This window comes from Lactuca sativa, chromosome 9 (genome assembly GCF_002870075.4).
Source record: "Lactuca sativa cultivar Salinas chromosome 9, Lsat_Salinas_v11, whole genome shotgun sequence".
Lineage (NCBI taxonomy): Eukaryota > Viridiplantae > Streptophyta > Magnoliopsida > Asterales > Asteraceae > Lactuca > Lactuca sativa.
In genome coordinates, this window is record NC_056631.2 from 71,875,595 (window position 1) to 71,947,683 (window position 72,089).

General features: G+C 34.7%; 2 protein-coding genes and 1 long non-coding RNA gene across 8 annotated transcripts; 1 reads left to right on the forward strand and 2 right to left on the reverse strand.

Moving 5' to 3' along the window:
* Window positions 1-15,062: 15,062 nt before the first annotated feature.
* On the forward strand, window positions 15,063-23,053 carry LOC111901695 (uncharacterized). Of its 6 annotated transcripts, none has more exons than XR_006186756.1 (4): window positions 15,063-15,312; window positions 15,780-18,254; window positions 18,594-19,379; window positions 22,668-23,053. It is a non-coding gene; the product is annotated as an uncharacterized LOC111901695 (long non-coding RNA). The 6 variants fall into 6 exon arrangements; XR_006186755.2 differs by lacking the exon at window positions 22,668-23,053 and adding an exon at window positions 20,976-21,379; XR_006186757.2 differs by lacking the exon at window positions 22,668-23,053 and having other exon boundaries at window positions 18,594-18,716; window positions 19,043-21,379.
* A 3,042-nt stretch (window positions 23,054-26,095) lies between these two features.
* Window positions 26,096-27,126, reverse strand: LOC111901696 (dehydration-responsive element-binding protein 1A). Its single transcript, XM_023897582.3, has one exon. The coding sequence runs from the start codon at window positions 26,922-26,924 to the stop codon at window positions 26,256-26,258; it is 669 nt and encodes a 222-aa protein (XP_023753350.1). The 5' UTR covers window positions 26,925-27,126; the 3' UTR covers window positions 26,096-26,255.
* A 6,835-nt stretch (window positions 27,127-33,961) lies between these two features.
* LOC111901697 (dehydration-responsive element-binding protein 1A) lies at window positions 33,962-34,921 on the reverse strand. Its single transcript, XM_023897583.3, has one exon. It carries the CDS (start codon window positions 34,810-34,812, stop codon window positions 34,144-34,146), a length of 669 nt encoding a protein of 222 aa, XP_023753351.1. The 5' UTR covers window positions 34,813-34,921; the 3' UTR covers window positions 33,962-34,143.
* Window positions 34,922-72,089: the final 37,168 nt, after the last annotated feature.

A 72,089-nucleotide genomic window follows, 5' to 3' on the forward strand; every position in this document is an offset into this window, starting at 1 on the left:
TTATACAAAAAACTTAAATCGTTCGACTAAGCTTTCAAATTAAATATAAAAAAAAAACAACAAAAACAAAACAAACTATTTTGGACATCAAATGCAACTATTTTCGACTTTTCAACATACTTCTACGTACATACTCATGTATATTCGGCATAAAAGATAATGCATACTATGCGCATGTAATTTCTTTATTGATTTATTGGCCTTTAATAAATTGAAAATTACATTTTTAAATGTTAATTATTTTGTAATTTAAAGAAAATGAAATAAAAACCTTTAAATTTGTCATTTTATTCAAAGACTTATGTTAAAATCGATTGTTTTGTGCAAAATCCTGAAACTTATAGATAGTTTTTCAAATATAAAATTTAAGGAAAAACATATACAAAACCATTCATATATTTTGATCTACAAAACCATTCATAATTGCCAAGTGTGTCCACTTTGACATTATGGTGCCGATTTTGCAAGGTCTTAGTTCTACAAATGATATTATGAATGTACTTCTTATATTTTAAATAACAATATATTAATGTCCTCATAGATTTCTTATATTTTGTTTGAATCGTCCATGTACATATTTGGTAATTTGTATTTTGCATTCTGCCATGAAAAGAAATCGAATTCAAACATTCTATTATCTAAAATTGAAAAAAAAAAAAAATTAACTACAATACCTTTAAAAACAATTAACCATTGATTCAAGTACATCTAGAAATAGATATTATGTTTTTTGAATTCTATGATCAAAATAAATAAATAATAGAATGTTTATATTAGTATCTTATTATTTGGACTTTAAGAAGTGCATTCATGTTACTATTTGTAGTGGTGGTCGTGATGGATTTCTTTAAAAACGAGAGTGACTTTTTTATAACTAAAAAACCCATAAAATTTGCACCAACAAGTCAAAGTGGTTGTGTTGAACCTTTTTACCAATCATGAGTAGTTTTTATAGATCAAAATAAAATACAATAACCGGATTCGTGTGAAACTTTAGTAGCTTTTATTTGTTTTTTCCAAATATTAATCATGTAAACCTTCTAAGGGTTTCGAACTCAATATCTCTCGCATACAATTGTCAAAACATTTACTACTAGGACCGCTAACAATTGTCTTGAATCTGTGTCTATTTCATTGATAATTCAAGTATATATACAGGTTGTGATACACTATTTTCGGTATAGGATATGTACGATATCTTCACTAACTAATATCCCAGAATACTAGGAAACATAATCTTGATGTGATGATAACATAATCTCGACTAATATTGCTAACAATTATCTTGAATCTGCGTCTATTTCATTGATAATACAAGTATATATACATGCTATACACTATTTTTGGTATAGGATATGTATGATATCTTCACTAACTAATATCCCAGAATACTAGGAAACATAATCTTGCTGTGATGATAACATAATCTCGACTAATATACCCCCGCAGTCAAATCGGGAGGAGCACGAATGTTGAGGCTATTTTTGAAGTCATCAAATAGCATGAGAGATAGACCTTTGGTGAAGATATTCGCGACCTGATAGCGTGAGGGAATATGAAAAACACATATTTGACCACGAGCAACTTTTTCTCGAACAAAGTGGATGTCAAGCACGATGTGTTTTGTTCTTTGATGTTGAACAGGATTGCAGGATAGGTATACTGCACTGACATTGTCACAGTAGATGAATGTGGCTTTATTTTGAGGCAAATGAAGTTCTAATAGTAGATTCCATAGCCAACATGTTTCAGACACTACATTTGCAACGCCTCTATACTCCGCCTCCGCACTTGATCGGGAAAGAGTTGGTTGTCGCTTTGATGACCAAGAGAAGAGATTGTTTCCTATGTAGATAGCATATCCTGACGTCGATCGTCTTGTGTCTGGGTACCCTGCCCAATCAGCATCTGTGTATGCGATAATGGAGTATGTGGGTGATATGGTGATGTGTAAGCCGTGATGGAGTGTGCCATTTATGTAGCATAAGATCCTTTTAAGAACGTTGAAGTGGGTTGTTCGAGGAGCATGCATGTGCATGCAAATTTGCTGAACGACATAACAGATATCCGGACGAGTGAACGTAAGGTATTGGAGCGCACCGGCTAGTTGACGGTAGTGAGTGCCTCCATCGGATAGAAGAGTGCCATCATTGTTACTTAACTTGGATTTTGTGTCAACTAGTGTGGATGATGGGTGACAGGAACTCATGCCGACTCTTTCTAGGATTTCGGTGGCATATTTGTGCTGTGAAAGATGAATGGAACCGTTGATCCGTGTGACTAAAATGCCAAGAAAGTAGCTTAGAGGACCAAGATCTTTCATTTCAAATTCCTTGGCTAATAGTTGTATGAATTTTTGGCGTAAATGAGGTGATGATGTTACGAGAAAGATATCATCTACGTATAGAAGGAGGAAGGCCGTATGTGATCCATTCTTGTAAATGATAAGAGAATGATCATAATTGTTGTGTTTGAATCCCAAGGTGAACACGTAATTAGAAAATCGTTGGTACCAAGCCCGGGGCGCTTTTTTGAGGCCGTATAAAGATTTCTTAAGTAAGCAAACATGGTCCGGATAGGAGGGATCTCGAAACCCTGGGGGTTGATGCATGTACACAGTTTCATGTAGATGCCCGTGTAAAAACACGTTTTTCACGTCAAGTTGGTGAATTTGTCATGCATTTGAGAGCGATGGAAAGAACTGTGCGTATTGTTGTTGGCTTCCCCATAGGACTAAATGTGTCTCCACAGTCGATTACTTCCTTTTGAGACCTACCATCACAAACCAAACGAGCTTTGTATTGCTCTAAGGAACCATCAGACTTAGTTTTGTGGCGATAATTCCACATACTCCATACCACATTCATATTCGGAGTTTTTGGGACTAACTTCCACGTATTACTGTCAATAAGGGCCTGGAATTCATCGTTCATGGTTGTATTCCAATCCAGATTTTTGAGAGTTTCGAAAGGAGTTTTAGGTAAAGGTGAGATAGATGATGTTGCATGAAGAATGAAAGGTTGTTTTGGTTTAGAGATGCCAGACATACTTCTGGTGTGTATGGTTCGATTTGAGGTAGGTTGCGACATAGGGGGAAGGGGGCGTTGGTTGCTGCATGGCAGGAGGTGGATGTGGAGCCTGGTTGGAACGACGTGAATACGTGAACTGGATGGGGGTTGTTGGAGATGGAGTGTGAGTAGTGGTTGGCGATGGGTCAGAAGAAGACCATAAGGATGGATGAGGATCTGATTCGGTATTGGATTGAGTGTAAGTAGTTGATAGTGAAGATGGAAATTTTGAGAATGGGAATATTGTTTCGTCAAAAATGACATGGTGAGACAGGATGACGGTACGGGTTTAGATGTCATAACATTTATACCCCCGATGGTTGGATGGGTAACCCAAGAAAACACAGGGTGATGACCGTTTATTTCATTTGTGTATAGGAGTAGGAGAGGTTAGGGGATAGCAAAGACATCTGAAAGTTCGTAAATGAGAATATGTAGGTTGGAGATTGTATTGAAGGTGAGTAGGTGTGAGTTTATGTAAGAGATTACTTGGAAGAATGTTGAGAAGATAAGTGACATGTTGAAGGGTGTGGTGCCAAAAGCGTAATGGCACCATGGAGTGAGCAAGAAGAGTCCGCAACACATTATTGATTGAACGGATTTTTCTTTCCGCTTTGCCATTTTGCGGAGATATGTGTAGACAAGAGAATCGAAACTGGATGCCATTTTGAGAACAAAATTGATGAAAGTTATGATTGTTATGCTCATGGCCATTATCACAATGTATTGGTTTTATTGTAAAATGAAATTGGGTTTTGATGAGTGCCAAAAATTAAACGAAAGTGGAATAAACTTGAGATTTGTGTGCATGTGGGTATGTCCACAAGAAATTAGTTTTGTCATCTAAAAATAAGAGATAATATCGATGACCACTAGAACTTAGCACAGGTGATGTCCACAAATCCGTGTGAATTATATCAAAAGGTAAATGTGTGATAGAATTTGAAGCATAAAGAGGAAATTTAGATTGTTTTCCAAACACACGAGAAGAACAAACAGGAGAAAAAGTTTTAGAACTAGAGCTAAATTTCAAAGTAGACTATAAAGAAGATAAAATATCGGATCCAAAAGTCCAAGCTGACGGTGCCATAAATCCTTGGTTATTGCAGCAAAAGTTGAGGGTGATGTAACTTGGGATGACGATTGAAGTGTGAAAGGATAAAGATCGCCATAACTATTGCATCGAAGAATTGGTGTCCGCGTCTGGAAATTCTTCACATCAAAACCGAAAGGGTCAAATTCCACAGAAAGATTATTGTCAGTGGTGAACCGATGAACATATAATTTTTTTTTGATAACATGAGGAGCATGAAGAACATTTTTGAGAATTAATTAAAGGAGGGAAAGAGTAAGGAAAAGTTTGATGTCCGGTACCTTGGATTGGAATGGTGGAACCATTACCGACAATTATATTATGAAAAGGGCCATTCTTTTGATAAGACGTGAAGTTACCCGAATTATTCGTCATGTGGGAAGTAGCTCCAGTGTCGGCATACCAATTTGTGTCAGGTGGGTGGAGCGACATCGTGTGAAAAGCCTGATCCAAATCTGTTGGCATGTAGCTGGAGTCGGAGGTGGCATAGGCCTGTTGGGGTCGGCTTCCAAGAATAGGTCCATTAGATGGAGGTCTAGTATTGCCAAGTTGTTGTGTAGGATAAGGAAACGGTGAGTAGTTTTGGAATGCCCAAGGAGGTGGTGTAGGCCATGGTTGATAGGAGCGTGTACCAGTACCAAAAGTATGTTGAGGTTGATGCAAACCATTGTTGAAGCCTCGTCCCCTATTGTTGCTCGATCTACCCCGACCACGACCTCTTCTGCCATGACCCCGTCCACAAAAAGTGGTAAAATCAGATTGTTGTTGATTGAATCGGTTGTTGTTGTCATTGTTTTTGGGGTTCGCAGGTGTCGTGGATGTTGTTAAACTGGTGGTGGTGGCGCTGATGTTAGGTAAAGTTGCGGTTGTGGCGGCTTGATGAGCTTTGCGAGATTCTTCCATGATTAGTTTTGATCAGATTTCATAGAAATCAGGAAGATGAGTAGTTTGTTGTATGAGCATGGCGACACCTTCGTAACTTTAATTGAGACCAACAATTAATTGTAAAATGAGCCTTTGATTTGACATCGGATTTCCCACGTTGGCAAGTTGATCCGCCAATATCTTCATAGCTTGGCAGTAGAAGGAGATGTTGGGATGATGATCAAGATGGGTGGAGACGAACTTGCTGTCAAGATAGACAACCCTTGAACTTTGATTATCTTGCAAAATATTTTTGAGAGCTTGCCAAGCCTATGAGGCGGTAGTGTTAGGTTTCAGGATGGTGTGAGGAAGATCATTGGAGATGGTACTATAGATCCATTGAAGAACAATGCCATCTAGACGAGACCAAATGTCAGATTTAGAGGTTACTTTGGCCTTTTTGGCCTCGGTGGCAGTTGAGGAAGAGGGGGCAGATGGTGGTGGTTTGACTTGAGGGTCGATGTGATTTTCAACTTGGAAAGCACGACAATGTATTTTGAATAACCCAGCCCATGAAGTGTATTGACCGTTTTTCAAGAGTGAATGGAATGAAGTTTCTGATGTTTGTAACAGTGATGGTTGAGTGATTTTTAGGATCCATGGAAGAAGAAGACTAGATAGAAGAAAAAAAGAAAGAAGAAGAAGATCAGTGGTTGAGAAGGGTTTTCATAGGATTACGGGCTCTGATACCATGCTAACAATTATCTTGAATCCATATCTATTTCATTGATAATACAAGTATATATGCAGGCTGTGATACACTATTTTCAGTATAGGATATGTATGATATCTTCACTAACTAATCTCCCAGAATACTAGGAAACATAATCTTGTTGTATTTTAAGTATAGGATATGTATGATATCTTCACTAACTAATCTCCCAGAATACTAGGAAACATAATCTTGTTGTGATGATAGCATAATCTCCGCTAATAAGGACTAATATTATTTTGGGTTGTAACTTGTATATCTATCATATAATAAACACATTTTCTATTTATATATGTATTTTTTTCATACTTTTGGTGTGTGTGTGTATATATATATATATATATATATATATATATATATATATATATATATATATATATATATATATAGGGTTAGGTTATTTTGTTTTTACTAACTATTGTGTGCCAGAATGCACAGATCCGGACCAACGGATGAAATTAATCAATGGACATTATTTGAGGGTGTATGATATTACAATGGGATAACATGTACTATATAATCACACAAATTCTAGCAAAAGGGTATTTTGGACAATTAATTACATTTATAATAGGAAAATTTCGGATTTTTAGGGATAATTATTTCTCTTATTTTTAAAAATCTGAATTTTGTTAATTAATTCAATTTTAATTCTAACGTAATTTGTATACATAACCGATTTTATTCTGTCAGAATATTTTTTTGTTAGAATGATGTTCTTTCACAATTTTATTCTATTAAAATATTATTGAAGAATAACAGTATTATTGAATCCAATGTTGAAAAATAACAACATTTTAATATATTCTTATACATCCGAACTTAAATACAAAATTCATACATATTCTTACAGATTAAAAGTCTTTTACATTTTAATATAATTATACATATTCTAAAAGAATATAAAAAAAATGAATAAAATTCTTAAAAAATTAACAACATTCTAAAATTATGAGTGTGATCAAACTTTATTCATTCTTCAAGTTATTCCTATTAGGTCTTCAACGTATTCTTCCGGCCATTCCTATCACAAATAAAACAAAAACTAATAATGGTTAAAAACATGTTACTTGCAATTAACTATCACTTTATATATTCTGGTAGAATACATATAATATGATAGGATACATAGAATACATTTTGGCAAAAAACATAGATTTTATTCTAGCAGAATAATAGGCAATCCAAGAGAAATATCTATTACAAAAAAAGAAAAAAAAGAAATAAAGATTAAAAGGTAAACAAAGATTCTAAAAGAATCATTAAATATAATTTGTAGTTACCATTTAATTATGATAAAATATATATGCAATTACCATTTATAGCATCATACAATTACCTATTACTATTGTGTAACCAAAATATATTATAAAATTTTTAACAAAAATTCTTAAAGAATCATTAAACCTAAAGTGTAATTATCATTTTAAATTCTAACTGAGTTTACTCTAACATAATACACTATACAAAGCATAATGTATTCTTACAGAATCTACTATATTGTGTATTTGATTTTCCTAAAAAAAAAATTAGTATTCTATTAGAATACATTGTATAATAGTTTCTTTTCATTAGTATATGTAATGAAACCATGAAAACTTATCATCTATAATCAAGTTGCAGCATAAACTAATAAAATAAATAAAATTACCTAGATAAGTATATTTATATGTGAAAGTCCAGGAGCAAATCGAGTATTTCTCACAAGTTGGGATGAAATATCAATGTTTTTATCATCATCTTTTCTATTTTAGTTATATAAACATTATCACCAACCTGGAAGGTGTTCGAAACACATCAAAAATATTCAAAGCATGAAAAGATCTTCAAGCATAAGGTAGTCATGGCATCATTTAAAAACCTTTTGAATTTGCTATTTTATATTGCATTTCTGTATTACCACTAAAGATGCATCACGTAATAAAAAATGAATAAGGAACGTATTTCCTAAGTGAACACATACAAGCATGTATATACACATCAGATATTGTCAAGTGAAAGACAAGTAGCAGAATACATTCTGCTAGAATAAACCTAGCATGTAATAAGATAGAGTACAACCAAACACACTAACACACTAACACACTAATCAAATTCACCTAAAATCAATCATATACAAAATCAATCATGAGATAATGTACATCCAAACCCACCGATCAAACAAATTGTATATATTATATCAAGTTCTCTTCTAGACATTTTCACAAACACCTTACATGCAATAAGATAAAGTACAGCCAAACACACTAACATACTAATCGAATTCATTAGATAAGTTAACTTAGAGAAGACAGAGAGAAATGGCGACGACATAATATAAATTAACATAGATATACATTAGATTACCTGTTGGAGACGACATAATATAAGTTTCCCTTTTTCAAACATAACTCGGCCTTATCTGTTAACTCCTTAACAATCCTTCGCTCTTCCATTAGGGCACCCGAATCAGCAATCGTCATGATCGGTACAAAACCTAAAAACGATAGAAGAAAAAATCAAATCGGACACCAACTATTGCTAAAACAGGGGTAAGATTGAATCAAATCTTTGAAAATATTGAAAATGGGAAAAGGGTTTATGTACTTTGAAATGTAAATAATGTGTCAGACGTGGGCAGATCGTGAAGAGAGGTTCAGCAAATGTAATCGGAAGAGCTTAAGGAGATTTGCGGAACCCTAGATTGCAGGGGGGAGATTCAATCTGGAAGAGGCAGTTGTGGAAGAGAGAAGAAGAAAAATGGTATTACCGTCCTTTGAAGGTGTCCTCTTCAATTTTGTTTTTAATCGATCTACAGGGATGATGAGAAGCGGTGAAATCCATTTAGGGCTAATGTTCTATATTTATCTTTGCTTGTTGTGTGATATAAAGAATTGTTATTGATCTACCATAATTAACTATGCAAAGATTACTATAATACCCTTAATTTATTTATTTAATGATTTATTTTTTCCTAATTTCCTATTGGTGCATTCATGCACACAATAGTTGCTAAAAACATTTGAACCTAGCTCTCTCTCTCTCTCTCTCTATATATATATATATATATATATATATATTTGTGTTTTTAAAATAAAATTATATATTTATACTTCAAAATTGTAAAGTACATATTTATATCTATAAAAATGAATTTATACTTCCAAAATATAAAAAATGCATATTTATAATTCTAAAAAATTAAATTTATATATAAAAATGTAATAAAAAAAATATTATATACTACTTCTAAAAATATAAAAATTTACATTTACACTTTTAAAACATATTTATGTTTCTAAATACAATAATACATAATAATACACATTTAGGTGTTGTTTGTTTTTTTGGAAAAAACCTCTTAATACCTTTTATTGTTGCGCGGCGCAGCACACGCGCAACACTTTTCATCCCGTAGCTGTTTGTTTTTCAGAAGTCTTCGGATTAAAAAACCTCTACGCGCGTTCTTCTTGGCATAGCACTTGTTTTTGCCTCTTCTTACCTCTTCTTCTTCTTTTTTTCTTGCTAAAATATTGATTATATATTGCTAAAATCTTATTTCACATTTTTTTTTCGTTTTTTTGTTTATTCTTGTTGAATTTTTTTTCTTTTTTTTTTATATTAAATAATAATAATTTGTTGATGAAATATCATTATTTTATGCTAACATATCTTTATTTTTTTGTTAAAATATCATTATTTTTTGCTGAAATATCATAAATTTTTGCCGAAATGTCATACATTATTAAATTTTCGGTATTAAAAAACTATTTTCGGATTATAAAATCAGTTTATATTATTTTTTTAATATTTGCAGTAGCATGCAGATGTTAAAAAAACAAACAAACTTCTTATTACAGTCTGTAGCTGTTTGGTCCACCTCTTCTACTGCAGAGGGTTGTAGAGATAGTCCGCAGACTTTATGGATTTTTGCTTAAAAAAAACAAACAAAACCTTATACTTCGAAATAAAAATAAATTTATAGTGGTTAATTTTTTTTTTACTTAAACGCAATACAATGACATGACAAGGTAACCAACCAAGTGGCCTATTATGTGGTATGATAACTGAATAAGGGATGTGTTACCTAATAAATGTCATCTTTGAAAAAACATTTACAAGCTTCAGGGTTTTATGAAAAAAAAAATACTAATCTATAAGAAAAAATGGGGAATTTAAGGGTTTCCATGGTGTTCCCATTATAATATGAAACTCGTTGAGGCCATACTATAGAGTGTTGATAAATTAGATAAACAAGTGTCATTTTGAAAAAACTATATTTTGATAAAGATTATTTAAAGTGACATACTCTTTAAAAACTATATTTTTATAAAGATTATTGTTAGATGCCACTTTATATATCAATTTCTGTTAGTTTTGGTGTTGTTTTGCATCATGTTTTCTACATTTATATGTGTTTTAGTATAATAATTGGATAACTCATGTTTTTACCCGAATACATTTGTTGCTCCTGTTTGATGTTTATTTCAGGTAAATTAAAGTGAAACAATATTATGAAGGCATTAGACGTAGCTTGGAGCATATTTGGAGCTTAAGCTTAACTGGAACTGAAACATGTTAACAATCTAAGAGTTGGATTGAAGTAGCTTAGAATGAAGCCTGAAGACGAAACGCTGAAAAGGACCAAATACGGGTCATGTTCCATTTACAATGATAAGTTGCGCCTAACAAAAAACGGGTCGTTTCCTAATTTATTTAAGATTAAATGTTGCGCCTAAAAAAACAAATTTTGTTTTAAGGCCATGTCTATATCTAATACTGAAATTTCCCTTTAAATACCCTCATTACTTCTAAACCAAGGACATTCGTTCCATACATTTTGCAAGCGAATTTCCGGTCTTTTTGACGTTTTTCCGACGATTTATGAAGATATGAGAATAACAACTCGATTGGTTACTTTAGTTTAATCAGATTTACTGTTTATTTTTCTTATTTATTGTTTTGGTTAATTTTTAGTCATGTCTAGCTTAAAACCTTAGTTTCATTTATGTAAATACTCAAAAATTTTATGGGATTAATAACTATATTTGGTTTTTAATTTGTACTTCTATCTAGTGGTTTCAATTTTGTGTTTCATAAATGTTTACCTAGAATTATTTTATAACTGATCACTTGAATTAGTGTTTTATAATTCCAGTTACTAAGTTGTTAAAACCGTAATTACATTAACCCACTAATAATAAGTAGCAAATATCAGATTGTGTCTGCATTAAGATTTAATTCTAGAATAAATTGAAAATCACATATTTTTATGCTTCCGGGCATGTAAGATGTATTGAATATATATATATATATATATATATATATATATATATATATATATATATATATATATATATATATATATATATATATATATATATATATATGGGAACTTTTCTGTAACGCCCTGTTCCTGGTACGTATTTTAAATAAGAATTTTTGCACTTTTACTCTGGGACTCAACGAGTTGGAGGTCCCAACTCGTTGAGTGGAGGCTAAATTTGGACGCGGGTGGAAGAATCTACTCGCCGAGTCGGAAGCCCCGACCCGACGAGTAGACCTGTCTGCATGAAACCCTAAATTTGAGGGTTTGCACCATGTTTAAGCAACTTATAGGGCCTCCACTCCAGCCCCCATCACCCTCAGACTCTCTTCACGAAACCCTAATCGATTATTGAGTGTTCTTGAGCTTTGTGTGCTAATTGTGTGTCTTTAAAGCTTGAGAAGGAAGAGGAGGCTTGGGAGATCAAGAGAAAGCAAGTAGATCTAGAGGTTTTGGCACACTTCCAGCTCATTTAAGGTATAAAGCTGATACCTTGACTATTCATTTCTTAGATCTCTATTTAGGGCTATTTTCCACCTTTTCTAAGTCATAGTGAGGCCATTTTCGGGATTGTGTGCATCTTTGGGTTTGTACATTCAGATCTTAAACCTTTAAGGGTCCCCATGGCATAAAGGTGCCAACTTTATGGCCATAGGAGTCCCATGCACCTTGTAGACTTCATTTTGGGTCCTTATGAACTAGTTAACCCATGCATGCACGTAAAGTTTGTAACTTTACGTGCTGTATCGATCCTAGGAGGTCAGATCAATGTTCTAGGTGCATTGAGCCCGACTAAAATCAACTTGGTAGACTTGGACTTTGAGGGACTCGAACGAGTCGCTTATAGGACGCAGCGAGTCGGGCTATGGTTCCCCAACCTTTTTTGTTTCTGATTGAACTGGTTGAGTCTAGAATTTCCAATGTTGAAACATTTCAACCTGTTATTCATATATGCTCATGACTAAGTCTGATTAACACTTCAATCTAAACTTTTAGACTCGAAATAAAGTATAGGTATCCTCTCCCTTACTATAACAAAACAACTTTTCAACCTCTGCATCTTTCCAAGTCAAAACTTTGTTTCCTATAAATAGCATTGCTAACTCACAACACCTATCATAATGATTATGCTCCCACTAGCACAATAATTATGTCCTTACTAGCATAACACTTATGCTCCCCTTGGGTTTGATATGTACCTAGAAATCAGTTGGACTTCTAGAAATCAATACTTATTGACTTTCTTAACAAAGTTCAGATTTCTAATACAAGATGCTTCGATAAGACTTTATCTAGGCTTCTCAAACTCATACACCTTTCCTTAGATAGGTCATATGCATGTCTAAACTATTTCAGAACTTACAACAGTAAGTCCTGAATGTTCAGACTATTTTCCATTTCTCACAATTTGAACTATGAAGAGGGATGCCGTAATCATAATCGAATTTGAGAATGCAATTAACACAACTGATATTTCTTTAAATCTACTTAGTGAAGGTGTTTCCTCATGATCCTTTTATGAAGTGGAGAGAAACCTTTGCCACTTAGATTTTATGGTGCATGTGCTCCTATCCATGTGACTTTGTCATAACCATAATCACAAGACAAGGTTTGTGACAAATCCGAACTCATATGGAAGAGGTATGAATGGCTTAAGGACCAAGTTTTAGGTCCCAAGGAGTTAGGGTTTGAGCTAAACCCATTAAGAAGAGGTATTAACGGGTAAAGTTGGAAACTTTACCCTTAAAATGACATTTTCGGGGTTTATGTGAAGTATGAAGCTTGGAGCTAAGGTGTAGGGGCTTAATTCATTAAGATAGCCAAACAGACAGAGGAACTCGACGAGTTCCTGGGAGAACACGACGAGTCAGTTTTGTTTGTCCCGATTCTATGAAGGGCAGGACTTGGTGAGTCTGTAGAAGGACTCGACGAGTTGACTCGTCATGTCTTGTCAGTGAGTAGCGTGGGAACTCTGCGGGTCAAGGGAGTGACTCCACGAGTTGGGTCAACTCAGGTTGACTTTCACTTTGACCAAGCGTTGACTTTGACCAAGGGTAAAATGGTCATTTACCCTAAGAAGGATTATCAGTTTCTGACTAAGTATTATGTTGGTAATGATAGCTTGAGGAGTCGAGAGATCAGCAGTTCAGGGATCTGCTAGCTAGCAGCGAGAGGTCTATTCGTGGGATTTTGCAGTCAGCTTGTGAGGTGAGTTTTCTCCAGTAGGAACGGGTCGAAGGCACCAATACTAGCCCGTTTATGTATGTTAGTGTATACTGGATTTTGATTCAATGACGAGGTTAGCCCGATGTAGTTTATATGTTTTCGTATTTCGGTCCGATGTCGGGCGAGGCCCGAGGAAGGTTTATATGTATGTTTCCGAGCTACGGTTCGATGTCGGGTGGTACCCGAGGAAGGAATGCATTTTTAGTTATACTTGTTGTCTTTGTGATACTTGTATGTGCATGATAGGGAGGTGAGTGTTGGCGGGGACCCATATCTTATCACTAGCTGAGTGTGGACGGGATTCCATATCTCATTATTAGTAGAGTAGGGGCGGGGCCCAAGATAGGCGGGGCCTTGAGACTAGCAGTTATAGGGTTGTGTTTGACTGTTATGTACTAGCATGATTATGCTTATATGTTTGTATGTATATAACGGGCGGGGCCCAGAAACAGGCAAGACCTGGTAGAGACAGATCTGTATACCGAGCAGAGTTCGATGCCAAGCGAGGCCTAATGCCAAATGGGGCCTGATGTTGGATTCGTCCGATGTCGGGCGGGGCCCAATGTACATGGTTATGTGATTATGTGTATGGTATGTGGTAGTTTGGGGAGACTCACTAAGCTTCGTGCTTACAGTTTTCAGTTTTGGTTTCAGGTACTTCCAGTAGCAAGGAGAAAAGTTCGAGATAACTGTAGTACACACACCATTGTGTTAGTCTGGGATGTTTTTACTCTGATATGTGTTGACAGTTGTTTATGATGTTTTGAAGATATATGAATTATGCTTTTCTATAATGAACTTGCTCAACTATTAAACAATTAATATTCAGTCTCTATACTTTTAAATAAATTCTAATTAATTCCAAATTAATTTCAAATTAATTCTAACTAGTATCTAATAAATTTATTAACCTGTAATAAATTAATAAAATACTTATCTTTCTCTTAAATGGTTTTTCTAACTATTTTACCACTTGAAGGTAACTTAAAAAAAATTTACTATTATTCCCGAAATTATACCAATTAGTTATAACATTAAACATTTATTTCAAAATATATGTGACCAAACTTTATCAATGTGTCGGATTTTATGATCTTACACGTGTAAAAGTACTTGGATGAAGCTCTTATGTCACAAAACTAAAAGTATTCACAAACTTTTCAAATTTTATTAATTAGAACACAAATGATTAAATACAAAATAAAATAAAAGAAAAAACAAATTGAAAAGCATGTCTTACTCAACGTAGTGGACAGTGACAGCCAATAATTTGAGAAAGAATATGATAGCAACGGTGCTTTTTTCTACTTATAGCAATTAAATAATTTTGTTTTATCACCAAAAATGTATGGCTAAGCGCAACAGATGTCATAATATTATCTGAATAAAAATAATAATATAATCATTTAAATAATTGAGAATTGTCTAGAATGCTTTTCGAATCAAAACGTATGGCTGAGACGACTCAGACGAGCCAGCAGTGCAGCATGATGTGGCGGGAAGATGTCGACGATGCCACCTTGGTAAAGGTTGCTACTACAGAGGAAACAGGTAGCGTCAACTACCCCACCACCTTAACCTCATTTATTATTTCTCAAACGACATCATGCATATAATATTATAATACTATTAGGTTTTCCAACTATAATTTTATTTTTTTAAATAGGGAATTCTCACTTTTTTGTAGTTTATCATTACTTATATACTATCACTTTTATATAGTATTATCTTTATTTTTGTTAATATTAACTAACAAAAATCCATTTTTATTGTTTCTCAAATCGACATCATGCCTTACGTATATTATATGGTTGATATTCAACCTCGACCAACGGTTGAAGTCTCACTCTCTTAGTGTTCCTCTTATTTTGTTTCTTTAAATCCTTTGCGCCAATCACCAGTAATCACTCAAACCCCAGTGAGTTTTCTTCAGAGATTTTTCTTCGGTTTTGTAATGAACAAGACAACAATTCAAGGGATCAAGGTATATTTGACTTTTCACTTGGTTTCTTTCTCATTTATATGGTTGGCTGTTTACTGGTTGAATGATTGGTTAGTTTTTTATTTAAGTAATTAGTGTTATAGCAGTTATTTCAGCTCTATACATTATTTTTTGTTAATAAAAAAATGATAGATTGAATGTTTGTTTTCTCAAAATGATCATCCCCTTCGCTACAAGTAGGTTGTTTTTTAATTTCTTAAAAACATATAGTCTTCACTTATTAGGATACTTTATATTAACTGTTTCGGGAACTCTACAAATTAATCACGGAATAGGATAAAAGTTATATTTTTTTTTTTATATAGTCAGAGTACTCATATTTAGATTTTGGAGAAGCAAATGTGAACACTAATTATGGAGATAATATGTGAAATTATTTAATGATAATTGCTTTCAAAGTATACATTCAAACATTTCATTATTTATTTTTATTCTTTTCTCTTTTCTAGATGTGCTTGTGCTCCATGTCTGGTAATGGTGACTTTCTGTTTCTATGGAGAGACACACTTTGAGGTGACACATAAGCTATATGGGATGTAGAAGTAATTCAAGATTGCACTATAAATAAAATGAAATATAGTTTCTTTAATGGGTATATGTTTGATCTGTCATTATATATAAGATGTTGTTTAGTGACACTTTTTATATGACACTAAAAATTTAATGTATGTAATGACACTTAATATTTTTTTGTCACTAATGTTGATAGTTAATATTGGTGACATAATGATTTAATATGCCATTAAGAATTTTATTTAATAAAAAATATTACATAAATAATTCTTAAAGTAATTATGAAAATTCAGTTATAATATTAAATTTTCATTTTTTATTTCTCTTCTAATTTTCGTCAAATAATTTATTTCTCTTCAATTGTGTTCGACTCTTGGGTTCTCTTCCTCTAATATACCATGTTTTACTTTTAACCTAAGTAACGTGATATGATTGAAACCCCACTCCCACAAACGCCGATATGAACGCATTATCATCGCCCTCTCTTCGTCGACATCGGGACATAACTCCGCCGTTGCTTCCGTCGTGCCGCTGCTGACGCCGTCATCACCACCACCGCCGCTGCATCTCCAACTCACGTCTACATCTCTTCTTCTACAGGTACTCTATGTCTCGATTAGCTGTAATATTTTTGTTCCAACATTTATCGAGTTAGTTTTCCATCTATATATCTCACAATTTTTGTTCCTACTCTTCCTATATTTAATTAATTATGCTAGTCGAATAACGATCGAGCATAATTGAATATTGTTATGTTATTGGATGTGAAATTATAGAATTCCTTCATACAGAATCGAAGTCAAAATCAGTTCAAGAGATGAGGAGCATAGACCTATGAGTACAGTTAAACTTAAAAGGCTTTGTAGCTTGATTTACAGCCCTTTATTATCTCACGTAGCCCTTCTGGTTTAGAAGTATTATCTTTCCCAATAAATCCAAAATCGATGGGTAAATCTTCAGTGGCTAATAAAGAGGAAAGAAAATAACAAACACTCATATAAGGTTATAGACTTATAATATGTAGGCTTTTATGATTTAAGATTTTCTTGTTTGCTAGATATCTGGAGCTGTTGTAGAGATATCTTATACCAAATCATCATGATCAGTACTTCAACTGAAAACATGATTTAGGCTTTCATAATGGTCAACTGATTTATGACAACCAAGGTGAATTTGGCTTAAATTCATGTGATATGACCTTTCCTTAGTGCATTTACTTTTATTTTTAATCATGAAACATATCTCCTTCATGTATGTCATTATAAAAAGAAAATGCTTTAGTTCATCAACAGTATGATGGAGTTCAATTATTTCAAGTTGAGATTGTTTTATAATGCTCTCAAGAGCACCAGCCTATGTATATATAAAAGATAACCATTTTAGTTAAAATAAGATTTTGTGAAAGTGTTTTTTGTGTGAAGAAAGATCAGATTACATTCTTCTTGACAAAACACTCTTTAGTAACAAGGACCCAATATGCTCTTTCTCCCTTGCTAAGTGAGTAACTTTTTTGCTTAGACTTTTCACTTCTTGGGTTCTTTCCACTACCAATTTTATTTTATTGTTATTTTTTTCCCAAAAGTGTTGAACTTAATTCACTTATTGACTCCATTCCAACTAAAGAGGCCAGTATACTCTCCTCTATGTCATTTTCATGTGGAAGAAATTAACAAGGAATCTGATAATTAAAGAGGCTTGTATATTCTTTTCTATGTTTATTGACTTTGTAATTTGTTTTAGAAACTAGATGAGACAGTTGTGGAGAGAGTATTCTTGAAGTCTCTTGATAACTACATCTAGTGGTGCACTTACCTAAACGACACACTTATATGGAGCTAGTATGACATTTCTACCCCTATGATATTTTTAGGGTTAGCTAGAGCTCAGATCCCTTAGTTTTTCTTTTGCTTTTGCAGTTTAAATATTAATAGAGAAAAGAATATACTTTTCATCTCTTTGAACTTTTTTGGTATGGGGTGAAGCTGCCAATGCTATATTCCTTCCGGAATGTTTATGCTACATATTTCATAGTGTAAGGAGGTATTTTATTTGATATGTAGGTGTATAAAACCATTATTATGTTCTATAAGTTTTACTTAAAGTTTAATAAATAGATGGGAGGCGAATTGTGTGGATTATAAAGCGAGCAGCTTGCAAAGCCAACCACTAGTTGTATTACTAAAAATGGTGTAATTACATTTCTTGAACAAGTCATATGCTTTCTTTATAATGTATTTGTTGTAGTATGTTGTGTATTTACAATTTTGCCATTATCACCATTTCAAGAGTTTTGTTTTGTATGTGGAAAGGTTTTTTTTTTATTTTTTTTTACAGGAAGCTGATAACAATGAAAATGGGAAAGCTCCTGATTCTGCATGAAGAGATTGTGATGATTTCAATAAGTACTTACGGTAAGCTTTGTTATAGGAAATAGAAACATACTTTCATATTTTTTAATACTTATGATGCACTTACATTTTCTTTACCAAAATAGAAACACACTTTACTTTGTTTATTACCAATTTGCCCTTCTAAATAACTTTTTTTTAATGATGCTTTATTTCTTTATCTTGTTTCGCACCATCTATGTTCTTTGAGGTCCGAAAGTTGCCTTAAACTTGGTTGGCCATTTGACACAAATTCATTTTTCCTCTTGAAACCATCACATAAATCAAACATATTCATCTTATGATCTTTTCTTGAGAAGTCAAAATATTGATTTCTTTGACCACCTTTGACTCTTGTAATAGAATATATTGAACGCAAGAATCACCAAATGTCGTGGGAAAACCTCTTTTGTTGAGTAACAAATGTTCTACCATATTTAACATAGCGTTGACCGCTTGTGGATACTCCTTTTCATGATGTTTCAGGTTTGATTTTTTCCCTCAATTTCTTGTACTTTGTACATTTTGCCAATACAATGTGTTAATTCCAAATTGAGAAATTGCTTTATGAACAGTCCCGCTACAAAAAAACAATAAATTTATTTGGAAAAAAGTCATATTTTGCAATCATATTGCACACTTGATCATATTTTGTGAAAATATTGATGTTATCGCAAAATAAAAAGATATGTGGTCAATTTTCAATTGACACGTTGGGAAATATGTGGTTGTATTGTTAAAAGCCAAAAGGCCGGTCAATATATTAAAATGTGACCACTAATTTTGTTCTTATTATGATATGTTACTTATAGCATTGAAAACAGTGGTGAACATCTAGCAACATTTCATTGCCCTCAGTAACATATATATGATGAAGTGTCATTCATCAAAATCCAAATTCCAAATAGCTTATAGTTTCGATTGAAGTACTAAGGTGACGTATCAGTTATCCCTTTGTTTTAAACATCATGTTGAGCATGAGATGTTGATCACATTCTCAGTTGATGTTTAACTTTAGTTGGGTGCCTTAGATGTCCTACTCTTAACGCATAAGAGAAACAAATTTCTTTTTGACTACATATGCCTCTTATGCAGATCATATTGTAGCTAATGATGAGCTTATGACATGACTGCCTAGTTAAAGAGAAGGTAAGAACCATATTAAAGCACAATACTCCTCACATTTGAGCCCCTAATATACATCTCAGTTTTAAGGATACAAACATAATATTTTATTCTGGAGTCACTCATGATGACAATCCACAAAGTGATCTTGAAATTGGTCAAGTCCAATACTTGTCTCTTAACAAGTATCTATGAACTTGGTTGCAACCCTTTGCTAATTTCAACCTATGAAATTTAACCAATTCAATTTATATTAGTCTTCCTTTATAATTGTTATTATGATTGACTACGGCCCTTTTAAAATAACTAGATTTATTCAAGGATTAAATATGCTAACATAGAGCACAACAAACACTAATGAAAGTATCATATCACTATATATCAAATTCATTACATAATTGTTGCTTGCAATGTTCTAACATCAAAATAGTAAATCTAAATCAAGTCCATTCACTAAATCAACTCTACCGTGAGTTCGTGATGCTCATGCTTTGCCGATGGTAATGGCTTTAGGAATGGGTCTGTAACATTTTGATCTGTAGAACTTCGCGAATACAAACATATCCATCTTCAACTATATTTTGAATGCAGTTGAATCTTTATTGGATTTGTGCCAATTTCTCTTATGTGATTTGGGTTCCTTAGCTAACACAATGACACCCTCATTATCACAAAATCTCTAGGGGGTCCTGAAATAAAAGGACAAACCCTAGATCTTCATTAAATTTCTTCATACATACTACTTCTAAATAATCGATGTATTCCGACTATGTAGTAGATTGAACAACACTTTACTTGGAGCTCTTCCAAGAAACCACGCCTCTATTAATAGTGAATACAAATCCAAATTACGATTTAGAATCATCTATGCCTATTTGGCAGATAACATCAGTGTAACACTTTGTAAGTGCTTCAAAATGTTCTTTACAACAATTCAATGACGTCTCCTGGATTTTGTTGGTATCTATTTGTCATGATCAAAGCATACGATACATATAGTCTTGTGTATAACATGACATAAATGATGGATCTAGCTGTAGAATCATATGGATTACCATCTCTAGCTTAACTTTGTCACATTGATCAATCTCTATAGATCTTTATACCGTGAATATAAGTGGCTTCACCCAAATCTTTCATTGAGAAACATTTCTCAAGCGAAGCCTTAACTCCTCTTAAAGAAGGTAGGAATGTGACACTGCTCCCACTGGTTTTTTTGTAAACACATGACTCATCTTCATTTTGAATAAAACCAATCTTTGATTTTCTCATCAAAGTGATGATTCCAACTTTGAGATGCTTGATTTAATGCATAAACGGATATTTTAAGTTTACACACTTTATCAAGATACTTTGGGCCGACAAAACCTTCACGTTTAGACATATAGACATCTTGAGATAAATATCCATTAAGAAAAGTCGTTTTGATGTCCATTTTCCATATATGATAGTCATAATAGACGGTTATGGAAAATAGTATCCTTATAGACTTGATCATAGCCACAGGAGAGAAGGTTTGCTCATAGCCGACACCGTGAGTTTGAGTGTAACTTTTTTCCAACTTTGAGATGCTTGGTTTTCTTTTTGAAAACCCACTTACTCTGTATAGTCTTACTGCAGGGATGTGGATCTACCAAGTCGCATACTTGATTCTCATGCATGGATTGAATCTCAATGTTCATGGCTTTAAACCGTTTGTCAGATTCAGAATCTAACATGGCACTCTGGTAATTTGATAGGTTCATCGAAATCCACAAGAAAACACTCATCAATGAGAAATCCATATCTCTTTGGTTCTTGATGAACTATACCATATATGCGAACACTTTTTGTTTCATTGAGTTCATGATCAATAATTTGTTTAGGTTCAACAACTTCTTGTTGTGTACTAGTTTCAACCTCTGGTGTATTAGGCTGTCGTTCTTCTTCAAGTTCTACATGTCTTCCAATCGCTCTATGTATTAGAAACTTGATTTGTAAGAATAAAATCTTTATAGCAATAAACACTTTATTTTCAGTGAGAATGTAGAAGTAATATCCCATACAATTTTTGGGATATCCTACAAAAAAACACTTAGTAAATATGGGATCTAATTTGTTAGAAGTTTCTTGTCTTACATAAGCTTCATAACCTCATACATTTAAGTAAGAAAAAGATGACACTGATTATTCAGGTTATGAATAACCATATAAACACTTTATTTTTCTATTCATAATGTCTATAGACGTATACAATATTCAGGTTATGAATGACCATATATATCATGTAAAAATTTTCAGTAATGACCATACCCGGTGACGACCATATTTTTTTAAATAAAAAACTTGTCAATTGGTTACATTACTTAGATATTCAAACCCTAAATACAAATCATGTATTTGTAATTTTTGCCTTTGGGGTATTTTTTAGAGAAAAACAAAATCAAAGTTCGTAAGTTATTAATATCGTCTTAAATAGACTCCACAAATGGAATGATAAATTAATCTCTTTTTTTATTATTATTATTTATGGTTTTCAACAAAGCATGGATTATTATTCTTTATATACTTTGTTATAAAATCAGTCTTTTACTACTTTGCTTGAGAAGATATAATCTTGACTGCTAATTCTTTGGTAGAAATAAAAAAAGTTATATATTATCTAAATACAAAAGGTTTTATTTAGGAATTTGAGTGTGTTAGAGTTTTTTCTTAGTAATAATATTAATTAATATTCCTAGAATTGTATGTTAATGCACCTTTAGACTTACATCGAGTAAATCGTTGAATTTTAAGTTGGTTGCTCATGTGGATGCTGATAGGAGAAAAAAATATTATTACTATAAAATTTGTTCTTTTGCTAAAAACATCTTTAATTTCTTGGAAAGTACAAAACAACAAACAGTTTCTAAATCTTCAACCAAATCTATAGAGCCTTGGCTTTTGTTACTTGTGAAGTTATGTTGTTTATTTAATTAAAAAAATTGAATATAAAGTGTCATTCCGAATTTAAATATCATGTTGTGACAATTCTCTCGTTCGATTATAACTTAACCATGTTTTCATGAAAAAATATAACACAATAAAATGGCTATGTATTTTGTTTGAAAAAGGTTTTAGATTGAATAATAAAATTAGTCAAAACATCTTCTCAAGAATATGTGACACATATTTTCACGAAATCTTTAAATGAAGTTCAACATACTTCTTAGTGTAAAAAACTATTATAATCAAATATTTTCAAAGTTAAGATTGAAGGAGGTATTAAAAGATATTGATATGTCACCATCTTAAGTTATGAAAATAATAGAATTCAATTTTATTTTATGCAAGGGTCTAATATGAAAAGTTGCTAGAAGTTGAGGATTGGATAACTAGAAGAACTTAGGGACTATAACAGACAGAAGATATAACTAATGTGTTGAGGATATAATTGAAAGTAAGTGCAAGAACTGAAGGAAAACCACTCGGAGTATTTATCGAAGACATAGAGACGAAAGCGGGTTCATTGATTCGGTTCTTCATCTCTCTTCGTCTGTCACACACTCATCCTCTCGACACGCAATATAAATTAGGGTTCATAAGCTAGGGTTTCATCTCAATTCAATAGACCTGTTAATCTTTCAATTAGTTTAGTTCTTTGAGTTGGTGTATCTTTAAAGATGTTACTAGATTTGTTGTTTGTACAATTTTGAAGAATCAAAATGTTTTTTTATTTATATTTTTTTTGAAGAGTTTCACATAAACTGATTTTGTAAAACTTAACACAATTATTAACATATTTGAAACTGGTTTTACTTTTCCTAGAAGTATAAAACGGTTATGGAAGAAGTATTTTATTTCGTATCTAATTAATTCGAATTGATGTATTTTACAATGCAAGTGTTGCATATTACGTATCTATTGGCCTATGACTTAGGGGTGAGCAAAAACCGCACCGCAACTAAAATTAACCGCATAAATTGTAACCGCAATAAAAACCGATTATGAGGTTTTCTATTTTTCAAAAACCACAAGTTTGTGGTGCGGTGCGGTTATTAGTTTCCAAAAACCGCAAAAAAACCGCACCGCACCGCATATATTATATTCAATTTTTTTTATCAATTATTAGTTTATTAAATAATAAAAATAAGAGAAGTTTCATTAATGAAAGACGGATAAAATACTAGAAGAAAAAGTGTTGGTTTTTTCTTATGTTTAACTTTAAAAAATGATGAAATTAGACAATTTTAAAATATTTATTGTTAATTACTATTGATTTGATGTTTTTAAGATATTAGTTGTTTGTGGTTCAAGTTAAATAGTTAATTGTCTTATACCTTATGGGTTTTTTTTATTTTATTTTATTTTATTTATTTATTTTTTTTATTTTTTTATTATTACAAATAATATGTTTGAACTCTTAAAACTATTTGAGCTCTAGACATCTCTCGATTTCGAAATGTATCGAAGCTCCGGGAAAATCCATGCGGTTAATAACCGCAACACAGAAAAAACAAAACCGCACCGCAAAAATAACCGCATTATGCGGTTTTGAAAATGGATTAACCGCATTTGCGGTTAGTGGTGAGGTTTTGGCTAATAACCGCACCGAACCGCACCGCGCTCACCCCTAGGCCCTATGTACAAAAAAGATTAAGCGATAAATGAAAAAAAGAGAATGGACCTATACACGGTCATTGTAAACAGATTTTTGGTCGGGTGCAAGTGGAAATAAAAATGACCCTTAAAAGAGAGATTCTTTTTTTTTAAAAGAAAAATTAAAATCATTAATAATATTACCAAATACACAAATATAGTCAAACTATTTATAAAAATTAAAATCATTAATAATATTACCAAATACACAAATATAGTCAAACTATTTATAAAAATTCATTAACTTAAAGAAAAATACTTTATATATATTTTTAGAAAAATACTTTATATATACTTTTAGATACAAAGTTATTAATAATAATATTAAGATCAATATTGTCTAATATAGCTTTATATAAACATATAGTAGTCAAACTCTTTAATTTCTTCTAGCTAGCATCGATGAGTCTATGTAATTTTTTAATATCTTAACTTTGAACTTTTTTTATTTACTTATCATGCTATAATGAAAATAAAAATTAATAAGATTCTATATGCAATTAGATTTTAACCATTAAAACGTGGAAGTTTATATGACCTAAAGAACTTAATCTATTTTATCATTACTTGATTGCTTCATAATTTATTGGTTATAATTTGTTAATTTGATATCATCTAGTTTTTTTTCACAACTCATCTTCTCTACGAACAACGATAATTATATTTATGATGTTGTTTCTTCCCGACTTTAGTAATGTATCAAATTTGGGCATTTGAATTTCGCTATTCCCATTTTCTATAAGTTTTCTTATTTTTTTTAATTCAACTATTGATTATATGAGTAACAATTCTTGACCTAACCCGTAACTCGACACTGACCAAACCAGAAAATAAATGAATTTTGGTTGAGATTTTTTATCTGCCAATCCGTCAACCCGTTTATTTCATGGGTTAAGTTGGGTTACCTGTTTGGGTTCGTGGGTCAATCCGCCAACCCACACACACACAAATATATATATATATATATATATATATATATATATATATATATATATATATATATATATATATATATATATATATATATATTAGTTTATAACCCGTAAAAACCACGGTTATAAAATTACTTAAACATTCATATTAAAAATCAAAATTATCAATCAATTATTTTAAATAATTATTACTTAAGATATATTGTTTTAGTTATATAAAATTATAATCGTTGATTTAAATAAATACGTGAAATTATTATCACTTTATAATTTGTATTAATTTTGTTTTATTTTTTAATCTAATGTTATTAATTAATATAATTAAAATGAAAAAAAATATTTAATATAATTAGGGTGGGAAATTTAAAGTTTAAAATTTGAAATTGATAATTAATATATTGACAAGTGGCATGATAGGGGACTTACAATATTAATGAGGAGTTCTAATATAATGACACTTGTCAATATGAGAATAAACCTATTTATTTATTAGAATATGGATATATATATATATATATATATATATATATATATATATATATATATATATATATATATTACATTTAAAAAAATAGATATATTTAATTATTAATGAAATCTGATTTACTTCCGTATTCTTAATATCTGTATCATTGTATTCAAACATATGTTAAGTTGTCATTTGTGAGTTCTTTTTGGTAGAAAGAGTAGAATGCATAAAACTATTTATGTAGCTTTCAAAATATTATAAATTTAATTTTGTTGTATTGGTTCTATTTGAAGTTTGTCATGAAGAAGTTAATCTTGGAGGAAGAAATGTTAATTCTAACATGAATGAATTGTCAAAGTATTTTTGGGTATTTTTGAACAATTGTATTTTGTATGAATAAATTTACTTTTCAATTTTATATGTATGTTAATGGTTTTATGATTTTATGTTGAAAACATTTTTTTTAATGACTTTAATCACTTTATGACTTTATCTTGAAAAAACTTTATTTTTTTTTAAAATGTATTGCTTATTTATTAAATGTGTTATAAAAGTTGGATTCGACCCACTAATATGTGAACACGTGTACGTATCCATATACTTAAACGTGTTATATGGGTTAAGTTGGGTTGAAGTATCCAACCCGTCAACCTATATATCATATAAGTTGGATTAGGTTTATAATTTTTAACCCGCCAACCTGTAACCCGTCGACCCGAAACCAATCCAATTTCCTAATCGAATATATATTAACATTACATAACCAATGAAATTTTTAGGCCCTTATAGGATGGGCCCCAAAGGTACGATGGGCAATGAAAGTTCGCCCCTATCGCATCTTATTCATCAAGAAGAATATGTAAATTGTAAATCACACAAACTCTAAAAACTCCATAAAGACCCATCAGCAGAAGAGTCCATGTTATCTCCATAGTTGCCATACCCCATCGTGTGAGGAGGTGGTACCATCAATCCCTCGGCCATGCTGGCAAAAAATCCGGAACTCTCAAAAATCTCCTCTTCATCCACGTAAGACTGAACTTCCGGCAACTCATTTGTTTCCACATTCTCCACTGCTTCCTCCGTGTCTGTGTATCTAAAAGCCTCCGCCGCTTCTGCAGCGGCCTTTTGTATGTCCTCTATTTTGTTAGACTTCGGGACAGGCAGTCGCCACACAGAGTCAGCAAAGTTCAAACACGCCGATCGCCCCCTGAAGGCCAAAGCAGCCACGTCATGTGCCCTAGCTGCCATTACAGCAGTGGGATGAGTCCCTAGCCACACCCTAAACTTCGTGTTGGGCTCTCTCACCTCACAAACCCACTTCCCGTTATCCCTCATTCTCACTCCCCGGTACACCGGATGTCGAGTCTCCCTGAACTTCTTCCTTCCGGCTTTCTTCTTCGGGGTTTGTGAAGCCAGCTTCACTTCTGAGTCAGCAAATGCATCCCCACCGGTGCTTCTGGTGTTGTTTGAGTTTGAAGAGGATGCTAACGGAGGATTTTCCGATGAGACTGCGGGATATGAGTTTTGGTATTCATTGAAGGCATCCATACGTTGCTTGTTCTTGTAGTCTTTGGAAGTAAAGAGTGACGTTATGGTCTGTTGGTAGTTATTTCAAGTTATCAGTGAAGTTATGGATTGTTGGTAGGCTTTTTTAAAAAAAATGAGCGACTTTAAGTGAGTGATATGCAAATCGAGATGTATATATACCGATTTGGGGGCGTGTGGATTAGTCGGTTGGAGAAAGTAAAAAACACAGCTGGGGCTTTGTGTGGAGGAGGAAGGAAGGAGCCTGAACCAGTTATTTTATTTCTTAACCGCGTGATATTTGGTATATTACAAATTTGGTCCTTATACTAATGTATGATATAAGTATTTGGTCCAAGATTCACTTGTTGCAACTGAAGTAGAATAAAATCATTTCCTAGTTTATACACAAAATTAATTAAAATTTATAATTATTAATTAATTATTTTTAATATATTATTAATTAAAAAATTTATATTTTTTTAATTATATAAAATTATAATCGTTGATTCACGGTTGATTAATAAAAATATTAAATAGTAATATATATATATATATATATATATATATATATATATATATATATATATATATATATATATATATATATATATATATATATATATATATATATATATATATATATATATTTGAGGAAGATAACATCATGGTCAGTCCTCTTTACAATTGTACTAAATTATTACCTCTAATAGCAAAGTATATATAATAAAATTTAACTTCATCTTAAGAAAGTCGAGAAAAAGAAAACTTTAATTCTATATAAAAGATGGAAAGGTTATTATCAATGTACCTCAACCATGTTTAGTATGTTGGTTTAAAAGGTCCCTCATGATTTTTTTTTTTTTATAATTTTTATCATGAACTCATTTTAAGTTTTTTTAATAGGCAAGGGGGAAATGAAATCCCAAAAAATTGAAAACCCGCCTTGTTCTATCTCCCTTTTTACCTTATGGAAGCAGCTCCTCTACCCACTATCGATGCCTCCACTTTCTTCATAAAATCGACAAGGCGTTTAGTCTTCCCCCACCTCCAACCCTCATAAACCCTAAAATAAACTTCATCAGTTGTTTCACAAATCATTCCATACGAGCTCCACACAAATGCTTTGCATGGTTGGTAACCTCAGACTCATAAACACTATCAAGTTACCGTTATCGACGATTGAGCGTTCTACAAATCTAACGCCGGTGATTGAGGGTTCCACCTCCCGTCTACCTTATTTTGAAGTAAACGATCACGAGTCTACCTTCCAGTTAGCAATTTGAGCAGATGATTTAAGTTTCTTATATTTGACCCTAATTTTTTTCTTCTCCCTTCTATTTGCTTTCCTGCGAATCTAATCGTTCTCTTGATACCAAAGCATGGAGAATTAGATGAAATATCTATATTTTATGTTCATGTTCTTCTGTTTTCTGTTGAATCCACCTTCAAGTATGCTCTCATTTCTATTCTTTTTTTTCAACTTCATTATATAACAAATCTAAATAAAACTTGTGTGCGTGTGTGTTCATATTTTAGCACAATGGTAGATAAAGATGTTCCTTACCTTGTTCCCAGGCGCTGTGATCTTGCCTTTTCTGATTATATACAATATGCTTTATGCTTTATACATAAATCTATATTGATTAATTACGGTGATGAATTAGTGAATGAATAATCTTTGATTGTAGGATATCAAGTAATGAGGAAAATTCTGGAGGATTGTCTGAAGGTCTTTGGAGACGAGCAAGATCTGTAGGGGCATTTAGTCCTACAGAGAAGAGGGATTTTGGAATAGCAAATGATATGTAACACTCTACTACCTTAAAATAATCTAGGCATCTTAATCTTACTTTTGGTCTTGATTTCATACATATTTCATCCATCATTATACTTTGTACAGTTATGGACCCGATCTTCTTTTTTCCTACTTGGCTTTTATTCCATTTTGTGAAGTCGGGATCATGGATATCCTTTCACTACAAGTAAGTTTCATTCTGTTTAAAACCTTTCTATGGATAATATGAGGTTGTGGAGGGCATTCATGTCCTTTCATAAATGAGAAGTTGTAATTTCCATCCTATTCACATCACTCGAGATTTGTAGTAGTCGCTAAAACGAGAGCGTGCATATAAGGAACATCCAAATTTGACTTCATGAGAGGGAGTTATGATTTTTTGAAGTTTCAGCGTAGTGGTATACAATTCAGAAACCAAAGTAGAGATCGGTTGATGGTTAGGAAAAACAATCTAAACGAGAGTTGAGGATCTCGTCCATATGATTATGTCGATATAAAGACAATCGAGAACAAATATCGTATGATATGATTGTTACTTGATCTAATAATATACTTAATAATATAAACCATCGAATTACTTTCAAGTGAGTGCATAATTACTTTCAAATTTACACATAGATACAAGAATTCTAATTGCTTAAATGTTATGTGCGCTATTTTTGTTGTGTTTAACATATTTCTACAATATGATATGATTGTTACTTGATCTAATAAAATACTTAATAATATAATTAGGTATTAAAGGGTTGTGTACAATAATAAATGAGAGGATGTATTAGGGCCGTGTAAGTTACTGTGTTGTAATGTCTATCCAAGTACTTTTGTACTGTCGTACCTATCCAAGTACTTTTGTACTATCGTACATACCCAAGTACTCTGATGTTTGAAAAATATATTTTTACTTTGTTGGTTTTGGAATATATGTTGTATGACTTGATGGTTTAACAATGAAATTTTTCACTACTATTTTTGGGACGTTACAAGTTGGTATCAGAGCCTTGTTTGAGGGATTCAGGCACACTCTCAGGTATGTCCGAATTCAAACTGAGGAATTAATAATCTTTTTGAAAGAAAATAAAATTTTCCAAAAAAATACTTTTACAAAGAAAGGGGTGCAATGCGTGCAATCAACCGATCTCAAGTAAGTGATTCCCAGAATACCCATATATGTTGTTATGTTATATGTTTTGCATGCTAGAAGTTAGCATGAGGATATGTTAAGGGTTGTATGCAAGAATGCCTATTAGGTAGGATGCATGTTGATGTTTTGTGGTCTGTAAAGTTTTACTGCTCGAATATTTCTTGCTTTGTGATTTGTAGGACTCATATTGATGTTAATTAATTGTTAAATTACATGTTACGAAGGTTAAATAATCTTAGAGTGACTGATTTGGCCCTATTGTGCAACTAGGGGTGCAAACGAGTCAAGTTACTCGTGAGCTACTCGGGATCAGATCGTTAAAAGCTCGAATCGAAATTGATTTTAAACGAGCTCGAGCTGAGCTCCAGCTTAATATTAAGCTCGTTTATTAAACGAGCTCGAGCTCGAGCCTATGTCATTAAGCACGATTAGGCTCGCGAGCCTAAACGAGCCTTTATATAATATAACTTTTATATATATATATATATATATATATATATATATATATATATATATATATATATATATATATATATTAAAATAAAAATATATTTGGAGAATTATGGATTTAGGGTATTAGTAAACAAGCTTCTTAATGATCTCGAGCCAAGCTTAAGCTTATTTAGGCATGTCAAATAAAAAGGAGTCGAGCCCGAGCACGAGCCGAGCTTATATAATTATTTACAAGCTCGAGTCGAGCTCAGTACAACAAAGCTCGAATCGAGCCGAGCTTGAGCTTGAGCCTCATATAACTTAAAGGAGCCCGAGCCGAGCCTAGCCAGGCTCGGGCTCGGGCTCGGCTCGTTTGCACCCCTATGTGCAACTATTGTCTGCTTCCAATCGTTGTAAGGTCAAGTCATTTAGTCGAAGGATTATTTAAAATTTGTTGCATGAAATTTTATTCATGAAGTAGTTAATAGACATTAGTAGGAGTTTTTTAGCAGCTGATGGCATGGTGAGGTGGAGGATCCTATGAGAGCTTAGGAAGTGTTTTGGTGTGAGTGGTGCGTTGTTTAGCGGGTATGAGGAGTATCAATATGAAAAGGTGACTTAGAAGATTCACGATGATTCTTGAGGAAAGTAAGGATAGATGTGGAATGTAGTAATAGGTCTGTACTACTGGAAGCACATGATCCATACTCGAATTAAGGAAAGTCACCAGGATTCTAAGAAGCATGTAGAATCTGGATTCTTTGGGTATGTTCTGATCATTGTATGGTTTTATGGTATGGTGATGAACACTCGTGGAGAAGCTTTTGGTTCTAGTTCTGGTTCTGGTTCAAGTTCAAGTTCAGGCTCCTGTGCTGAGCTGATTAATGAGAGGATTCGCGAGTTCGTTTCGTCTTAGATCACTTGTGATATTTTGGATGCAACTCCTATGATGCTTGGTACCATCAAGGAGGGGATCATGGAGTTGCTGGATGAACGGTATGGGGTTTTCCATGCTGAGATTGTGATAGAAACTTTTTTGTTGGTTGGTAAACTAGTTACAAGTAAATGTTTAAATTTTATTGGATTAATTATGGTTGAACTTGTATCATTAAGATGTTAATAATAGTTTCTTATATGAAACTTTCCATTTGAATTTGTACGTATGTCCTTGCCTTTAGGATATTTTTCAAAAATAAAACCACAATTTATAAGTCGTTAAAGTTATTATGTGGTCTTAAACAAGCCCCATAAATGTGGAATGGGAAATTAACCTATTTAATTGATTATGATTTTCAACATAACAAAACAATTATTCTTTATATACTTTGCTAAAAGTTGATTCTTTTATTGATTTGTTTGTGTATGTAGATTATATAATTTTGCCTGTCAGGCAATTCCTCATAAGAAATAAAAAGTTAAAGATTTTTTGAATACAAAACTTTTGCTTGAGGATTTGGTTGTGATAAAGATTTTGTCTTGCTGTTAAAATAATTAATATTCCAAGTGGTATTTGTTGCGTGAGATAAAATATATTATTAAGTTGCTATATGAATATGGGCTGTTAAGATGTAAAAATGTTGATACACCTTTAGATTTGTCTATCATTGTTAGTAGAGAACATATAGACTCTAATTTTTTCAAGAGCGACTCAACCTTATATTTTGCTAAGCTAGGGGCTTAAGGTCCCCGATTCTAAAAGACCACATATTCTCCAAACTTAACACAATATTAATATAACTAAAATATTAATTAGTCAATTACTAATTGTCGGATGTGGCACATCACAGTGAGCAATCTTGATTCTTGAAGACGAAACACATGCGATACTTCAGTGTGATCTTGAAAACAGAAACATCACATTATCTTCAATTCTTCTATCTCGATTCTTAATTGCTCAAATCCTCAACGTCAAAAGGTATGTGTTTCACTTCTTTTTTTGGTTTTTTTTATCATCTATTAGGGTTAACCGATTGTGGTTAATTATTTTAATTTATCCATTGATTAAAGAATACCAAATTTTAATTGTCAAGTCTTGAATACTTCTGTGTCTTTTTTTTTCGTTGGAAATTCTAAATTTAGGTTAGAACAAACTCAAGGAAGCTTGTCATGGTGATTCACAGAACACATATACATAATAAAAAAATGAACTCTTTAATTAATAAATTTTTTTGTTTATTAAAGAGTTTTATATTTTTGGTTCGCTTAAAACCTCAAACTTGTTGAGCCGTACCTGAATTTTGTATAATTAATAAGTTATATATATATATATATATATATATATATATATATATATATATATATATATATATATATATATATATATATATATATATGGGAAGAGTTATATGGAAAATGAATGATTAGGACAACATATATTTGAACCAATGAAAACATGACAACACATCACTTCCACAATAACTTCCACAATACATTACTTGTGAAGAAAGAAATGGACACTTGTCATTTGATTATTGGTTCCGGTAGATGTTGCCCTAGTTATTTGTTTTCCATAGAACTCATTCCATATATATATATATATATATATATATATATATATATATTGTTGTCAAAAAACTCATGAGGAAACTTATGGACGTACCTAAAACTCATCTTGATATTTTATTTGCAATACAAACATTGAGTCACTTTATGCATTCTTCTTGAAAATTATATTTAAACTTAGTTATAAGAATTCTAAAATACTTAAAAGGCAAATTCGGATAAAGGAAGCGCATTGAATAGATCTTTGAATTCTAAGTCAGTTTGCTCATGTAGATGCTGACTTGGGAAAATGTACTAGTTAGTTATAGGAGATCCATAACTCGATTGCCTTTTCTTTGGAAAGTCTATAACTTTATTGGAAGTTTAATAAAAACAACAAAGTCTTCACAAATCCTCAACTGATTTCAGTATAAAGCCTTTACTTGATTGTGAGGTTGGATGGGTTATTAAATCGTCACAAGATTGGAATTCAAAGTGTGATTTACCAATTGAAATATTGTGTATTTTGTTAGAGAAAATATTTGAGATTGAGTAAAAAAATGGTTAAAACTTCTTCTAAAGAACAAATGGTAGATATGTTTATAAAATCTTTAAACGGAGTTCAACACAGTTGTTTGTGTAAAAAGTTGTTATTAACATATCCTTTTCTAAGTTATGATCGATAGATGGTATTAAAAGATATTAATATCTCTCAATCTTAACTTTTGAAAATAATAGACACAAGTTTCAAGTTTTGTACTTTGTTATTGTTTTATGCAAGGGTCTAATATGAAATGTTGCTTAAAGTTGAGGATTAGATAGCTAGAATAGACAGAAGATGGAACCAGTGTGATGACGAATGAGGATATGTAGCTAAAAGAAAGTGCAAGGACTAAATCCAAACTACTGGGAGTACTATATATTAAAGACATAGAGACGATGAGGGTTAATTCATTCACTTCTTCATCTCTCTTCGTTTCTCTCACACACTCTCGTTCTCTTGACACGCAGAAGAAATTAGGGTTTATAAGCTATGGGTTTAATCTCAATTCAATAGACTTGTATCTTTCAATTAGTTTAGTTCTGTGTCTATTGTAGTGTATTTTAGAGATGTTACTAGATTTGTTGTTTGTAAAAGTTTGAAGAAATAAAAGAGTTTTTCCATTGATATTTGAAACTAACTTTACTTTTCCTACAAGTGTAAACAGGTTATGGAAGAAGTGTTTTATTTCGAAATGATGTATTTTACAATGCAAATATTGCATATAACGAATCCATTGCCCTGGCTAAAAAAAAAAGGTTTAAGCCATAAACGGAAAAACACAATCAACCTGGCTACATAGTACATATCTTAAATAAGAAAAAGGATATGTAAAGCACACAATCGAACACTAAAAACTCCATAAAGACACGTCATCACAAAAGTCCATGTTATCGCCATAGTTGCCATACCCCACCATCGGAGGAGGTGGCACCATCAGTCCCTCGGCCATGCTGGCATAAAATCCGGAACTCTCGAAAATCTCTTCTTCATCAACGTAAGACTGAACTTCCGGCAACTCATTTGTTTCCACATTCTCCACTGCATCCTCGGTGTCCGTATATCTAAAAGCCTCCGCAGCTTCTGCAGCCGCCTTTTGTATATCCTCTATTTTGTTAGACGTCGGGACAGGCAGCCGCCACACAGAGTCAGCAAAGTTCAAACACGCCGATCGCCCCCTGAAGGCCAAAGCAGCCACGTCATGTGCCCTAGCTGCCATTACAGCAGTGGGATGCGTCCCTAACCACACCCTGAACTGCGTATTGGGCTCTCTCACCTCACAAACCCACTTCCCGTTATCCCGCATTCTAACTCCTCGGTAAACCGGGTGTCGAGTCTCCCTAAACTTCTTCCTTCCGGCTTTCTTCTTCGGGGTTTGTGAAGCCAGCTTCACTTCTGAGTCAGCAACTGCATCCCCACCGGTGCTTCTGGTGTCGTTTGAGTTCGAAGAGGATCCTAGAGGAGGGTTTTCAGATGAGAGTGTTAGATAGGAGTTTTTGTAGTCATTGAAGGCATCCATACGTAGCTTGTTTGCTTGTAGTGTTTGGAAGTATGGAGTGACAGTTATGGTTTGTTGGTAGTTATGTCAAGTTATCAGTGAAGTTGTGGATTGTTGGTAGGGTTTTCTAAAAAAATGAGCGCCTTTAAGTGAGTGATTCGCAAATGGCGATGTATATATACTCATCTGGGGGCGTGTGCGGGTGGATTAGTCGGTTGGAGAAACAGCTGGGGGGCTATATGTCCTTTGTGAATGGTTGGATAAAACGCGTGATATTTGGTATATTACAAATTTGGTCCCTATAGTAATCCAAGATAGAGGGATTTGGTCGAATATATTCATTTATTGCAACTGAAGTAGAATAAATCATTTCCAATTTTATACGCGTCATATATTTTTCCTTCGAATGAAAATTTGGTTAGGTGTAAAGTGGGATGAGTATGTCATAAATTGGTGATAGAGTATGTCATGGGATCACAAACTATATCTTATTGCTTTCGTTTTATTGGATAACTTTAAAAAAATGTTAATCGGATTATTTATATGTATACCCGTAGGTATCGAGTATTTCATTTAGTATTTTAATAAGTTCAAATTTACTTGTTGAAATTTTCATTACCTAAATCTCAATTACAATCACATGCAAACAGAACAAATTAATTTTTCATAATTCTAATTTCAAACAACATCATGAAGTTTAATTTTTTATATAGGAAACATCAGTATGATTATCATTATATAAAATTTATAACATGCAAATATCATTATAAAATAATCAATATCTTAACTTAAATATTATAAATTACATCAATACTTCTCATTCTTAAAAGTAATTAGTAGTAAATGCATATTGACACGTTCATTGGTATCGAGTATCTCATTTAAGATTTTAATAGGTTAAAATTTACTTGTTGAAATTTTCATTACCTAAATCTCAGTTACAATAATCACATACAAACAAAACAACATAATTTTTCATAATTCCAATTTCTAACAACATCAACAAGTTTAATTTCTGATAAATGAAACATTAGTATGGTTATTATTATATAAAATTTATAACATGCAAATATGATAATAAACTAATCAATATCTTAACTTAAATATTTGAAATTACTTCAATATTTTTCATTGTTCAAAGTAATTAGTAGTAAATTAATACATATTGAAACGTTCATAGTTAAAATTTACTTGTTGAAATTTTCATTACCTAAATCTCAATTACAATCACATCCAAACAAAACAACTTAATTTTTCATAAATTCAATTTCTAACAACATTAACAAGATAAATGAAACATTAGTATTATTATCATTATATAAAATTTATAACATGCAAATCTCATGATAAACTAATTAATATCTTAACTTAAATATTAGAAATTACATTAATACTTATCATTCTTAAAAGTAATTAGTAGTTAATACATATTGAAACATTCTTTTTTATAAAATCATATATAATATTATATATAACATCATATATATAATATTATAATATAATTTTAAAATCATATATTTTAATAATGCAAGTATAAATATTCAAAAAAAAATATAAAAGATTCAGAAATGGTCAAATAGGATTGGATTATTGAAATAGTATAACCCGAATATACCATAATCATCCAAAACTTGCAAACGTGATTAGAGAACATCGTGTTGGGCAAGGCCTCTCGGATGCGAACCATCCGCCCTACCGTTCAATTACCTAGGCGTACCTGTGGGAGCCAACATGAAATTGAAGAAGCAATGGAAACCGATGGTGGATAGATTTCGGGGAAAATTGTCAATTTGGAAAGCAAGATCTCTTTCATTCAGGGGACGATTAACGCTCATTAAATCAGTAATGGGGAACCTCTCAACATACTTTCTATCACTATTTGTAGCACCCGGAGGAGTAATCAATACACTGGAGAAAATTAGACACCGATTCTTATGGGGGGGGGGGGTCGGAGGAGCAAACAAAAATTCATTGGGTTTCATGAGAGAAGGTAATAACGGATAAGAAGCTAGGTGGTTGGGGGGGGGGGGGGGTTCCTTAAAAGCACTAAATACTTCCCTTATTGTAAAATGGTTGTGGAGATTAAGAGTGGAACAAAGGGCATTATGGGAAAAAGTTATTAAAGGTATACATAATATTCAAAACAAACCGGATGAATATTATTCAAAAAAAAACATTGACAGGAACTTGGAAAAACATTACTGGTGCAAAGAAAAACCTAGAGAAAAAAGGAGTTTCAATTGATCAGGTGATTAAAAAGAATGTGCAGCCACATGGTGTAACTTGGTCATGTGGCCTTACGACTGATGGTGAGTTTAAAGTCAAAACATTGAGAGTTAGATTGCAAACTCAGGAACCGGTAGGCATTGGAAAATTCTTATGGGTTAAACAGGTGCCTTTAAAAGTAACGAGCTTCATATGGAGGGCTAGATTAGGGCGAATATCAGCTGCAGTGGAACTTATCAAAAGAGGGGTGATGGTGGACTCAAACATTTTTCAACAGTGCGGGAACGTAGAAGAGACAGTGGATCACATTTTAGTACAATGTCCTTTCGCAAAGTCAATCATGGAATAAATTTTTAGTTGGTGTAATATCCCTTTGGTCAGCTTGAATTCGATGGTTGATGTTTTGGATTATGCCTCAAACTGGGGAAATTGTCCAAAAAGGAGAGTGAGAGTTGTTGGTATATGTTACAAAATGATGTGGAGTGTGTGGAAAGCAAGGAACAATTGGCGGTTCAACAAAAACAAAATGGCAGCTACAAAAGTTGCAGATATTATCAAATCCATCACTTTCGTCTGGTTCAAACACAAAAGTGGTAACGAGAGTCTTAAATGGACGGATTGGAGTATACAACCACTATAAAACCGGAGGTTTTTTCTTAAAATTGTTTGCTTACTTTGTTTTCTCTTATTTCCATATTGTATCTGTTTTGGGTCTTTTCCTAGCTTCTTGCTAGGGGCTCCTTTTTATATATATTCATTTGTCGGTTAAAAAAAACATCGTGTACCATGTCCAATAATCATTTAACCGGCCAAAAACATATCACAAAAGTTTCGATTTCAACTTTTGGTGTTGGATTCGAGTATTTCCGTCCTTTCTAATTGTAATGTACTTCAAATAAATCTTTACATTGGTGATGCATATCAGATTAAGCATTGAAGTTTCTTTAAATCGAATAAAGTTTTATTGTTTAGGTTATATCAAATGCAACTTTAAACTTTTAAATGAATATCGAACAACGTTTCAAATTACCTAATCAGCCCCGGTCTAGACGGTAGGCAACTCGGACGGTCGCTTAGGACTCATTTCTCTAAGGGGCCCAAAATTTCATAGAATATATATATATATATATATATATATATATATATATATATATATATATATATATATATATATATATATATATATATATAGAGAGAGAGAGAGAGAGAGAGAGAAAGAAAGAAATCAACTTATCTAAAAATGCTAGGAAAAATATTTTTCTTTAAGTTAGATGTTTTTGTAATGTTGTGACCATATTTTTGTCTTTTAATATTAATAGTGAATTTTGTAAATGTTTGTCTATTTTCAACTATAGGGCCCATTTTTTCTCTTCGTCCTGGGCCCATTATATCTTTGGACCGACCCTGTACCTAATGCATTGTGTAGAACTTTGAACTCTCTCTATTTCATTCTTAATATATATATATATATATATATATATATAGGTTCATATGAGAGAATTAGATTTTGTGAGACAAATGGACAAAATTTAAAGCATTCACCATAAATAATTTACGGCTGAGATTAAAACCAAAAAAGCTGATGGAAGGCAGTGACAAATTTGAAATTATTTCAAAGTTTAAGATTACTATAAGGACGCCGGGGGGGGGGGGGGGGGGGGGGGGGCTATTCTCTTCAATTCCTTTTAGTCACCTGGTACTGAAACAAATTGTATCCATTTTCCATAGTTCTTCCTTAAATGATTTCATACCCTAGATGTTCCGTCGCCATGAAATCTGTCGATTAATATCTTCCATTAGTTTGATACGCCTTTAATTCTAAGAAATCTCATTGATTAAGATTAAAACCTTATTTATGGTTACCTTTGATTTTGATAAAATGTTCCTTCCCAATCTTTCTCGATTAAAACCCTAAAAATTTCTCAAATCACCCGATTAAAATCCTAGAAAAAACTAAAGAAGCGGATACTGATTCATACTCTGGAAATCGTGACTTCATTCTACCACAAATAAGAGCGCGAATACATCTGATTATGAATCTCTTAAAAAATCATCTCCAGTTGAAATAGATGATTCTGTTGAAGAGCGTAAAAGAGTTATTCTAGGTATTTTGTTGATTAATTAGGTTCTATTATAAATTTTGATAAATAGGGTTTTATATATGAGTATTCTAAGTATTATGATTAGTAAATTTAAGTTATAATGTTATTATGTTGGTTAATTAGATTATTTAGTACACATACATCGAAATAAGGTTAAATACATCAATATTCTAGGCATTCTAGTTTAATACAATTTATGGTTCATTCTTATTCAGATTGTCAAACTTGTGATTATGATTTTGAAACCAGATCAAGTTATGGACCTTTTATTCTCATAAATGGCCCATTCTACAAAATCAGATTTAGATTTTTCATCTAGAGTTAGTCCATGTAGTGTATAATACTACAATCTACTCGCGATTTTCTCTTTGTGTGTGATTTTGAGTTAATTTATTATAATTGATGATTTTATCTTTATCTACAATTTTGAGTTAATGTATTCATCTCTGAGATATTCTATAATTGTTTGTATTCCGGTTATATTAAGGTTTTAGTTGAAATCACTTTGTATATTCCACGAATTTACTAATCGAGATATTTCACGTTAGAGTTATCTCTCAAAGTCATGATGTAATGGAATACATTGTTATATAACTTATTATTTAATTCTACATATCGATGTGATTTATATAGAATATATGAAATAGTGAAGAGATTTGAATTTAGATGCTAACTCTATAGATAACTCAAATGTGTTTTGCTTATAGATTTTGAGTTATTACGAAAACTCCAAATCAACAAAATTGTTCTGATATTCTAATTAATTTTTCATTATTTCATTAGAGCTTAAGTTATTAGACAATTAGATCTATAATTCCAAAATATTTAGAACAAAAGTGTACGTATGTCTGCTGAAGGATAACATCGCATATTTTATCTGATATTCTAGAACAAAAATTTAGAACAAGACTAATAAGATATCATTGATGTTATACATTGTTAAGTCTTAATGTATGCATAGTTACATAACAACACTAGTATTCTAATATTCTCACTGTTGTAAAAATTCCGACTAGGTCCCGATTAATCTCTGATTAACCCCTAGGTGCTACCCGACCGATTAGATGGCGCCTAACGATTAATCACTAACTATAAAATGAGTGAAGCAGTAGAAAACGATACAATTTTAATACTTTGAATAAGTTTTATCTCAATGAAAATCATTTGGGGAATGATTAATATTGTACTAATTATATTAACCTTTTTTATTATAATGTCTGTGATATTTATGAACTTTGTTATGATATTAATCATATTTAATTTTTGAAAATTCATCAAATTAGCAATTAATGGTCTCCGATTAATCCCCGACTAACCAATTAATCATTTAACCCCAGTCCACCGACTAGCTAACGTTGAATGTTTTTTATAACCTTGAATATTGTATTTTGGTCTATAATATTAATGAATAATAGAATATTAATAAGGTTTGATGTTAGTAATTTAGTTAAGTTAGTATTTTGATTTTCTATTTTAGTTTTGATTGATTTAACAACATAATATACTAGTTTGTTTTAGTTTTGATTGACGTAAGCCTCATTAAGCGAAAAATCTCATTGGTAACAATGCTTGATACATTTTCAACAACATAATATATTAATATTAAATTCGGATTTTCAACAATATAATATATTAGTTTGTTTTAGTATTTTGATATTCTATTTTACCCGTAAGGAAATGGATAAAGAAGAGACATTGAGAAAAACATGAATGGAAAAGTGGTTGAAATTCAACATGTGGAACCATGTGTTTCCAAAAAATGAAGAAAGACAAACAAAAGTTCCAAAGATGAATTTTGATGACCAAATATATTTGGGTTTAGAGGGGAATTTTGGAGAGGAAACAGTTGGAGAGAAGAATCTTTTAGTATTAACTGCAGGTGTTAATATGTTGATAATAACATGATCTAGAAGTAAATTAGTAAAATAGAACATTCTAGAAATTTTATTTTTATTAATTATGGTTCTTATTTTGTTTTATTTTGTTTAAGATAGTTTATAACAAAATCCATTGGTTATACAACATAATTTATTACTTGATGGTATTATTGTTTTTATGTTTGTAAATATAAATATAATGTTATCAAAGATGTTAATTGATTGATTAATGAAAAATCTAGTAGTAAAATAATAAATTAGGGTTTTATGAATAGCAAATTTAATTTTTGATGACATGATTAAGTAGTAAGTTTGTAAAGGTAGTGTTTTACAGCCTAATATTCTAGGTATCATATTTTGATAAATTATTATTTATGGTTTTTTAGGTGTTTAGTTATAACTCATGTTAAATTTGATCACATGTTTCATCCACACCGTTAACTATTCTTAGAATGTTACAACTTTTGGTGTTTGTTGTTTATTAATGGGTTTAGGTCATTTTTGGTCACTTAACTTTTGGTTTTTGTGTTCATTTGGTCACTTAATTTTTTTTAAGTATTAAAAGGTCATCAAAATTTTGGCTTTGTGCTCATTTAGTCGCTTAACTTTTGGTTTGGTCACATTTAGTCACCTAACTTTTAAAATTGTGCTCATTTAGTCACTAAACTTTTAAATCTTTTCAAAAGTTTAGTGACTAAATGAGCACAATTTTAAAAGTTAGGTGACTAAATGCGCACAAATCTAAAAGTTAAGTGACCAAACCAAAAATTAAGTGACTAAATGAGCACAAAGTCAAAAGTTTAATGACCTTTTAAAAATTAAAAAGAGTTAAGTGACCAAATGAGTACAAAACCAAAAGTTAAGTGACCAAAAATGACCTAAACCCTTTATTAATAGTTGTTTATTTATATTGGGAACTTTATTTAGATGAATACTTGTTTCTAATGATGTTACTTTTCATGATGCAGCTAAGTTGAATGGTAACCTACATATAAACTAATTTAAGAAGCTAAGGAGTTTGGAAAATATGATCAAGCAAAGCATCTTAACTTGGAGCAGAAAGAGAAGAAATGGAATGACGACTGTCAAATTAATTAAATATTTAGAAGTGTTTAATGGTTAATAAATATAGAGTATCCTTTTTTTATCTATGTTTTCTATATTTTGAACAACATGAACAGATGAATCTTTGGTAAACAATAGTTATGGTCTGAAGGTTTAGAGATTGGTGAGTGCTTAATAAAATGACATTATGGTTGAAGAACAGTTATGCTATAAATAATAATACATATAATTTGTAGTTAATGTCGTATAATGTTAGTAATATCTTTCACATACTAGATAAACTTAAAATTAAAGTATGTATGTACAATATTATATTATAATAATATTCTATGTTTGCCATTATAAAAATGAGATGTATGTTATTGTAATAGAATAATGTTATGTGTTATTTGTTATCATAAATTATAGGCTAACTGCAAACATATATAAAATTAGAATATTCTAAAAGAATAAAATATGGTGTATGTACACATAGAATATTTTTACAAAATAATGTTATAGTTTGATCGGTAACATCTATATAACGTTTTGTTATATAATATGTAATATGTGACTTTAGATAGTCTGTTTTAGAACTTGTTTTTAACATTTTGTTATATAATATGTAATATATGATTTTAGATAGTCTGTTTTAGAAAATGGATTTTATTACGAGTAATTCTAAGATGATAATATCTACTATTCTTAAAGCAAATATATATAGGTCATAGTTTGCCAATCAGTTGTGCGTTGGTTTACTAAAACACATCTCGTAACAGGATGTTATAAAAAGTTATTCCATGTATGATTTGGTGAGTAAAATGTATGACTATAAAGTCAATGTAATTCATTCTTTTTTCCTGAATAAGGAACAACGATATCTTTTGGGGCCCTCAATGATTTAATGTTGACATTCATGTACAAGGCCTTTCCTAAACTAAATTCATGAGTTCAAATAGTAGTTTGATGCTAATCATCACAAATCGGAAATCAGGAAATAGAATCTTAGACCGTGAGATTGATTTGAATCCATGTCTCATGTCCATACAATATATTGCATAACGAAGAAGTAGTTGATCACATATCTTAGGTTTGACATTTAATTTGAATCAGAGTTCGGTAGTGGCTTTGGAAAACACTCTTTGTTGTTTGGCTATACTTGTAATTGTAGTTATAGACTTATTCAAGTGAGAGACTGTTAGATTAAGACGTCTAAGCTCATAACTAAATTAGTATAAACTCGCAAAGACAAGCAAATTCCTTTTTGGGTTTCCCTCATAACCAAAATAGATAGAAATGATATTAACAGAGAGAGAGAGAGCGAGTGTGTGTGTAAGAGAGAGAGAGAGAGAGAGAGAGAGAGAGAAATGATGTGTTAATATATTATGTGATTAATATATTATTTGGAAATATATAGTTGGTTTATTAACTTATTATTTGATTAATAAATTAATATGAGATCAACTGTTAAAATAATTGATTTATTAATTTATATGGTTAATAACTTAATATGACATCATTAGAATTGATTAATTATTAATTAAAATTAATCTGGATTTAATTTGAGATTAATTGAAATTAATTGAAGGTACAAGGAGCGAATTGTTGTAACGCCCCAATTCTCGAATACAAATTTATGGTTATGAATTCTCATGAATTCAAGATCTACTCAATGAGTTGGTTTCCTGACTCATCGAGTAGCAGCGGGTTTGGGCCACGTGTTTAAGTGACCAACTCGCCGAGTCGGAAGAGTGACTCGACAAATTGGAGCTGGAGGGTGAAACCCTAATTTCTGGGGTTTGGCACCTTATTTAAGGGATCATTAGCCTCCCTTAGTCCCTTTGCAGCCTCTTGAGAGTCCAGAAACCCTAATTCGTGTGTGTGCTCCATATTAGTGTAAATTTCAAGCTTGGAAAGAAGACCTTGATGTAAGAAGCTTGAAGATCAACAAGTTGGAGGCAAGAATGTTTGTGGGTCTGAAGTCTATCTCAGCTAGCTTCATTTGAGGTATCAATTCATGATCTTGGCCTCATTCCTTTCTAGATCTCTTTGGATGAAGTTAGGGCTTCTTGGCTTGGTTATGAAGCTATTCTTGGGTATGAGCTCAGATCTGAAGTTATAACTTCAGATCTGAACTCTGTTTGATTTGTAAGTCCATAAAGCTATCAACATTGGCAAGCATGAACCCCTCCTTAAGTGTAAAACCCCATTTCAAGCTTGGTTTTGGCATTTTGAGTCATTAGAGCCTTGCATGCACGTAAAGTTTGTAACTTTACGTGATAAGCATGCCTTGGGAACTTGGATCTGCAGTATGGAGCCTTGGCATGGCTTAAAAAGCATCTATATGGATGAAGGACTGAAGGACTCGACGTTTCACATGGTAGACTCAGCGAGTCATATGAAGATGGTCATGAACTCGACGGGTTGGATGAACAACTCGGCAAGTATGATGAAGATTGCCTTAGACTCGGTGAGTGGCATGGTGACTCAGCGAGTTGGCAAGTTATGCAAGGAACTCGGCGAGTAGCTGAGGGTACTCGATGAATTGAGGTCAACATGGAATGTTGACCTTGACAGTTGACTTTGACCTCGACCAAAGGGTTGACTGGTTTGACTTTTGAGAGTAATTGGTAGGCAGATATTTATGAATTGGATCATTGATGGTTATAGGTGTTAGAGTTTGGGGCAGTGTTTCGGGAGCGTGATTTTGTGGTTCCGTCCGGCATTGCAAGGTGAGTTATCCTCACTATACTCAAGGGTCTAAGGCACCAAGGCCGACCCTTTGATTTGCTATTTGAGATAGTTACTATTGTGATGTGTTAGCTCGGCATCCTGGTAGATAGGATGGTTGTATACTAGTATGACCGGTTAGATTGGTATCCTGGTAAATCGGATGTGGTTATGCTTAGTGACCTATAGTTTGGTCTGACTATCTATATGCTAGGAGGAGATTACTTGTTATATGTGCGCATGATTGAGCAGTAGTGGAGGGTGTCCCATCCCGAGGATGATAGTGCCCTAGTATGTTGTCTGGTAGACTGTTATACGATTATCTGATATAGGTGCACATGTTTGATTGATAGTATGTGGGCAATCCAACCCAATGGTTGAGGGCCAGGGATATTCCAACCCGATGGTTGACTGGACCCATAGTATGTTGTTCATTGCTATATGTATATGGTTGTGTGTATGGGTATTTTGGGGGTAACTCACTAAACTTTCGGACTTACAGTTTCAGTTTATTGTTTCAGGTACATCAGGAGATCGTGGCAAGGCAAAGGCGTGATCGTACAACTCTTCACTTTTTATGACTTTGTTTCTGGGATACTCAGATATGATACATTTTGAAAACAAGTTTTGTAATGGTTAATGGTTTTGGAAATGTTTTAAAAGTTTTAAATTGGATTGAATTCTATGGGTGTTACAATTGTAATTGTTAAGTAGTTGAACAAAATAAGCAATTCTATAACCATCCAAGGGTGGACGATTTTGGGAGCACTTATAGGGTTTCAAGAAGCCTCTCGGATGTTGATAAAGAAAGGATTTGAATAGGAATTCAATCCATTATTTAATTATTCAAATATTGCTTTGTCCTTAAGTTACATAAACTATAAATATGACCCCTTGGGCATCACCAAGGAGCATATGAAAGAAAAATATACCTCTCATCTCTCCTCTAAGTGTCCGCTAGTTCTAAAGTTTGGGTGTGAGCCATTAGAGGCATCATCCTTTTGGTGCTAGCTTTCCAGGCTCTTCAAAGGAAGGCTTAAAGTATATTGTTTGCTATAACAAGTTTGAGGTATGTAAACCCTTAACCTTAATTTCTAGTTTTCGAAATTGCTAGGGTTTATGCTAGATTTTTTTATTCAAAGTATGTTTCCTTCAAAGTGTAAGACGTAGACCCTTTTAGGTTTCATGTGCCCTTTCTTAATTGTTAAGTGATTTTCCGCATTGAGCATTTTGTTGTAACCTAATAAACCCATCAGTTTTGTAAATTAGATATCATAAGGAGAGCCCTATAGAAGCTCCCTTTTTGCTCAGTTATCATTATTATGTTTCTTCTGATCAGCTTCTAGTTGGATATTCTCCGGTGTACAATTAACTTCTTCTAGACTAAATTGTTCCACAACACAAGCATTTGGCGTTATATAAACTCTGATTATAAGTATATTTGGCCCTTTATTCATAGATTTCCATATATCAGGATCAATACCTTTCTAGATGGATTTACATTGGAGTAACCGATACGGTATATAGTTCGGGTACACGAATGGGGCTCAATTTTCACTTCCAAAACTGTTAGGGTATACCCAATGAATACATTCTGATGTGGTTTGGATTTTCCATTCTAAAAACAAGTTAACTATGAAAGCTTAGTAAACAAATAAAAAAAATAAAGATCACTAAAAAAAAACATAGTAATGAGCGTTCTAGAAGATATTTGATACTAAATGATAGGATCATTATAAGTATATACAATAGGTAACCTTCGTTTGTGAGGGAAGGTTAATGTAGCTAAAAGTACAAGTCTTCATCCATAATGTACAAGTATGACAATGCATAAATTACATATTTAACACTTCCATTTTATATAATACGTCACTTACAACCCTCTATTTTGTAAATGTTACTTTCATCCCTCAACTTTTTCTATTTTGTCAATACATTTTCTACCCCTCTATTTTAAAATGTTACTTTCACTCTTTTAACTTTGAACTCTATAAAATATCATTATCACCACTTGTATTTTCTAAACTTTCGTGTTTATCCCATATAGTATATATAGTTTGATTTTCTTTAATAACTTTTGTTCATTAACTTTAAAAAAATGACTTGCTTTTGTTATGTATGTGTCAGTATAAATTAAAGGTGGTCAACGTTTGAATGTATTCAGATTCGAGATTGTTTACGTTTCGATTAATTTTTTTTAATATGTTTTGATGCTTATTTTTATATACGCTTCTTACATATGATTCGGGTCATATATAATACATTTTCTATTATTTGAATTTTTTTCGCTAATTAAAAAAATGTATATTTCACAACAAAAACATGTAAAAACCCGCAACAAAGCGTGGGCTTAAATACTAGTTGAATCTATTCAATAAAATAAAGATATAACATGTTCTATGAAAAGTAAGTTACTAATATCAATAAGGATTCTGACAATAAACTTTAAATATTGCATTGAAAATTTTATTCACAAAAGTTACGAAAATAATACAAAATGATAAGACATTCTTCTTAAAAGTTGAACTTGAAACGATCGAATGCTTAGTACTTTTCTCATATAATATATTTAGTGGATCGGGATGAATGTGTAAGTGTGCATTTAAAAAGGATCGTTTAATTATACCATTACATAACATATTTATATAATGTTGTAAAGTAGACACCGTTAATGGATGAACAATAATAGATATACATGTTTCCTTTAAGGGAGTCTTCTCAAATCCAATATGTTATCGTCATATCCTAAGGACTCTTAACGTTGTTAATATGTGTGGACAATTTTATAACTAGAAGTGACTACAAACATTGAGTTGGATCTTCAAAGATATGTTGAGTACCAAGGTAACACATAGGGGGTGTTTGAGTAAGTATATGTGATGCCCCCAGCCCCAATAAGTAGTTACAATGTTTAGATATAGGGACGGACGCAAGAATACATAGTAAGTTTTGTCGAGATGATATAGGTGTTGTCGATACATGAAAAATAGGTAAAAAATCGAAATTTTTTCCACCACGGATAGAAAAAATAGGTGTTGCAGGTGTCATACTGGGAACCCTCTAGAACCGCCCTTGTAGATACATAATTCTGGTGCAAACCACATTGATTCTTTCATAAGTAAGTTTGAAGCTGCGGTCATAAGTAATTTATACAAGAGATAATTCTATCTTTTCAACAATAATCATTTCCAATTAATTTCCAACTTAAACCTAAAATGAAAAGGACAAAAAGAAGGTCTGAAAAGCCTTTATATACTGAAATTAATAGGCTAACTAGCGAAACTAGTGATAGGGACCAACCGTACGAAAAAATGAATCCATAAACAAGTCATGGTGTCAAAGTTTTGAAACTTGGACCTAAAATGCATTTTTAAATATACTGTAGGGACCATATCTGTAGTATAGTGTTAATATAGTTGGGCATAAAGATTCCACAACGACAATTCAACATTGTTATCCATATCATCACATCTGATACCGTATCCAATGAAGTGAGTACTGGCAGCACCAAAAAAGAGATATTTAGACATGTGAGTCTTCACTTTTTCATATTAATAAACTTGTTTAATTTAGAAATTATATTTAAAAGATATCCTGCCAAAAAATTATAATTATATTAATCTTATATTTCCATCGACATAAAAGATGTTTTGACCAGCCTTCAGCTATAATCAGTAATTCAGGGAAATGTTAACATACGATCGTCTTACATATTTTCTTTCATTTTGAATAATTTTATTTCCAAGATATTCAAAAATGAAAATTATTTATTATTTGACAATTGATTTCGGGGACCCTTGATTTAACAAATATCTACGAAATTAACCAGCTTTATCTCTTTATGCTTAATCCCCACCTTCTTCGACATTGTCGTTGACTAAATATACTATTATTACTATGGTAAAGAAAACCACCTTTATCACTTTATGCTTAATCCCCACCTTCTTCTTCGATTTCTTCTATCCTGTCGCAAAAAGATCATTATCTATTCCGGCAAGACCTCCGGTAGAATCCTCTTCGCAACGTCCTATGCCCTGAAACCTCAGGCTCCAATAAACTGGCCAACCATGAACTTCATCCACAATCATCCCTCTTTCCGGTGTCCTCCGCCTTGGGCTTTCTGTTACGACTATCAATCTCCACCATCCGGAAAACCCCCCACTGCCTTTTTAATGTAAATTCTCATTATCAGCGGTGGCTGGAAGCGGAAACCGGCATGAAGAGTAGGGACCTCCGTCGATGATGAAGGCGCTCCGGCGTTCTTGGCTGTCATTTCCGCCGTGGGATGATGCTCTGGACTTGATGCTCACCTCTCTCTCTCTCTCTCTCTCTCTCTCTCTCTCACACACACACACACACACACACATGTCTTGTGTCTGCCGGAAAATTTATCGGATGAGATTTATGAATAAAAACTCAAAAGTAAAGAATTCATTCTTTTTCACAAAAAATTTAGGATTAAATTAATTCGAAAACAAATTAGTATAATCAAACAAAATGATAACCACGCCTTGCTTTCAACGTAGTGGTCAGTGTCATGCAATTATTCGAATAAAGAACCAAAGATCCGTTTTTTCTACTTATAGCAATTAAAGTAATTTACTAATTTTGTATTTGTGTTAGAATATGTATGGTGTAGCGCAGCAGCTAATTGTGGTCGAATAAAATAACAATAAAATATAATAATAATAATTATTTAAATACTCTAGAATTGTCTAGAAGTAGAAAGCTTTGCACGTTAAAATAAACATCGTGTGCTTTTCGAACCAGCGATGCAGCAGGATGCGGTGAGAAGTTGTCCACGTGGGTTGCTACTGCCGAGGAAACATGTACACCATCATAAGCGCTTTATTGTTTATAGGGAAAAAAGTTTCACAAGGTCAACAAATTTTTTATGTCCTTTAAGAAAAATAATATTATATGGTTGGAAGAATGTTCAAATGATGTAATAATTTTTTTTGAGTAAATTACTTTTTTTTATTTGTTGTGGTTGTCTACTTTTAATATTTTTGTTTTTTAATTGTCATTTGTGTAACAATCAAGTCCCGGTACTTAACAACCTTAACGGAAAACCTAATGGAAAAGTAGTTAAATTTTAAAAAAGAAAAAAAAAAAAAGACAATCATGCCCTTCTAACATATTAATGAAAAAAAATGTTATACATGCCAAGTTGGATTAATGAGCTACCAAACACATTCCTTCTTTAAAAGCATTACATGACCTTCATGTCCCCCGACCATCATTCTCTATGTTCAGTCCATCCCAATAAAAAATGAAGTCATCTTCAAGTAAATCCTACTTTAATGGAGGTTCATGATGGAAGGACAAGAGCGGTATTAGATATGGATGTGGTGATGTATGTTCAACTTATGTTTCACGAACACTAGACAACCACGAAGAAGACTTTGAAGTTTCCTTAACTACCAAGCAAAAATAAATTAGCTTATCTTAAAATCTTTTGTAGTGATATAATGTACCTTATTTTATAGGATCCTCAAACTTATTGTGTTTTTTTCAAATCTGTTGATGACGGAGAAGTTGGAAAAATATCAAATGGTTTTGCACTCTATTATAGAGAATATGGGAAAACTTCAAAGTAGCTCATGGTACACCTAAAGCAAAGTCAAATGATGATAACGTTGTAGATAGTTGTAGTGTTGTTAGTGGCTATATTAGTGATGGTCATTATTGTAGTAGGTATTAAGTTATATGTTAGTTAATAAGTTGTAACTTACACTGCATTTTGGATGGTGAAAAAGGGCTCGGGGTAGAGGTGGTTCAACCAATTTAGGGGTTCTAAGCAAATAAAAAAATTGAGGCCCTTCAAGTAAGCAAACAGTTTTGAACTTGAGACTTTTAGTTTTATAAACCAATGTTTTTACTACCAAAGCAAGCTTCAACTTGTCTTTTCAACCTAAGAAATACACACACACACACACACACACACACACACACACACACACATATATATATATATATATATATATATATATATATATATATATATATATATATATATATATATATATATAACAGAATAAGCTTTAAAATTGAGGCCCTTTAGAATTGGGGGCCCTAAGCCCTTGCTTAGTTTTGCAAAGGGTAGAGTCGGCCCTATGGTAAAATTTTGGGATATTGCACAAGAAACGAGTGTGATTCGACAATTTGAACATTTGATTAAAGAAGGTCTGACACGGGTCGTATGACACATGACAAGGGCTATATCATGTTGTTGTTCCCTCTTTTTTGGTAATGTACTTTGGGCCGAATATCGAAGAAGGCATCCTACTTTACATACAACACATGTCATAACTTTCAAGGTATACTTCACACGGGATATGCCGCCCATGTAACTTCCTTTTGGCAGTTTTTCTTGATTCATTATTATGGAACACTAAGGCCAATTTCGGAGGAAAACTAAATCCGATAATTTTGGGGCAATTTATCTTGAGGGATTTGATGGGTTTTGATACATAAAAATAGATAGTTTTTCATAAAAACCGAAAACGGAAGCTTTAAAAATTCACTAGTAATTTTCGAGTATTTTACAAAAAAAAACAACCAAGGATCTTTTTAAAGAATTTAGAATGATATTAAAACCAACCATAGGGTGTTTTAAAATGATAACTTTTGGAGCATTTAAAAGCACTTGGTTTTGAGGTGTTGATGAAGATGGAAAGAACAAAGAGCTTGAACTTCTCTACAAGTAATCCACCACCAAGAGTAAGGTACAAAGAAATGCTAGTTTCACTCTTATATACTTTGTTCTTTAAGCCTTTAAGTACTTAACAAAATCGTAACAATTTAAATTTTCAAAACAATTTTTCATTTTTAAAATCATACTTTTAATCATCAAAAACAATATCAAAACATAATGTATCCAATGTTATCATAACAAAACAATTCCCAGAATCTCAAACATAATCTCTATGAGTGTGTACGAATCATGTCGACGCCTTCCCGCGATCCTCGCTGGTACCTGAAACACATAGCACAACAACTGTAAGCATAAATGCTTAGTGAGTTCCCCAAATACCACATACTACACATACGCCTTTCCAGGCGATAACATTGTAGGATCTTCCGATCCATGTGTCTCAGGGTCTTCTGTCCCATATTCTGGTAGACCTTCCTATCCTACCCGTATCGACCTTCCGGTCCATAACCCCTTGACCTTCCGGTCCTTACCATTCATAACATACATATCACATACATATCGCTTAACCGTATATAGCACATACATCTCACATCATATAAGACCTCCCGGTCACACATATCACATAATCGCATATAGCATACAAGACCTTCCGGTCACACATAAGTACCCTTCCAAGTACAGTATTGTGAGAAGACTCACCTCAACGAAGTCGGATAAACTCTCGTGCTCAACGTCCCGACTTAGCCTCCTCCTATTATTCAAATAACATCCTGATCAGAATTATCTCATGATCTCATCTTACAAATTGGGTAGAAGGCCATTCTACCCTTCCCTGAACTCTCCTGAATCAGCCTTGACCAGAACCCTAAAGTCAACGAAAGTCAATGGTCAAACTTTGACCCGACTCGTCGAGTGCACATGGGCGACTCGGCGAGTCCATGCGGGTTTTCTGAATCCTTTCAGCCTCTATTGACTCGTCGAGTCATCATTCCACTCGACGGGTTACACCTGTCACAAATCATGGGGCAACCCTGACTCGACTCGTCGAGTCCACTTATGAACTCGGCAAGTTGTCGGCATGCTCAAACTCAAATGGCCTTCTGAGGTCAGATCTGTTCCTCTAATCCATAGATCTGACCTTCCCAAGCTCAATAAACACGTAAAGGTTCGATCTTGATACTCATGTAATGTCCAAATAACTCTACTTGAAGAAATAGCCCCAAATACAACATCCTAAGTCCATTTCTTCCATAACTCAACAAAAAACAAGATGGATAACATTCTCTGGACCACTATGGGTCCAGATCTGAAGTCTAAACATGATAAGGGACCATATTCCCAACAAATCAACCCAATAAAGGGTATAGGGAACCCTAGATCGATGGATTCTTTAACAAAACATAAGGAGGATCGATATGCTACCTCAAAGATGATGCCCTCTACTTGAAATCCACAAATATGCAACCTCCTTGGCCTCCTCTAAGCTGGAATCAACTTCTTCTTGCAAAACCAACCTACAAAGGTCAAATAATGGCTTCTTATCTCTCACAAACGCTCAAACACTATTAAGGTTTCTCTCAAGGGTATGGTAGCCGCAAATGGTGGCTATAAGGGTCCTTAAATAGGTCCCAAACCCAAGAAATTAGGGTTTCATTAAATTGAGTGGACTCGCCGAGTCCCTCATTAAATCAGACCAAAAGATGCGCGATCCCACTCGGCGAGTCTGAGCGCCTACTCGCCGAGTCCCTCTCACAAATTCAATATAAATACTTAACATAGGGTACCTAGGAATCCGGATGTTACAATTCTCCCCCTCTAGAATCAGACTTCGCCTTCGAAGTCTTGCTCGACAAACAACTTTGGATGCTGCTCCCACATCTCCAACTCCAGCTCCCAGGTCAGCTTGGACCCCTTCCGATGTTGCCACTGGACCTGCACCAGTGACACCTCCTTGTTCCTCAGAACTTTGATCTTCCGATCCTAGATCGCAATTGGCCTTTCCACATAATTCAGGCTCGCATCCACCTGAATATCCTCCAGCGGTACCACCGCCGACTCTTCGGCTATACACTTTCTCAACTGCGACACATGGAAGGTATCATGAATCTGGCTCAATTCCGCAGGTATCTCTAACCGATATGCTACCTTGCCCACCCTTGCGGTCACCCTGAATGGATCGATGTACCGGGGTCCCAGCTTGCCCCTCTTCCTGAATCGGATCACTCCTTTCCAAGGAGATACTTTCAGGAGTACGAAGTCCCCCACCTGGAACTCCAGCTTGGATCGTCGCCGACCGCATAACTCTTCTGACGACTCTGAGCCGTTAGTAACCTCTGTCTAACCCACTGTATCTGCTCTGCCGTCTGAAGTACTATCTCAGTGCTACCCATCACACACTGCCCTACCTCTCCCCAACAAATGGGAGTCCGACACCTCCTCCCATACAACAACTCGAAGGGAGGCATACCAATACTAGAATGTTGGCTGTTGTTGTACGAAAACTCAACCAATGGCAGATACGTGTCCCAACTTCCTCCGAAGTCCAACACACATACTCGAAGCATGTCCTCGAGCGTCTGAATTGTCCGCTCACTCTATCCGTCCGTCTGGTTGTGGTAGGCAGTACTGAAATGCAATCTCGTACCTAACTCCTCGTGGAACTTCTTCCATAACCTGGAAGTGAAACATACATATCGATCTAACACAATCGAGATCGGTACTCCATAACGCGATACCACCTCCTTCACATACAACTCTGCCAACCTCTCGGCAGAAGAGCTCTCATTGATAGCAAGAAAATGCGCGCTGTTCGTCAGCTGGTCGACGATCACCCAAATTGCATCGACACCCCTTGTGGTTCTTGGCAATTTGGTGATGAAGTCCATGGAAATCTGTTCCCACTTCCACTAGGGAACCTCAAGCGGCTGCAACTTTCCATGCGGACGCCGGTGCTGGGCCTTAACCTTGCGATAGGTCAAGCACCTCTCGACAAACCACGTGACATCCCTCTTCATACAGGGCCACCAATAATCTTTCTTCAGGTCCAAATACATCTTTGTGGCCCCGGGATGGATCGAGAATCTCAATCTATGTGCCTCCTCCATCAGAATGGTACGTGCCCCGCCTGCATATGGCACCCAAATCCAACCTTGAAAGGTCATCAGCCCTCGAATATCGGTAACAAACCCAGGTAGCTGTCCAATCACCCGCTCCCTCTTGTGGTTCTCTGGTCTCACGGCCTCAGCCTGGGCCTCCCGAATGCTATCCAACACCGGAGTCATCACTGTCAATCTCATACAAGTGTCTCGAATCGGGGAACTCTCCGCCTTTCGGCTCAGCGCATCAGCTACAACATTAGCTTTGCCCGGGTGGTACAGGATCTCACAATCGTAATCCTTTACCACGTCCAACCATCTCCTCTGACGCATATTTAGATTGGGTTGATCCATCAAATACTTCAGGCTCTTGTGGTCTGTGTATATGGTACACCGAACCCCATATAAATAATGACACTAAATCTTGAGGGCAAACACCACTGCCCCCAACTGCAGATCGTGGGTGAGATATCTCGCCTCATGAGGCTTCAGCTGCCTCGATGCATACACTATCACATGCCCCCTCTGCATAAGCACCACACCCAACCCTGATATCGATGCGTCACAATATACCGCAAAATCCTCCATCCCTTCCGGGAGGGCTAATACAGGGGCTTCGCATAATTTCTGGCGAAGTGTATCAAACGAGGTTTGCTGCTCCGGACCCCATTAAAAAGCAACACCCTTCCGGGTTAACCTGGTGAGTGGCATGGCGATCTTGGAGAAATCCCTGATAAATCTCCGATAAATAGCCGACAAATCCTAGAAAGCTCCTGATATCGGTGGGCGATCTCAGCACCTCCCACCTCATGACCGCCTCAATCTTCGCCGGATCGACCAAAATCCCATTCTGGTTGACGAGTTGCCCCAATAACCGGACCTCTCGTAACCAGAACTCGCACTTGGAGAATTTGGCATAAAGTCTCTCCGATCTTAGAACTCCGAGGATCTCCCTCAAATGCTCCTCATGCTGCTCTCTGGATCTCGAATACACCAATATATCATCAATGAACACAATTACCGAACGATCTAACATCGACCTGCACACCCTGTTCATGAGATCCATGAACGTCGTCGGTGCATTGGTGAGCCCGAAAGGCATCACCATAAACTCGTAATGCCCATAACGAGTCCTGAACGCCGTTTTCTGGATATCCTCATCACGCACCCTCATCTGATGATATCCCAACCTCAGATCAATCTTGGAAAACAAAGACGCTCCCTGCAGCTGATCGAACAAATCATCGATCCTCGGTAAAGGATAACGGTTCTTAACCGTTAGCTTGTTCAACTCCTGGTAATCAATGCACATCCGGTGTGAACCATCCTTTTTCCTGACAAAAAGGATCGCCGCTCCCCAAGGGGAACTACTTGGTCTAATAAACCCCTTCCCTAGCAGCTCCTGAAGCTGTGAGGATAACTCCTGCACCTCTAGCGGCGCAAGATGATAAGGCGCCTTGGCGATAGGTGCTTCCCCCGAGACCAAATCAATGCGGAACTCTACCTGCCTCTCAGGAGGCACACCCGACAACTCCTCGGGAAAAACATCCGGGAACTCACGCACTATCGCAACGTCATCAATCGAACTGGGCCTCCCAGCGACCTGTCGTGTGTCCATCACATAGGCTACAAACCCACTGCAGCCCTGCTATAAACTCTATCTCGCTTTGGCAGACGAACAGAACGCCGACCCACTTCGGGTATCCTCTCAGTACACCATAAGTACTCCCCCACTAGGGTCTTGTATCGTCACCAACTTCCACTCGCAGTCTATCACAGCCCCAAATTGGCTCAACCAATCGATGTCCACTATGACACACACATCCCCCATTGCTATCGGGACCAGATCTATCGGGAACTCAACACCGAAGATCTCGAGTACACATCCTCGTATCACCTCCGTAGCAAACACCGCTCGCTCGTCAGCTATGGAAACTCGTAGAGGTCAATTCAACGCCTCTCGTTTGCTACTGATGTGCTGACTAAACGCTATCGACTCAAACGATCGACTCGAACCCGAGTCAAATAACACTAAGGCAGGTACAGAACTCACAAGAAAAGTACCTACGCATATCATCATATAAGCACAATATCTCAACTCAACATAAATATATAAAGAATACATACCAGCCACAACATCGGGCGCTGCGTGGACCTCCTCCGCTGTCAACTGGAAAGCTCTCCCATGAGCTTTTGCTGCCTAGGCCTTTACTGGCCGAACCTCGGTAAACCTAGCAGCGGGTGCAGATCCCTATGCTAATCCCTGATGTAACTACGGGCACTCGGCCTTCCGATGGTCAGTCTGGTTGCAATGAAAGCAAACCATAAATCCCTTGGGGCAATCCTTGGCGATATTCCCCTCCTTGCCACATTTGTAGCAAGCACCTGATCGACAGACCCCATCATGACCCTTACCGCACTTTCCGCAAGTGCGGCCCTTCTGGCCTCCAGATCTCGTATCAGCGGACTTGGCCCGCTTGGCTGCCGGCTGAGACTGTGCTGGCCGCCGATCCATCCTCTGAGACTCGGCCTCCTCCCTGACCTGAGTCTCCAACTCAATCTCCTTCTTCCGGGCATTTGCCTGGAGCTCAGCAAATGTCCGGTAAGTCGAGTTCGACATGAACTCCCAAATGTCTCTCCTTAAAACGCCCATGTAGCACCCGGTTCCTGGTACGTAATGTTATTTGAGTATTTCCTTTCTTTTAGCCTTGGACTCGGCGAGTCATAGGTCCGACTCGCCGAGTGGATGCGGGACCCGGGACACGTTTAAGTTGGTGACTCGGCGAGTCCATATCCTGGACTCGGCGAGTCACAGCTGTTGGATGAAACCCTAAGTTTCAGGGGTTTGCACCCTATTTAAAGGACTTATCAGCCCCAAGCCGGCCCCCATTGACCCTTAAAGCCCTGTATCTCTCGTTCTAAGCTATTCTTTGAGAGTTTGAGGTTAGTGTGTGTGTTTTTGAAGGCTTTGAAAGAGGAAGGAAGTAGATCCAGAAGAAGGGAAGCCATCCAAGCATTATTTGTGTTCTTCCAGCAGTTCCTTTGAGGTATAACCCGATTTCCCCTTGATTCTATGCTTAAAACTTCATTTGGGTCCTTCTTGGTCAAATCCCCAAGTTTGTATGTGCATTGTATGTTGTAATAAGGCATTTGGCCTTTGGATCTAGGCAAGATTGAGCTCCAGGGGCTCAGATCTGTTAGCTTTTTGGCCCCATGTTGCTTGTTAGTCCTAGATCCACCCTTTTGAGACATTTTGAGCCCTAAAATCCATATTGGTGAATATCCACACGTAAAGTTGGAAACTTTACGTGTGAATTGTGTCCTAGAAGTCCAGATCTATGAATGGTATGGACTGGAATCGAGCAAATCTGTGTATTCAGTAGGTGCATGGCAACGACTCGGCGAGTCGTTCATATGACTCGGCGAGTCTATTCGCGAGTCTCCGAGTTTGTCCCCTTTTCGTAGTGTCGAGTGACCAGTGAGTCACGGGGTGTGGCTCAGTGGGTCGGAAGCTTAACTCATCTATGGAGGTACTCGGCGAGTCAATGCCCTGACTCGGCGAGTTCAAGGCAATCTCCTTAGATCAAGAACAGACTCGACGAGTTGTTCATACAACTCGGCGAGTCTTCGCATAAGTGTTCATCGGATGAAGATGAACTCGGCGAGTTGTTCATACAACTCGGCGAGTAGGATGAAGGACTTGAATATTGGTTAAGAAGGTGAACCCGTCGAGTCGTCGCCTAACTCGACGAGTAGGACCAGGATTCAGGGCAGTCGTTTGCGTAGGGACTCGGCAAGTTGGAAAGCCAACTCGGCGAGTCGAGGTCAACTGAAAGTTGACTCTGACTTTGACTTAGGGCAAGGTCAGGGGTAAAATGGTCATTTTACCCAAAGGTCAGTGAGCAGTGTTTGATTGAGTATATCGTGGGAATTGCAGTCGGAGGGTTTCCGGAGCAGCAGCAGCAGTAGTAGGTGATCAATTCCCACACAGACCAGCAGCTATTTCGAGGTGAGTTTCCTTTCTAGTAGGAACGGGTCTAAGGCACCAAGGCCGACCCGTGTAGACGAGATGCTAGTACTAGAGTGTGGGCCGATCCCGTATCTCTGGGTTTAGTCAAGTATGATATATGTGTTAATATGATAGAATTGCTTATACTTGTTGTCTGCGTGATACTTGTATGTTATGGATTAGCGGTTGAGTGTGGGCAGGGCCCGTATCTCTCCGAGGTTGGAGTGTGGGCGAGGCCCGTATCTCCCAGATAGCGAAGTGTGGGCAGGGCCCGTATCTTCACAAGTGTGGGCGAGGCCCGTATCTCCCGGCTAGCGAAGTGTGGGCAGGGCCCGTATCTTCCCGAGTGTGGGCAAGGCCCGTAACTCCTAGCTGAACAATGGTTGTTATATGTTGCATGGTATGTGGTATTATGGGGGAACTCACTAAGCTTTGTGCTTACAGTTTCAGTTTTGGTTTCAGGTACCTCCTCAGCTAGGGGAAAGGAGCCGGCGCGGTAGCGGCACGTCACACACACACTCTCCGGTTTCCGCATTTACGAGCTTCACTGGGATTTGTACTCTGATATTTTGATTGAATGTATGAATTGGATTTTAGACATGGTTCACTTGTGTGATAATTTGATCAGACAATGTTTTAACTTTTAATATTTTCTAAAAGTAATGTTTTTAAAACGAAATTTTTGGACGTGAAAATTGGGTCGTTACAGCCCAAGTACCGGCTCATACGGGCCTGCTCAGAAGACACCTGCTCAGGGCAAAACATCGCCCTCTCATGAAACTTCCTGGTAACCACAGTAACAGAATCAGTACCCTGCTTGAGGGTCAAGAACTCCTGAACAACCATTCCCTCTCACACCGGGGGAACATACTCATCTCTGAACATTGTGGTGAACCTCACCCAGGTTACCTCTGAAATCTCTGCAACAGTGAAGCTTGCCGTCACGAACTTCCACCAGTCCTTCGCCCCTAAGCGAAGCTGGTTCAATGCGAACCGTATCCTCAGATGCTCTGGACATGAACACGTATAGAAGCATCCCTCAATATCAGCAATCCATCTTATCGCAGCGATAGGATCCTGCGTCCCATCAAACTCGGGTGGCTACGTGTTGCTGAACTCCCAAAACAACAACGAGTCACCTCCCTGAGGCCTGGCAGTAGCCACAGCTGCGATAGCTGCAACAGTCACAGCCTCAGTCACCGCTGCATATCGCTCATCAAAAGTCCCAATCAATGTGGTCTTGATAGACCCAAACATCTTTGGAATCTCGGCTCGAATCATCGCTGCCACCTCATTGTGGATCATCAGAAGAAGCTCCTCGTCACTCACACCGCTCGCCTCAGGTCTGTGGCATGTCCCAACCATGATGTCTCTGAAATACAACATAATAATATCAGAGACTCGCTCGAGCATGCTCGCACTCGATAACTCGACCCCACCTATTCCCTAGTACCCAAAGGATCCTTACTTAGAGTGTGCACTGCTCCGGTGTCTTCAGTAGTACGGGCCCTTATACTACCGTCTACACTGCATCAGTATTCACCCTAAGTCCTCCTCCTTGGATCCCAGATCACAAGCACTCTATATCTCACTGGCATAGGCTGCCCCTCGGTAGACCTCTTATCAGCTCCTCACTGCTACCTACTCGCTCTCAAGCATCACATAGCAGCAAAATCCTTCCTTGGCTAAGGCATCATAAAATCAGGCCACTCTACTCCTGATATGAATACCTAGCCAACTCTAGCATGCATATCATATCATAACATATCTCATAACACATAATGTAAGGGTATTTTGGGAAATCACCATTCAGGCGCTGGCTGATTGTACACACTGCTTCCTTCTGCTTTTCTCAAAATCTTTTACTCCCTTAGTAAAATTGTTTATTTTATGAAAAACTTTCTCAAATCCTCAGTTTGAGTTCAGATTCATCCGAAGATGCACCCGAATCCCTCAAACCAAGGCTCTGATACCAACTTGTAACAACGTAAATTTTCAAAACAATTTTTCATTTTTAAAATCATACTTTTAATCATCAAAAAAAGTATCAAAACATAATGTATCCAATGATATCATAACAAAAAAATTCCCAGAATCTCAAACATAATCTCTATGAGTGTGTACGGATCATGTCGGCGCCTTTGCGCGATCCTCGCTAGTACCTGAAACACATAGCACAACAATTGTAAGCATAAATTCTTAGTGAGTTGCCCAAATACCACATACTACACATACGCCTTTCTAGGCCATAACATTGTAGGATCTTCCGATCCATGTGTCTCAGGATCTTCCGTCCCATTTTCCGGTAGACCTTTCGGTCCTACCCATATCGACCTTCCGGCCCATATCATCTTGACCTTCCGGTCCTTACCATTCATAACATACATATCACTTAACCGCATATAGCACATACATCTCATATCATATAAGACCTCCCAGTCATACATATCACATAATCGCATATAGCATATAAGACCTTCCGGTCACAAATAAGTACCCTTCCAGGTACAATATAGTGAGAAGACTCACCTCAACGAAATTGGATAAACTCTCGTGCTCAACGTCCCGACTTAGCCTCCTCCTATTATTCAAATAACATCCTAATTAGAATTCTCTCATGATCTCATCTTACAAATTGGGTAGAAGGCCATTCTACCCTTCCCTGAACTCTCCTGAATCAGCCTTGACCAGAACCCTAAATTCAATGAAAGTCAACGGTCAAACTTTGACCCGACTCGTCGACTGCACATGGGCGACTCGGCGAGTCCATGCGGGTTTCTGAATCCTTTCATCCTCTCTTGACTCGTCGAGTCATCATTCCCCTCGACGAGTTACACCTGTCATGAATCGCGGGGCAACCCCGACTCGAATCGTCATGTCCACTTATGAACTCGGCAGGTTGCCGCCATGCTCAAACTCAAATGGCCTTCTGTTCCTCTAATCCATAGATCTGACCTTCCCAAGCTCAATAAACACGTAAAGGTTCGATCTTGATACTCATGCAATGCCCAAATAACTCTACTTGAAGAAATAGCCCCAAATACAACATCCTAAGTCCATTTCTTCCATAACTCAACAAAAAGCAAGATGGATAACATTCTCTGGACCACTATGGGTCCAGATCTGAAGTCTAAACATGATAAGGGACCATATTCCCAACAAATCAACCCAATAAAGGGTATAGGGAACCCTAGATCCATGGATTCTTTAACTAAACAGAAGGAGGATCGATATGCTACCTCAAAGATGATGCCCTCTGCTTAAACTCCACAAATATGCAACCTCCTTGGCCTCCTCTAAGCTGGAATCAACTTCTTCTTGCAAAACCAACCGACAAAGGTCAAATAATGGCTTCTCCTCTCTCACAAACTCTCAAACACTATTAGGGTTTCTCTCAAGGGTCTGGTAGCCACAAATGGTGGCTATAAGGGTCCTTAAATAGGTCCCAAACCCAATAAATTAGGGTTTCATTAAATAGCGTGGACTCGCCGAGTCCCTCATTAAATCAGACCAAAAGATGCGCGATCCCACTCGGCGAGTCTGAGCGCCTACTCGTCGAGTCCCTCTCATAAATTCAATATAAATACTTAACATAGGGTACCTGGGAATCCGGATGTTACAAAAATAAGTACTAAAGGAAGACACAAAAGAAGCTCCAACCACTAACAACTAGCTTCAAAAGAGAGTGTGTTGAGACTAAGAAAAAAATATGGCTTTTGTGTCGTAGAAGAGAAAAAAAGTAGTTCTTGCATACATAAGGCTCTCATTTATACTCTCATGAAAAGTAAAGTGTAACCAACATAATACTCTAAACTGTTATAAAGCAAAAAAGGCATAGGGGGCAAGATAAAAAGGAAGCTAGACAAGTAATCTCCCATATCCATGGGATTTTCGGCTATGAGGCTTAAAGAAGACAAAAAAATTCTTCTAGTTGCTTTAACCAAAACCATCACCTAACTAGTTAAGACATGGTTAGCGAAAGCGTCCAAAAAATAGTTGCACATGAGTTATTAATCATATCATATGATATAATAACTAGTTTGTTCTCTCTTTTATTATTATTTCACAAAATAATGATTTTTCTCTAACTAGATACAAGATTTGAATTTATTTATTAATAATCAAATACTTAATAAATATTCAATAAGTTCCAACTTTATTAAGGTGTGATCCTATAGGATTATATGTTAGTAGCATATAGATCCAACAATCTCCCAGTTGTACAACATTCATTACAGACTGACATAGACAGTAGTTGACATCTAGCAACGGGCTACTGCCCCTAACAACACACGAAGGGGTTCCATCAGTTAAAATCCAATTCCATGAGCTTAAAAGCTACAATTGAAGTATAAGGTAAGTGTATCAATATTATATTTATTTCAGACAACATGTTGGATATGAGACATGAACCGTAATCATTCTCCTTTGACATCCAACTTTAAGTAAGCCGCCTTAGATGTCTAACTCTCAATACATAAAATCACTACTTGACTACAAAAACACTCTTATATAGTTCATGTTATACCCAACAAATGCTTTTATGACTGCACAGTTACGAACAACATTTAACCATGTCAAAGTACAATAATTCCCTTACTTGAGTTCTCTAATATGCATCTCAGGTCGAAAGACATAAAGATATTTATCAGTGTTAAAGACTCACTTATGACAACGATCCATGAAGTGATTTTTAATGCCGGTTATGTCCAATGGTTGTTCTCCAACAAGTACATATGAAATTGTTTGCAACACTTTGCTATTTCACCACTTGAAATCAACTAATCTGATTCATATTAGTCTTAATTCACAGCTGCTCCCACAACAGTGATTGACTATAGCCAATTTTGAATAATGACATTATTCAAGGATTAAATAACATGCAAACATATAACACAATGTTATTTAACACAAAAGAGATATCACATATATCAAAAGAGATTACATATAATTGCTACATAGTTCAGAATATCCAAATATCACTAAAGTACGAATTTAAATTCCGTCACTAACCAATTCCTTTTGCATGGCCCTTAAATTTGTTTTGAGAAAAAGGCTCCGTTAATGGATCTGCTATATTATTATATGTATGAACCTTCTCAATGCGTATAATTCCTAATTCCAATTCTTGACGAATGAAATTGAATTTTCATTGAATGTGTCTAGCCTTTTTGGTAACCATCGAGTCTCTTGTGATAGCGATAACACCAGTGTTGTCACAAAGCATCTCAATAGCATTTTTGATGCTTGGAAAAACATTCAAATTACCTATTAATTTCTTCATCCAATCAACTTCTTGAGATGCCTCAAATGCAACTATATACTCAGATTTCGTTGTAGAAAGTGCGACCACATTTTGCTTTGAATTTTTCCAGGCAATGGATCCTCCATTAAGTATGAATATGTATCTCGATTGTGATCGTGAGTTATCCCGACCAGTTTTGAAGCTAGCATCAATGTAACATCTTACATCAAACACTTCTCTAATTCCTCCAAAATCTAGAAACATATATTTAGTCCTTCTTAAATACTTAACCATGTTCTTTACAACCATAAATGGATTTCTTCAGTTTGCACAACTTCATTAGGTTATATGGATTGACAAAACCTTTAGTATGTTCCACATAGACATCTTCCTCAAGATATACATTAAAGCGGTTTTAGTAACGCCTGTAGATTTGGGCTAGTTAATTTAGAGACAATAAGCGTAAAAAATGACTTTTTGATAGAAGATTATTTATAATAAATAATCTTAACCAAGTTATAGTATATTTCACAAGGGTTTCGTACATATAAAGAACGCTGAAATCCAACTTATAAACGAAGAAGTTATGACCTATCGAAGTTTGACGACAAAACCGACACGGCTCCGCGTAACGTAAAAAATGATTTTTTGATAAATTACTTTTTAGCCTTAGCAATCTAAACGAAAGTCATTGTATACGTTAAACCAAGAGCGTGCATAAAAAGAATTTCCAAATCTGACTGCGTATGAGGAAATTATGATTTTTCTAAGATTTAGCATAGCAGTGCACAGCCCGGAATTCGAATTTTAGATCGATAAATTTTTTGCTGACACAATCTAAAGGAGAATTGAAGATCTCGTTAATAAGAGCTCAATGATATAAAGACAAATGAAAACGAACCTTTGATGACATAGTTATGAATTTTTAACAGATTTTACCTATCCAGGCCTGTTAAATATAACTTTAAATAATAAATCAAAATTAGCCGATAGATTCTAAACTAAATTTGTAGAGTACATCGCCACCTACGCGTGGATATAAAGAACGTCGAAAATGGAGCTCGTATGCAAAAGTTACCGAATTTAGAAGTCGGGAGCGCGCTGTTGCGAGGAGGGTGACATGGTGCAATCCTGGCCCTTGCTTTCTCCCCGTGGCCTTGCATCCGGAGGCGAAACCTGTCCCCTTGTACATGTAGTGTAACCCTCGTATGTGCAACGTACCGGGAATGCGCAACGTACCTCCAACGGATGCCCAACATACCGAGGATCAGGCTACCTATAAATAGCATGCGAAGTTCACCACTTTTCCTCATACCTTAATCCTTCTCTCTGTTTCTCTCTCTCTCTCTCTCTATATATATATATATATATATATATATATATATATATATATATATGTCTATCTATCTATCTTCTCTCTAAACCTCTCCCAACCCTTAGTACTTCCCAAGTCCTAAGAGGTGAGTCCCTGAGCGCCAGAAGGCTCCGAGAAGAAGAGCTTTCAGCTCGGAAGTTCAACCCCCGTAGAGCTCGGTTTATAGCCAAACTCTTTTATAAGTAAGTTATGATTGCCCTACTATATGTATAGCTTATGCTTAAGTTTATTATCGTTATTATGAACTTATAAACAATATATATATATATATATATATATATATATATATATATATATATATATATATATGTATATATATACATATATATATATATACATATACATATTATAAAAGATAATATACAAAGTGTTATTATAATATCTTTTAATAGCTCGTGGTATGGGGAATCTGGGTTCAAAGGCCGCATAGGGTTGTTGGATTTCAGAAGTGTTATAATGTCAAAATGGTCCTTCCCTCTGGTGTTTCATGTCTGGCCCCTGTCTGTATATAGTGGTTGAAAAGTATTGCTTAAAACTTATAAAAAATACCTTGTAGAGCTAATAATTAGTCACAATAAATATTAGACTACAATCTAGCGGTAATGATACTAGGTTTCGTCGAAGGAAAATAGAATTGTTAGAAGCGAAGCATTGCCCGAGTTGGGAATCATCATTTTAACAAGTGAGTGCATAGTTACTTTCATCTTACATATTGATATGAAATATTTAATATAAATTACGTGCTATATGTGCATATTATCTGTGTACTTGATATTTTTGCTAGATGAACAAAGTATACATATTTTACTTGATTTAAATTGTATATGTATTTTATACCTATGATTATGATGGGTAAAGATGGGTAGATGAAATAGATGATGAAAGAGGAAATAAAATTGATGAGAGGCCTCAATGTTTAAGATGATCCAGTCATCTAGCAGAGTATAGATGACGACCACGGACTATTCTAGACAATCTAGTGGAATGCTAGCAGACTCGCAACCTGTAGGTGTTTTTGAACTAGGTGTTCACCAGATGTACTCCACCCCCCTCGTGGTTTCCTTATTTGATATGTGTTGCTATGGAATCCGCTAAGCAGTGTTGTCATCCCATTGAAAATCCTTAGGCTATGTCCCTTAATTTAGATACTTTAGGGATAGAAAGTGAGGATAAAAGGAATGGGTAATTGGGTTGTTTGATTTGATGAAATTAATAATCTAAATTATTGTGGGTTGAAAACCCCATGTGCTCAATAGGCTCCCAAGCCTGACCCACTCAGTTTCTTATACACAGGTAGTGGAAGGAGAGCACACGAATGATGATTTGATGAGAGATCAATGGATTATAGACCACAAGAATAAATAGATGTTGTAAGGCCTATGTTGTTTGTGTTTATGCTTTTGATATGTATTGACAATGATATCCCAAGGTTTTTAATATAATGAAAATACATTTCTTCAGAAATGCTTTGATAAATTCTTTATCATATTTTTGGGAACAAATTCCGCAACATATTTCTTCAAAAGTATACTCTGATTTTCAAATAAAGCTTAAACAAATCGGTCTTTTCTGGCCTTCAAAATGGGGATGTCACATTTTTGACATCCATTTGACATATTTCGTAGTCGTAATATGTAGTTATGTCCATGACAATACTAATAGATTTAATCTTAGCAACTGCGTGAAAGTATCTTCATAGTTAACAACTTGAATTTGAGTATAACCTTTCACGACAAGTCATGCCTTGAATGTTTGTGCATTACCGTCCTTCTCGATCTTCTTCTTGAAGATCCATTTGCTTCCAACAACCTTGCTGTTAGGAGGTAAGTCAAGCAAGTCCCATACAGGATTGTCATTCATGGACCAAATATTATCTCTCATGGATTCAATCCATTTTTTAGATTCAGGATCTGCAGTAGCTACCTTGAAATTGATGGGTTCACATCGATCTGTTAATAATACTTCCTCTTCAGGAATGAAAAATCCAAATCTGTCAGGTTCCTGACAAGGTCTACTTGAGCGCGTGTGTTTTTCGGAATCTGAACGATAATATCAAGTTCAATAATTCTTTGTTAATTATCATTCTCCACTAAATGTTGCTCTTCTTGAATTTTTTTTTCGTGATCAATAGAGCTCCCACTTGCTTTACATAAGATAAAATCATTTTCAAGAAACATTGCTTTTCGGGCTATTGGCACTTGGTTCTCTTCTTTCTGGAAGAAGTAATAGCCTATGGTTTCTTTTGGTATCCCACACATATACACTTTTTGAGATCTAAGTTCAAGCTTGTTAGAAGTCCCTCTTTTAACATATGCTTCACAACCGTAATGTGACATCCCTAATTTCATTTCCATAAATAACCGATTTGTGTATGATTATCTAAAATCAGAGTTTCCTTTTTGAAGAATAATATTGCGGAATTTTTTTCCCAAAAAAACATGGTAATGATATTATCAAAACATTTCCGAAGAAATACATTTTATTTATATTAAAAACGTTGGGATGTCAGCATCAATACAACACATAAGCATAAACGGAAATAATATGTGCCTTACAAACATCTATTACTCTACGAGCTATAATCCGTAAATCTCTCATGTGATCATCACACATGTGCTCTCGTGCCACAATCTTTAATACAAGAAACTGAGTGGCTCGGGCTTAGGAGCCTAGTGAGCACATAGGGTTTTTAACCCACAATAATTAAAGTCTTTAATTATATTCTTTTTAGCAATCAACTCAACTCGATTATCCATTCCCATTATCCTCACATTTTGACACTAAATACTAGTCTTAAGGGACCTATCCTAAGGATCATTGTAAGCATCGGGGTAGACAATACCGCTTTGGGGATTCCTTATCGATGTATATCAATAAGACAACCATAGGGGGGATAGAGTACATCTAGTGAGCACATAGTTCAAAGACAGCTACAAGTTGCGAGCCTGCTAGCATTCCACCGGAATGCCTACAATAGTCAGTGATCATCATATATACTCCACTAGATGACTCAACATTTAGTACCTATTGTACAAAAAAGTCGAGGCCTATCTTGTAACGCCCTGTTCCGAATAGTTTCCTATGTGGAGGTGGTGTGTAACGCCCGTGTTTCGAGACTAAGCATTGATGTGATGATGTAATATTCTAGGTCAACCTTTGTAACCTATTTTAAAGTAATAAAGATGAATTACTTGAATATTATGTGAATTATGTGCTTTTAAGTGATTATATACTTGTTTGTAAAGATATAATAAGATAAGAATCAAAAATAAAACGTTAGATAAGCCTGATATCGATGAAGGAGGGGACGATTAGAGACATATAGGACGAGACCATTCGAAAAGGATTGTGCCCATTAAGCATATGGTAATACTTTCGTGTCACTTTAGGCATCAGGGTAGACTACATGTTTGGTTCAGTTATTCCTTTTAGTAGTAAGTGGAAATAGTTAATATAAAACTAAAAATAAATCTTAGGTCAACATAGGATGACAATTAGACCTTAGTAAATGTACAATGTAAATTAGGGACCTCTACAAAGTTGTAGTTGCAAGAGTTCAAAAGAAGAGCCTTAAATCGAGTCTATTACCAATATTAGAGCATTGGTTCATGTGTTTTCAGGACCAATAAACCCACCATAGCAGTTTTGACTAAAATTTAGGAGTTGGAACACATGAACTAAGTAAAGAAACCACTTTCAATCTAGAGTTGTGTGTATTTTAGGAAAATGCCATGAGCCTTTTTAGATGCATGTTCGGAAGACTGGATCTCGTTAGGAAGTCATAGGTAAATTTTCCTAGTAAATCACTTTATATCGAGTCGACTGTGTTGACATTTCACGTCTAAAGGAGATTATTAGGACATAAGATTCTGGAAGTCCAGTCCAACGAGTTCCTGGTTTTGGAAAATTTAGTGAGGAGTTTGGAAGTGCATCTAAGGTAGAAAAACAAAGTTGTACAAGAAATGTCGATACAAAATGTCAGCTGGATCATGATTTCATTTTGATAACTCGAATAAGAAGATGTCTAGGTGCGCTAGGAATAGGATTTCGGGGACAAAATCTTTATAAGTGGGGGAGAGTTGTAACACCCTATTTTTGAATTCCAATAGGATTCAATATAAACCGTTGTTTATAAAGCACAAAGTGAAATATATTATTTTTTAGCCAAATAACCATCATAAATATGTAGAAAAAGTCAATACGATTTTTGTAGATATATAGAATGCCCAAATCCGACTTCATATGAAGAAGTTATGCTTTTTTGAAGTTTCATGATTAAACCGACACCACTCAACGTATCGTAAAAAGTAAATTTTAGATAGTTTGGTTATTAGTAAAAGCAATCAAAACATAAGTCATAGTAGTCATAAAACCAAGAGCATACACATAAAGAGCGTCCAAATCTGACTTCGTATGAGAAAGTTATGATTTTTCCAAGTTTTGGCGTAGTAGTGTAGTCATAGAAATCGAAATTCAAAACGGTTGATTGTTAGCTGAAACAATCTAAATGAAAGTTGAAGATCTTGTAAATATAACCTGTCGATATAAAGACAGTCGGGAACAAAGTTCTTATGAATAAGTTATGAATTCTACATGGACTTTAACAGTTTAAGCCTTCTAAAAATAAAAAATAAAATGAGAATTAGGCAACAAAGTTTGAATGAAAGTTTTCGATCTTGTCTATAGCTACACGTGGAAATAAATAACGTCGAAAACGAAGCTCGTATGAAGAAGATATTACTTTGGAAAAAACTGAAAATATGTGTGTACGTGACGTGCCTTGACAAGAGGCGCGACACACTTGACACACCACCAACTTTCCAACATGTGTCACAAATGAGACAACGCCACTTGGCAACCTCCAATACCAACCAAGAGTGTGGAATGCTTGGTAGGTATGCGGGACACACTTCCCTAGAATTTGCCTATAAAAGTCAGTTTCAAGCCCCATTCCTTCCCACACCATATCTCAATTCTCCCTCAAATTTTAAGCTCTATTTTTGAGGTATTTCCTTGGGATTTCCAAGTATTTTTGGCTTAGCGAAGTGTTGGATTAGTGTCTAAGTCCATAACTATTTTGGTATGTACTTGACCCGATGGTGCATGGTCCTTTTGGGTTGCCTTCACCAAAGCAACTTGATTGGAGAAATATATAGAGAGAGAGGATAATATGATTTATTAATATGTTATAAGAATAATATATTAAAGAAGAAATCATATTTGTTTAATTAATATTGGTCAATAATTAATTAAGAATTAGTTTTGTGATAAAATGTAATTAATTAAACTAGAGGGGCTGATTTGTAATTATGTGATAGTTACAAAATAAGGTAAGGATTATCTTATTGATAGGGTGAACGAATTTAAGGATAAAGAGCCTTAGAATTCGAGTATGATAAGGATTCAAGGATTATCTTATTGGTTGCTTGGTGGATAAGCAACTAGATAAGGATAATGACTGAAACCCTATCTCTACACCTATATAAACACCCCTAGGGTCATGAATTCGTGTATCCCTTCCCAAGAAGTCTTAGAGACGAATTCTAACCTCCCTCCTCTCTCTTTATACCTTCTCCACTTGCTTATGGTGTTTGTAAGCCATTAGAGGAGTGACACTTGTGACTCTCAGCTTTCCAAGGTCAATTCAAGGAGGAATTAGATTGTTATTGCTATATAACAATCAAGGTATGTTCTTAAACCTATTTACATGTGAATTCTGATTTCCATATGCTAGAATTAGGGTTTATAGTCTTGGATTCAAAGCATGTACAATAGAGAAACCTAGATCCGAGCTTTAGGGTTTGTATGAGCACATAGGATGTCTTATGACCAAAAACCCATCAGTGGTATCAGAGCCATGATTGGTTTCTATTGTATTGATGCTTGATGTAACTGAAAATCGTGTTTTGGCCTCACTGTTCGACCTGACTCGGCGAGTCACTCTTGGACTCGGCAAGTCAGCCCTACTCGGCGAGTTCCAGAGGGTGACTCGGCGAGTCGGTGCGTCAGATAGTGCTTATCTCGGGATTTCTTGCTGTTTTTGCATTGGGATAATTACCTTATGATGTTAGATTAATATTAATCCGATTATATGATATATTTGACTATATTTTAATCTAATTGAAGATATTTATCAATTAATAAGATAATTGTTTCCTTATAAGATAATTGATTAATTATTTTAAGTAAATTGATAAATTATTTTGCAAGAAATCATCAAATATGGATAATTATGTGATTAAATGTTAATTTGAATTATTTGTTATTTGATCCTTGTTGTTGTGAAAAGTTTCATATTTGGCCCTTTAGGTTTTATAGTTTAAATTTGAACCCCAAAAGTTTTGTTGTTTTGAAATTTAAATAGTTGAAACCCTAATGTTTTGAAAAAGGTTTCAAAACTTGCCCTCAAGTTTTGGAATTTAAATTTTGATTAAATAGTTTAATTTTGATGTATATTTAAATTCTAAACCCTAATGTGTTGAAATGTTTCAAAACTTGCCCTCAAGTTTTGGAATTTAAAAGTTGATTAAAAGTTTAATTAGGAATGTTAAATTCTAAAACTCTAGTATTGTTTTGAAAAAGTTCACATCACACCCTTATGGTTTTATTAATTAGTTAAGCTGTATAATTAAAAGAGGTTTAATAAATCCATAAAAGTTTAGGTTTACAATTTAAGTAAATTAAAAGTATAATTGTTAAATTGAAACACCTAATATTTTAAAAGTGTAAAATACACCCTATACTATATATAACATTAAAAGTCTAACATTATATATATGTATGAGTAAAAGTCAGTCTTACCGTTAGTAGGCCTCATTCACAAAGCTAGTCTATAAGGGGTGTTTAAGGAAATTGCCTATAAAATGGCGATTGAATGAGTATCCACTCTTACCCACCGCACCCTTGACTAGTGGCGGGTCGTTAGCCGAACGGGTAG

Coding starts and splice junctions, on each gene's coding strand:
- LOC111901697 (XM_023897583.3), bottom strand. CDS start 34,812: ATGGATGCCTTCAATGACTACAAAAACTCCTATCTAACACTCTCATCT.
- LOC111901696 (XM_023897582.3), bottom strand. CDS start 26,924: ATGGATGCCTTCAATGAATACCAAAACTCATATCCCGCAGTCTCATCG.